This window comes from Staurois parvus, unplaced genomic scaffold (assembly GCF_062004578.1).
Source record: "Staurois parvus isolate SC_StPar_1 unplaced genomic scaffold, SC_StPar_1.0 ptg000727l, whole genome shotgun sequence".
Lineage (NCBI taxonomy): Eukaryota > Metazoa > Chordata > Amphibia > Anura > Ranidae > Staurois > Staurois parvus.
Genome location: NW_028318523.1, coordinates 4,080,889 through 4,152,977, shown reverse-complemented (window position 1 = coordinate 4,152,977; position 72,089 = coordinate 4,080,889). Strand labels below are relative to the sequence as shown.

General features: G+C 39.4%; 1 protein-coding gene and 1 long non-coding RNA gene across 2 annotated transcripts; one reads left to right on the top strand and one right to left on the bottom strand.

Annotated features, from left to right (window-relative positions):
* Window positions 1–12,370: 12,370 nt before the first annotated feature.
* Window positions 12,371–45,077, bottom strand: LOC149445339 (uncharacterized). The gene is made up of 4 exons (XR_016306419.1): window positions 44,692–45,077; window positions 41,734–41,812; window positions 38,954–38,999; window positions 12,371–12,575 (listed from the first exon to the last, which is right to left on the bottom strand). It is a non-coding gene; the product is annotated as an uncharacterized LOC149445339 (long non-coding RNA).
* A 7,277-nt stretch (window positions 45,078–52,354) lies between these two features.
* SIX3 (SIX homeobox 3) lies at window positions 52,355–61,118 on the top strand. The gene is made up of 2 exons (XM_089653927.1): window positions 52,355–53,198; window positions 57,144–61,118. The coding sequence occupies exons 1-2, from the start codon at window positions 52,465–52,467 to the stop codon at window positions 57,337–57,339; spliced, it is 930 nt and encodes a 309-aa protein (XP_089510053.1). The 5' UTR covers window positions 52,355–52,464; the 3' UTR covers window positions 57,340–61,118.
* The last annotated feature ends 10,971 nt before the right edge of the window (window positions 61,119–72,089 follow it).

The following is a 72,089-nucleotide window of genomic DNA, read 5'->3' as shown; positions in this document are numbered from 1 at the left end:
CTGTTTTAAGGATTCGTAAGCTATAATACATTACATTCAGGGGTGGACTGACAACTCATGGGGCCCCCGGGCAATAGGGGATCATGGGGCCTCTTTGTCCTTGCCCACACTCAAAGCACACCCAAAAAAGCCTATAAAAAGGTACCAGGGGCATTTCATGGGGCCCCCTACTGACCCCACTGCCCGAGTGCTCAAATGGTCAGTCTGCCCCTGATTACATTGTAATAATATGGGGTTTGAAGGCTTGCAAAAGTAGACTACTGCATTTGCCCGCAGAGAAACCATATAATAAAGTTTAATCACAGATAAAGAAAGGCTATTCATTTTTTTTGTAATAATACATTTTATTGATTTATCAAAGTACACATGTACATGTCATTGAAGTTTGAAGGATACAAGGTTAATGAGCATGAGCATGAAACTGTTGCTGTTTTGTAAAAAAAAAACCAGAATATGTCATTTTCAGCCATAAACAATAGAACAATGAAGACAAAACATGAGCAATAAACAACAACGTTCTGTGCACTATCAAGGTTTTTTATATATATATATATATATATACATGTCTTTAGTAAAAAAAAAAAGTTTGAATTAATTGGTTTGTGCTATAGTTATTGCGTCTATAAACTATGGCATATATACTGGAATTTTTATTTATTTATTTATTTATTTTTTATACTAGTAGTGGTGGTGATCAGTGACTTACAGTAGGACTGTGATAGTGCGGTAGGAAATCTGGCACTAACTGAGTGGGAACTAACTAATGACAAAGACTTCTCCAATGACACTAATACAGTGATTACCCACATGGAAGAGAAATATATTTGAAATATATTTAAAAAATATTCTTCCCAAATATATTGGCATATATTTGAAATGCTACAATTTTGGCCATATTCAATATATTTCAAAATATATTTCAATATATATAAACTGTGTTTTGAAATGCATTTTTATTGCAAAATATATGAAAAATATTTTTAAAAATACATTTCAAATATACTGTATGTCTTTAAAAATACAAATTTACTTTTTTGGAATGCATTTACAAATATATGTAAAAATATATGTTATAATGCCTTGTTAAAAAAAACTGAAGATTATATTTAAAATACTTTTTTTAAATATATTCTTCAGATTTTTTTAACATATAAAAAAGTCATTTTAACATATATTTTTACATATATCTGTAAATGCATTCCAAAAATGTAGATTTGTATTTTCAAAGAGCTTTGAGGTGATTGTAGCCGTATTAGTGCATTTTACAATTGAGTACTGTCCGTGATACTTTTTTTTATTTGCACTAACATACAATTTAGAGGACAAGCTTTCGGGGAATGTCCCCTTCTTCAGGTCTAAGCATTACTGAAACAAAGATTTAGCAGAATGTTGGAAGAGATGTAGGGGATGGGAAAAAAAAAAAGAAAATGTATCTATTTTCAAAGACATACAGTATATTTCAAATGTATTTTTAAAAATATTTTTCAGATATTTTGTAATAAAAATGCATTTCAACATACAGTATATATATATATATATATAGAATATGGCCAAAATTGTAGCATTTCAAATATATGTTAATATATTTGGGAAGAATATTTTAAAAATATATTTCAAAAATATATTTTTCTTCCATGTGGGAAGGCTGAGTGATTAAGCAAGGGGTGAGGACAGGACAGGGAACCTCCATCACCTTCACCAATCTCATGTACTTAACAGTTAGCTGATGCCCTTACCTCCAATACCTTCAGGACCTCCACTCACACACTGTATCGCACATTCATAGCTCCCCTGAATGGATCTCCCTAAAAAATTAAACTCAACTCTACTATCCTTTATAGCCAGGGAAGCTGCCATCTAATATATATATATTCTTTATTTTAAATTTTTTTTTATTGAAATATATTTTGAAATATATTGAATATGGCCAACATTTTAGCATTTCAAATATATGTCAATATATTAGGGAATAATATTTTTTAACCTCCTTGGCGGTATTCCCGAGTGTAGCTCGGGGTAAAGTTTCAGTACCAAAAGCGGTAACCCCGAGCTACACTTGGGAATACACTGCAGCGTTGCACAGGGATTCCCTACAGCGCTTACCTTGTCCTTCGCTCCCGCGATACGTCCCCTGCAGCGTCCCCGGCCATCTCCTCCGGCCGATGCCGGCATCTGGCTTCCGTGTTCCGGTCCCTGTGACGTCGGGACGTACGGGCGCCGGAACTGGCGGCAAATTTGAAAATTTAAAAAAAATGAAATTTTTTTAAAAACAATTATTTCATAGCAAAACATTCCTGTATCAAAGCATTTCACATAAATTTTGTCCCTACTGCTTTGTCCTGTGCCCTGCCTGCATTTTGACTGTTCTTTCTGCCTGGAAACTTAGAAAAGTCCACGGCGTCCAAAAAGCGTCCCTTTAGGTCAAATCGGTTTTAGACCAGCTAGAGAACAGCGATAGTAAATCAGAACTACTTGCAGAATTGAGTGATAATGATTCGTGGGGGAAATTCGTCATCAGACACTGAAAACGATTTTGCGACTTTGCTCAGTGATGTGCAAACTTGGCGCTCTATTTCAAATTTCAGTGTTTTTGGTTTGATTATATTATTGAATTAAATTTATTATTATATTATTATTTTTTATGAGTATTTATTAAGTAAGTAATTACTAAGAATTGCAGGCCTACAATACATAACACCAAATTTCCATGCAAAAAACTGGTACCGCTTTTGGTACAAAATTCCTGACATAATCATACTGCCAGGGAGGTTAAATATATTTAAAATATATTTTTCTTCCATATGAGAGTACAAAGAAAGCAGCACCAGCGTAGTCAATTTCACCATTTATATACACTAGCCCAACTTTTTGAATTTCTTTGGCCTCTGCATTTGTTACATAAATCTCAATCACGTTTTTCGGGCCCCTGTATGATTTAAACAGGTTATCATTTGCTCCAAAGCAATAGCAGAGCCAAGTCATCCCATTAGTGTTTCTCGATTAGGTGCTTACAGAGCATTTGTTCGATTTAACTACATCTAGCAGAGGAAAAATGGACTGCAGAGGTGCTTATTTCATGTGCCAAATGTTTGGAAGGTTTGCTAGAAAGTACTAATGATTTTCTTGTGAAGTGAAAATTGAGGTTAGACCAGCCACTGACAGCCTTCTGCTTCTCCAGAGCCATACACCTTTATAAAGGAGGTAATTATGTGATTAGTAACACTGTACAACAATACTGATAAGAGATTGCTATGATCTTTCACATTATCATCCTTAGTGACTCTCCTTAAAATTTCTTATCTTCTAATGTACTCTTGTTAAAAGTAGGCGGGTGTTACGGGGCCATTAAAGCTGAAATCCTAAAATACGGGTTCATATAGTGGAAGAGCCTTGTGCTGGCATTGTCTAATGACTTTGTGTAACAATCAGATCACTCCGTGATATTTCAGTGAGGTTTGAAGGTAGGTTTTTGTAAATTAATCAATGGCATTTACAGTATATCTAAAATAACAAACTTTTTTCTCTGTTTCAATATTTTTATTAACCTCCCTAGCGGTATGATTATTTCAGATTTTTGGTGCTGAATGCGGTACCATTATTTTGCATGGAAATATGTAGTTTTTTTATTGTAGGCTGTAATTTTTAGGAATAACTCACTGAAATCTGTCCGAACAAGAGTCTAGTAAACATCCCGGGTATGATAAAATTTGAAACATGAAATCATAAATTATAATTTAATAAATAATTATAAAAAATAATAATATAATAATAATACATTTAATTCAATAATATAATCAAATCGAAAACAGTGAAATTTGAAATAGAGCGCCAAGTTCGTACATTGCTGAGCAAAGTCGCAAAATCGTTTTCAGTGTCTGATGACGAATTTCCCCACGAATCATTATCACTCAATTCTGCAAGTGGTTCTGATTTACTATCGCTGTTCTCTAGCCGGTCTAAAACCGCTTTTGACCTAAAGGAACACTTTTTGGACGCCATGGACATTTCTCAGTTTCCAGGCAGAAAGAACAGTAAAAATGCAGACAGGGCACAGGACAAAGCACTCGGGACAAAATGTATGTGAAATGGTTTGAAACAGCAATGTTTTACTATGAAAAATGTGTTTTGAAAAAAATGACTTTTTTTAAATTTTCAAATTTCCCGCCGGCGGCGGCGCCCGTACGTCCCGACGTCACAGGGACCGGAACACAGAAGCCGGATGGCCAGGGATGCTGCAGGGGACACATTGAGGGAGCGAAGGACAAGGTAAGCTCTGCAGGGACTCCCTATGCAGCGCCGCATGGTAAGCCCGAGTGTAGCTCGGAGTTACCGCTTTTGGCACTGACATTTTACCCCGAGCTACACTCGGGAATACCGCTAGGGAGGTTAAGAAAGTTTTGTTTTAAGAATACAACAAGCTCAAGATACGCCCACACAGGGGCAGAGCAGAACAATAACACATAAACAGATACATCCAGTTGACTTGCATTAGTCAAATAAGGAAGGAGGGACGGCAAAAATCCGAACCAAATATTAGCAGCAGTAATCCAACATATTACCAGAAAAAGAAGAGGAAAGAAAAAAAGTTAGAAGAAAGGAAAATAAAAATAAAACAAAAAAAAAGGGAATCAGAAAGAAAACATGGAGGGAAGGGAAACTAGAAGAATCACGGATCCAGGGCTAGCACAGGCAGTGACTATAAGAGGCTATAACTAGTAGGAATAATGTATCCAAGGTTCCCAAACCTTAAGGAATCTCGGATGAGAATCATGAAGAACGCGATCTCTTCATTGATCAACATAGCATTCATCCGGGTCTTCACCCCCTGGAAGACAACAAACTTTTTTTAACCTTTTGGGTACATTATAGCTGAACTAAACTAAACTGTATTTCAGCACCACAAACTGAAAACACTATTTGACTCATTTTTAATATTCAAGGCAAACTCCCGTATCTGCCCATGTCTCTATGATTTGTTTTGTTGAGAAATCACTTGGAAAAACATCCTGCTAGCATTTCTAACCATGGACATCTTGAGTAAGATGATTCATGTAGCCTTTACTTACTGGAATCCATCTGCCCTTAGCTCAGACATGTAGGCAGAAGGGTGCGCTTAGCTCTGAAAGCTCCTCCTCCCCCCTCTAGGTAAAAGAAAAAAAATCCTATGAAGACTCCTGGGATGTATGACATCGTCTTGGCCTGAAGAAATGTAAAAAGTTTTAAACAAGAAAATATATCATACCTTCCTATTAATTAAAGCGGAGTTCCACTCACCCTGTCACAAAAAAAAAGTCAGCAGCTACAAAAACTGTAGCTGCTGACTTTTAAAAAACAGCCACTTACCTGTCCTCGGTCCCGCGGTGCACCGCAGTCCGTTTCACCAGCCGTCCTGGATTCCAGGAGGCCGGCATCTTCAGTGTGAGCACCCGGCTGTGACAGCTTGCGGCTTCACAGCCGGGTACCCACTGCGCATGCGCGAGTAGCACTGCACTTCATGAATGGTCCTGTAGTCTTCTGGGACCTGTCACGTGTCCCAAAAGACTACAGAGAGGGAGGGGGGAGGACACCTTCTGCTTCTGATCGCCTAGGCGATTGGACTGGAAGTGGGAGCAGGTACCTGTCAAATACGGGTACCCGCTCCCCCCCGCCCCCCAAAGGTGCCAATCCTTAATGGGGAGCAGGGGAGCAGTCCTTAAAGTGGCACTTCCCCTTTTGGGTGGAGCTCCGCTTTAATTGTCTGTTGTCTGAAAACATCACCCAGACAATACTCTCCGGTTCTCCCAAGACCTCCTGCTCTCTAGCAACCCTGTCTTCTCCTCCCATGATCATCTTCAGGACTTCTCCAAAGCCTCTCCCATCCTCTGGAACTCTCTACCTCAATTGGTCTGGCTATGTGCTACCTTTAGGCGGTCCCTCCTAACAACTGAACTTTTAATTCTTCCATCAGCCTATCCTTCATAGTTTCTACAAGGATACTACTTGCCCCACCCTATTAAATTGTAAGCTTTAAAGAGCAAGGCCCTCCTATCCCTGTTGTATTACATTGTATTGTAATTGCCTCTCTCTTGATTGTAAAGAGAAAACCCAACACACAGACGTTACCCAGGACATGGGCTACATAGGCTGGGCTGTCGCATTCCTTGTGTCAAATCGCTCCTGAACCAGAGACAACATCAGAAACGTCTTCCCTGGGCTAAGGAGAAAAAGGACTGGACTGCTCAGTGGTCCAAAGTCCTCTTTTCGAAGGATGAAAGTAAATTTTGCAGTTTCTTTAGAAATCAACGTCCCAGAGTCTGGAGGAAGAGTGGTGAAGCACAGAATCCAAGCTGCATGAGTTCCAGTGTGAAGTTTCCACAGTCAGTGATGATTTGGGGAGCCATGTCTTCTGCTGGTGTTGGTCCACTGTGTTTTATCAAGACCAAAGTCAGCGCAGCCGTCTACCAGGAAATTCTAGAGCACTTTATGCTTCCCTCTGCTGACCAGCTTTATATAGATGCTGATTTCATTTTTCAACAGGACTTGGCACCTGCCCACACTGCCAAAAGTACCAATACCTGGTTTAATGATCATGGTATCACTGTGCTTGATTGGCCAGCGAGCTTGCCTGACCTAAACCCCAAGGAGAATCTGTGGGGCATTGTCAATAGCAGGGGCAGACTGACAACTCATGGGGCCCCCGGGCAATAGGGGATCATGGGGCCCCTGCGTACTTGCCCAAACTCAGAAAAGCCTATGAAAAAGGTACCAGGGGCATCTCATGGGGCCCCCTACTGACCCCGGGCCCTCAGGCAGTGCCCAAGTTTCCAAATGTTCGGTCTGCCCCTGGTCAAGAGGAAGATGACAGACACCAGACCCAACAATGCAGACAAGCTAAAGGCCACTATCAAAGCAACCTGGACTCCCATAGCACCTCAGCAGTGCCACAGGGTGATTGCCTCCATTCCACGCCGCATTGGTGCACTAATTCATGCAAAAGGTGTCCCAACCAAGTATTGATTGCATACTATACTGTAAGTGGACATACTTTTCAGTAAGCCAACATTTCTGCATTAAAAATCTTTTTTTTTTATTGGTCTTATGCAATACTGAATTTTGGGTTGCCACTAGCTGTAAGCCATAATCAACAAAATTAAAAGATAGAAATGCTTGAAATATATCACTCTGTGTGTAATGAATTTATATAACATATGAGTTTCACTTTTTAAATTGAATTACTAAAATAAATTAACTTTTTGATGATATTCTAATTTATTGAGATGCACCTGTATATATGCAGTATATAGATATATAGATAGTGCTGCATAAATTGATGGGGCTTTATAAGTACCTGTAATACATAAATAAATACATATATACACGATATTGTATAATAATAGTATGTTTCCATATATATAAAAAGAAATTCAGAGATTTGGAGGAGGCTAAGGGCAATAGAAGGTACTTTGAGTAAAGAATGCATACTTGACATTTTTTTTTAACCAGAGTTTAGTGTCATTATAACTAAGTAAGAATTCACTTTGTAAAGTGAACATTCTCTACTCCTTTAGTAAACCAACCCCACAGGCTGGCATTGAGGTAAGGGAAGCAATACAGCAAAATTATGATTCAACGGCACCGAGCAGAAATCACACCGCATTTATATGTAACAAAAAACTACCGCGGGTATAATGCACATATCATTACCATCTCTACATGGTAATAAGGATTTCCAAACATTAACAATCACAGATGAGATCATTTACCTTAAGCTTCTCACATTTTTTTTTATATAGCAAAAATACTTTTAGGAAAGCAGTGAACAGTCATTTACGAGAAATGTGCTTTGCCATCGGGGTGTTTCTTTATTTACAATACGCACCTCTGGCTGTCGGAGGCACTGGGTGTTGGAAAACCTCCATGTGAGCAGGACCAATTTTTTACTTTTCTATGAAGAACTTCTAAAATGTTTTATGCACCAGCTAGGCACTGGTGCTAGATGATGGAGCAACTTGTTGAAGGCTGAACACATTTCCTCATCCATTGTTCTCAAAGCTGATCTTCCACCCTTGCAGCAAGGTCCACTTATTCAAATTGTCTTGCCTCCTCATCCCTTTAATGCTGCATAAAAGTACCTGTGTGGGGACAAATAGTTGGATCACATATTCACCTTTTCCTGATGTCTTCCTTTAACGCCTAGATGAGGTTGACGTCTCAAAGTAGACCTTCCATCACTCTCAAAACAGACTTTCCACCCCAATGGCAAGGTCCACTTATTCAAATTTCCCTCCCTCCCTGTCCTTTCAACACTGCAAAAAAATTACCTGTGGCAGGAAAAATACTTGTATATTGTACTCACCTTTTCCTGGACTTCCTCCTACAGTGCCTAGAGGAGAGAGAGGTTATCCTGCTTCCAACCAGATTTCAAAGAAAAATAGTTGCATATTGTACTCATCTTTTCCTGGAATTACTCCCACAGTGCCTAGAGGAGAGAGAGGTTATCCTGCTTCCAACCAGATTTCAAAGAAAAATAGTTGCATATTGTACTCACCTTTTCCTGGACTTCCTCCTACAGTGCCTAGAGGAGTGAGAGGTTATCCTGCTTCCAACCAGATCTCAGAGAAAAATAGTTGCATATTGTACTCACCTTTTCCTGGACTTCCTCCTACAGTGCCTAGAGGAGGGAGAGGTTATCCTGCTTCCAACCAGATCTCAGAGAAAGTTGAGTAGCCCAAATCTTGTAAAAAGACAATCTTGTCCTGTTCTGTAGCATCTTCTCATGGAATTTGGGCTACTGAGCATTCTTAGCGATGATGTCACTGCCTACCTTACAGAATTTGGTGAAAGGTGAGTTTATTATCTCTTTCTTTTTTTCCCCCACAGGTACATTTATACAGCATTTTAGGAAGGGGGACAGCTTGAATAGAGGACAATGCCACTTTAGCAAAAGGTCCTCTTAAAGGAGATCTGACGGTTTAAAAGAAGTCTAAAGCTGGCCATTTTAGGGACATTTGTTTTATTTTCTAATTGTTACTGGGGTCAAATTGGTATTTTTTTTCACTGTCCGTGATGAGAAAATTAAAAGGAGCAGGATGGAAATTGTTTTTTGAAACAACAAATTTTTCTTCTCATACTGGTCTGTGCTTTTGTGGCTGCTTAAACGGGGCGATGTTTTACTTACCTGGTGGAAATGTCCCATGCTCACGTGGTTTTGGACCAAGGTCTTGAAGCTCATACATTCCTTGTTCGACCATCTAATTACACCTTAACCCCCCTGGTTTTACTAAACCCTAATTCAAATTGGCGACCTACATTTTGATAGTGGCAAAACAGAGCCTGGAAGAAACCATTTGTTTTTTTAAAGAAGTTTGTCAGCAGATCGACAGCTTTTTTATCAATGAGAAGCTGACCAGCATTCTCCTGAACACACAAAATAAGTTCTCCCAGATATGGACCCTGTGGATACAATACGTCCATCTGTCACTGTCCATGGGGAGCTATACCTCATTATAGCAAACCAGCTTTGGGGTGCTGGTTTTGGGCATTCTCAGTGTTGACTCCCTTCCCCTTCACCCCACATCTCCTTCCCAATTTCCTACTGTGGACATCCTTCCTTCATCTTTCTTTATTTCTTTCTTGTTTCTTTGTTGCAGATCATGTGGTTTATTCAGTCTTGATGTTCTGATCTGCTTATTGTTTCACTGACTGCCACAAAATGAACTGGCTCATTGAAACTTACTCTAACCTATAGGCTACAAGTCTTGTTTATTATCATGCTGGATGTTTTCACACTCTAGGCAGTTATGTTCCTGATGTCTAATATCTTCTTGGCTATTTCAAAAGGTTTTCTTACACTATGTTTTATACATCAAACCTTTTCAATAGAAACTTATTGAAAGTGAAAGAACACATTTTTAACAGTGTATGTGGTTTTCATCCGGGAAAGTCCATTCCCTCCAAAATTGAATGTTAAAAGCAAACAATATTTTGAAGCATTTTTCAATTGACATTTGTAAATGTACTGGGAATTTTCATACGAACGTTAATTTGAAAATCGAAATGCTAGTTTGCCTCCAAGTTTTCCTTATCATTTATAATCAAAGTGCATGGCACATACTGTACATCTTCTAGGATCTGTCATTAGTGTTCTCTGGGTGTTTGCAGCCTTTGTTGTCTTCAATACCATATTCCATCCACAAGTATTAGAACATTTTTATACTGATCAAATATATAGTATGTAATCTATTCATTTCAACCTTTTTACATTGCTATTGCTAACTAGGTTGTGATTTAAAATTACATGGCCACAAACAGAACAGTGCACTGCTGGATGACATATACCATAACATTTACCATATTCCTTTAAAACTGGACCTAATATCTATCTATCTATCTATCTATCTATCTATCTCTCTCTCTCTCTCTCTATATATATATATCTATATATATATTTATATATATATACATACAGTGCTCTGAAAGTATTTGCCCCTTCCCTGATTTTTTTTTGCATATTTTCCAAACTTAAATGATTCAGATTATCAAACACATTGTAATACTGCACAAAGATAACCCGAGTAAATACAAACTGCAGTTTTGAAATGATGATTTAATTTATTAAGGGAAAAAAGCTGTCCAAACCTGCCTGGCCCTATGTGTTCCAAGTTTGTTGATAATGGCTCTCACCATGGTTTGCTGGAGTCTAAAACCCTTAGAAATGGCTTTGTAACTCTTTCCAGACTGATACATGTCAATTACTTTGCTTGTCATCTGTTCTGGAATTTCTTTAGATCACGGGCATGATGTGTTACTTTTTGAGATCTTTTAGCATGCTTCACTTTGTCAGACAGCTTCTATTTAAGTGATTTCTTGATTCAACAGGTCTGGCAGTAAGCAGGCCTGTGTGTGGCAAATTAAATTTAACTAAGCTTTCTAAAAAAATGTGGTTAATCACAGTTCATTCTTGATTTAGCAAGGGGGGGCAATATATTTCTATATATACATATATATATATATATATATATATATATATATATATATATATATGTATGTATATATTTTTGAATATATTATATATATATATATATATATATATATATATATATATATATAGTAAGTGCACGATTCAAGGTATGCACTACCTCTCACAGGTATCACAATACTCTTGATAAGGCCTTCATCTGATTTTGAAGGAGCCATCTATGCTCGGACATCATCCAGGGTCAACATTTACTTCCTAGACTGAAATGTTGGCTCAGTGATGATACAGTCAGGTTAAGAAAAGTTACTAAAGTGTGGGGTCTTGTGAGCTACTATGGTGTATGCTAAAATATGTAAATATTACCGATGCTGCGTGGTAAAATCAATACAATAATAAAAATGAAATTATCATATAATTGTGCAAAGAAATATGTGAAAATTAGTGGTTTGCTTACACTCATACTCATACCATTGTGTCATATAAAAATAAAAACAGAAGTAGTGTCGCGCTCCACTACCAATGGCAAAAAAGTGTGAATAAATAAATATTAAATAAATAACAGTCCAGCTTCGAAATTGTGCATAACGATATCTCTGCAATTATATTACTGCTGCAAACATGTCATTATTAAATCCGTGACCTTGACACTTCTTCCAGTACTGTGATACAAAATTAATAACTGTGCAGTTCACCAATCATAAAAAATTTTATACACCTTGACCGGTTGTGCTCTCACCTGGTGTATATGACCAAACCGTTAAGTGAGGTCATAAAAGGCTTGTGTCCCTTTAATGAGGCTAAGTGGTGAATGGATGGGATGATCCCTCTTCCCTAAGAAAAGTTACTTGCATGGAGTTCAAGTGCTTCATTTCAGTATTGGAAGATACAGCTTTTTCAAAATTAACACTGTGCCATTTTGAGAATTTATTTATGGAGACTTGGAAAGTTACTGAAAGATCCATTTTATTGAAGATTCTAAAATATTGTTGATTCAAGGACAACCAATAAATGTGTCTATGGCAATATGAGATTGGGATTCTGAGTGTACATCCTAAGGTATAACACCAAAAAGACAGCAGTGTAGGCAGCACAGTGGCTAAATGGTTAGCACTTCTGCCTGGCAGTACTAGGGTCATTGGTTTGAACCCCAACCATGACATCACCTGCCTGGAGTTTGCATGTTCTCCCTGTGCCTGCGTGGGTTTCCTCTGGGTACTCCAGTTTCCTGCCAAAGACATGCTGGTAGGTGAATTGATTCCTGTCTAAATTGTCCCTAGTATGTGTATGTAAGTTAGGGACCTTAGCTTGTATGCCCCTTGAGGGTTAGGGACTGATGTGAATGTACAATATATATGTAAAGCGCTTTGTAAAATTGACAGCGCAATATAAGTACCTGAAATAAATAAGACAAAATCAGTATGTAAGAGCCATGTTTTATTGATGCCATATACATATATCACAAACAATCATCATAAAAGACAACAAATCTTAAAAATAAGTGAATATTGTGTCTTTTTTGTATAACCATATGTCTGTTCCTAAGGTCCCATTCTTATGTGGCCGACGCGTTTTGTGGAAAACCTGCTTCCTCAGGGCCTTGGATCTTGTTATACAAAGACTAGAACAGAGTATACACAGTTAATAAAATCATACAACAATAACAGCACTGTAAACAATTCTGTAAACAATCATACCACCAATTTTATAACATAGAGCCTGTTGATATAATTCACCCCAATTTATAAATACCCACCCTGGGTTGCTGAACAAAATCAGAAAAACCAAAGAGTTGAAGAGTTGAAGAGTTGATAGTAACAAAAGAATTGTTACTATCGTATTAATCACGGACCCCTTCCTTTCTCCAGTGTACCTCTCAAAGTTGTTCCGCAATTTCAAAGAGAATTTACAATGAGTAACACTCATCCAGGGGCGGACTGACCATTTGGAAACTCGGGCAGTGCCCGAGGGCCTGGGGTCAGTAGGGGGCCCCATGAGATGCCCCTGGTACCTTTTTCATAGGCTTTTTTGAGTTTGGGCAAGGACACAGGGGCCCCATGATCCCCTATTGCCTGGGAGCCCCATGAGTTGTCAGTCTGTCCCTGCACTCATCCAAATAACAAACATGTCCACATACACAACAACATATTATATGATAACCACCTTGAAAAATTGATGTTCCCCCGTGTTGGGATTCAAACTATTAGTGCGTATTGTGTATATTATTGATCACCCCCTACGAATAACCGGACAATCAATAAAAGGACAATCAATAAAAAGCCAATGGAGTTGATTTACTAAAGGCAAATAAACTGTGCAATCTGCAAGTGCAATTGCTCCAGATGATATCTATTATCCAATCATGTGGAAGGAAAAATTCTATTTTTGTTTTCTTGCATGTGATTGGCTATTCTTTGCAAAGTGAAGCTTCATCTCATTTACTAAGTTCTGGAGCAACTGCAGAGAGCACAGCCTGTTTGCCTTTAGTAAATCAACCCCATTGTGTTCGATAAATTTTCTGTGTAAGTTGAAGAGCAATTCAGCTTTATTCAGAACCTGGAATCCTGCGTGGGAGGGAACTTGCACTTTACCAAGTATTGGTAGATAATCAAGTAAGTAAAAAACATCCACTGGAGCTAATATCCATCCATCCATCTTCACGCGCATGAGGTAAAACAATATTTATATCCCACCTTCATATCCATGATCTGAAGTTGCAAAATGTGGTTTTTAAAAATACAACAACATTAAGTATAAATATTTTACTATTTATTGGTAAAGTTTTTAAAAAATTGCACTGGACTGCATCTGGTGTGAACTAGCCCTTAGTTTTACAGAAAATTACAGCGGCTGCAGATTGAAAAGGAAAGGTAATTTTTTAAAACATTAAAGTTCTTTTAAACCCTTCCATATACCCAGTGACTGGCCTCAGGTGATACACATATATGAAACAAACCCTCCTACATATGTTGTACCTGTTTATCTACTACCCTCTCTTATCCAGTACATAAATTATAAAGCTTGTCTGAGCTTTCAGAAAGCAGGAGGCAGGGAGCTGAAGTCACATTCTGCAGAGCTAAGTAAGAGCTGATTGGAGGGAAAGCACACATCCCCCTTCACACATCACACAGTAACAGAGCTGAGGCTGTCAATCAGAGGCTGTGTGCTGGAGATCCCTCCCCTGTCACCATTTTTCTCTTGGTGTCAGACAAAAGTGACTCATGCGGATAGCAGAGGAATGAAGCAGCAGACAGAAATGATACTTAGTGCTCTGGACTAGGACAAGTACACACTATAAAGGGTCATGTTTTGCTAATATTTCTGATGGTTCATCATATATCTGAGGTATACAACTACTTTAAATGACAACATTGCACTTTTTTTTATTTGCTATATTTCTTTTTAACAAAAGTGGAGTTTTCATTTACGTGAAAGAGAGGAAGAGAGAAAAGAACAAGGTGGGAGAAACAGCCAGGAAAAGTCAATGGGGGAGAGAGCAGGGGGAAAGAAAGATGAGGTTTGGAGAGAAAGAAAGAGGGACAAAGAAGAGTAAAGTTGGCTATACATGGATCAATATTCAGCCGGTTCAGCAGGAACCATCAATCAGCTTCAGTACAACCAGCCTGTCATATATGGCCTGCATGCGATCACTGTCAGCACCTATAGCCAATAGCAGTAATCATTGTATTCTGCCAACCAGAAAGGCTCCCCACACCTCTCCACTTGCAGAATACAATAGAGGGAGGGATTCCCCCATCAACACAGTCAGTGTGATTTCAAGTGATTCCTTCCTCTCGTGGTGCAAAGAAAGAAAATTGAATAATTTATGGGCTGCTTAAGGCTAACTTCAAAGCTATATTGGGTCTCCCCAGACCCTGCATTCACTATATCTGGTCTCCCCGGACCCTGCATTCACTATATCTGGTCACCCCGGACCCTGCATTCACTATATCTGGTCTCCCCAGACCCTGCATTCACTATATCTGGTCTCCCCGGACCCTGCATTCACTATATCTGGTCTCCCCGGACCCTGCATTCACTATATCTGGTCTCCCCGGGCCCTGCATTCACTATATCTGGTCTCCCCAGCACTGCATTCACTATATCTGGTCTCCCCGGGCCCTGCATTCACTATATCTGGTCTCCCCGGGCCCTGCATTCACTATATCTGGTCTCCCAGGGCCCTGCATTCACTATATCTGGTCTCCCCGGACCCTGCATTCACTATATCTGGTCTCCCCGGACCCTGCATTCACTATATCTGGTCTCCCCGGACCCTGCATCCACTATATCTGGTCTCCCCGGACCCTGCATTCACTATATCTGGTCTCCCCGGGCCCTGCATTCACTATATCTGGTCTTCCTGGGCCCTGCATTCACTATAGCTGGTCTCCCCGGACCCTGCATTCACTATATCCGCTCTCCCCGGACCCTGCATTCACTATATCTAGGCTCCCCGGACCCTGCATTCACTATATCCGGTCTCCCCGGACCCTGCATTCACTATATCTGGTCTCCCCGGACTCTGCATTCACTATATCCGGTCTCCCAGGGCCCTGCATTCACTATATCTGGTCTCCCTGGGCCCTGCATTCACTATATCTGGTCTCCCGGGACCCTGCATTCACTATATCTGGTCTCCCTGGGCCCTGCATTCACTATATCTGGTCTTCCTGGGCCCTGCATTCACTATAGCTGGTCTCCCACAGTACACACAACATGGAAATGCTATTATTTTAGTAAATATAAACTGCTAAATACCTTTTCTCATCAGCAGTTATAGCAGTCTTGCGACTTCTATCAGTGTCCAGCAGAGCATGGGTTACAGCTTGTAGGAGGAGTTTACATTCTCCTGTAGGAGGATGCAGAAACCCTGACCTCTGTCTGGACAGTGCTGATTGGCCCTGTGCTGATCACATGCACTCTCCCAAGAAAAAAAAAAACTCTCTAGCAATACACACCAAACTGTGCATGTGCAGCTTGCCCCGAAGCCTCTGTTCTATCAAGAAATATTTAGGAGACACTTGTAGAAGGAGAGGATCAGAGAAGTCAGGATCAACCATCCTTTTTTACACAATGCGGAGGATTATCCCCTTAGGTTCCACAGTGAGTATAACAAGCATGCTTTACTGCATCTACAGACTGATTGTACTGTTGTGGGTTTAACTTTGTTAGGTTTTGTGGGTTTTCCTCAGTCGTTGCGTTTTTTGACGCATTTAGGGAGCCAATAATAATGAACGGCATCACAATCATGACATGTGTTTCCTACGTGTTTTGTGAACACACACACAAAAATGCCCAATTTTGCGCGCATTCACAAAATGCTCAGGTGTACATGTAGCCTAATGCAGGCCACAGACGGTTCGTTTATCGGCCGATTTTTCGTCCGAAAGAATAATCGGCCGATTTTCGCACTGTTAGTGGGGCAATGGAATCGGCCGATTTTCGCAGTTAGTGGGGCAATGGCATCGGCCGATTTTCGCAGTTAGTGGGGCAATGGCATCGGCCGATTTTCGCAGTTAGTGGGGCAATGGCATCGGCCGATTTTAGCACTGTTAGTGGGGCAATGGAATCGGCCGATTTTCGCACTGTTAATGGGGGCAATGGCATCGGCCGATTTTCGCACTGTTAGTGGGGCAATGGCATCGGCCGATTTTCGTACTGTTAGTGGGGCAATAGAATCGGGCAATTTTCGCAGTTAGTGGGGCAATGGCATCGGCCGATTTTCGCAGTTAGTGGGGCAATGGCATCGGCCGATTTTTGCACTGTTAGTGGGGTAATGGCATCGGCCGATTTTCGCACTGTTAGTGGGGCAATGGCATCGGCCGATTTTTGCAATGTTAGTGGGGCAATGGCATCGGCCGATTTTCGCACTGTTAGTGGGGCAATGGCATCGGCCGATTTTCGCACTGTTAGTGGGGCAATGGCATCGGCCGATTTTCGTACTGTTAGTGGGGCAATAGAATCGGGCAATTTTCGCAGTTAGTGGGGCAATGGCATCGGCCGATTTTCGCAGTTAGTGGGGCAATGGAATCGGCCGATTTTCGCACTGTTAATGGGGGCAATGGCATCGGCCGATTTTTGCACTGTTAGTGGGGCAATGGCATCGGCCGATTTTCGCACTGTTAGTGGGGCAATGGCATCGGCCGATTTTCGCAATGTTAGTGGGGCAATGGCATCGGCCGATTTTCGCACTGTTAGTGGGGCAATGGCATCGGCCGATTTTCGTACTGTTAGTGGGGCAATAGAATCGGGCAATTTTCGCAGTTAGTGGGGCAATGGCATCGGCCGATTTTCGCAGTTAGTGGGGCAATGGAATCGGCCGATTTTCGCACTGTTAATGGGGGCAATGGCATCGGCCGATTTTTGCACTGTTAGTGGGGCAATGGCATCGGCCGATTTTCGCACTGTTAGTGGGGCAATGGCATCGGCCGATTTTCGCAATGTTAGTGGGGCAATGGCATCGGCCGATTTTCGCACTGTTAGTGGGGCAATGGCATCGGCCGATTTTCGTACTGTTAGTGGGGCAATAGAATCGGGCAATTTTCGCAGTTAGTGGGGCAATGGCATCGGCCGATTTTCGCAGTTAGTGGGGCAATGGAATCGGCCGATTTTCGCACTGTTAATGGGGGCAATGGCATCGGCCGATTTTTGCACTGTTAGTGGGGCAATGGCATCGGCCGATTTTCGCAATGTTAGTGGGGCAATGGCATCGGCCGATTTTCGCACTGTTAGTGGGGCAATAGAATCGGCCAATTTTAGCAGTTAGTGGGGCAATGGCATCGGCCGATTTTCGCAGTTAGTGGGGCAATGGCATCGGCCGATTTTCGCACTGTTAGTGGGGCAATGGCATCGGACGATTTTCACACTGTTAATGGGGGCAATGGCATCGGCCCGATTTTCGCACTGTTAGTGGGGCAATGGCATTGGCCGATTTTCGCACTGTTAGTGGGGCAATGGCATCGGCCGATTTTCGCAGTTCCTATTCCTTTCTTTTATCGGTCATGCTGGAAAATTTGTGAAAAAAAGGCCGATTTTCGCAATCATTAGTGGCAACTTCGGATTACAGAACGACCGTTGTTTCGTTTTTCGGATGAAAAATCGGCCAATAAACGAAGTGTCTATGGCCTGCATAACGCTACTCACTCTAGTTTAGATTTCCTTCACCCAAAACTGTTCAGGTGAAATTCCCCCCCCCAATCTGATTAATGGAGTGCAGTCAGCACAGGCAGTGGTAGGATTGTCCTGAATGCCTGTCACAGAGAGATAATGGGGCTGATTTACTAAAGGCAAACAGACTGTGCAGTTGCTCCAGAGATTAGATTAGGTTGTTAAAGGGGGCTTCCAGATTCCGATGAGCCCCCCACCTGCAGACCTCCACAACCACCACCCAGGGTTGTGGGGAATAGACGCAACATGGGGACAAGGTGTGTTGGGGGGGAGGCCCCCACCCCAGAGCACCCTCCTCTGTGTTGATGGCATATGGTCTGGCATGGTTCAGGAGGGAGGGCATTCCCCCTTTCCTGCTCTGTGGGGCTGCATGATCAGATAAGGGTCCCGGTATGGACTTTGTGGGGGACAACATTTTTTTTTATTTGGCCGCGGAGTTCCCCTTAAAATCTGTGCAGACCCGAAGGGCCTGATATGGATTAGGAGGGGACCCCCCCGCTTCCTCGCCACCCTATAGCAGATATACTGCTACAGGGCGGCGTGGGTGCGCAAAATCACATATATAAATGTGTGATTGCAGTTCTGGGTAGGAGGTGTGCACGAGCTGAGTGCACGCCCTACGCGCACCGCCATTCACGGCCTCGCCTGTCAATCACCGGGTCCCGGCCAGTGATTCCCCCAAGGTTCCCTTCCACCAAGCTGCATATGCTCAGTTTGGTGTGTATTGCTAGAGAGTTTTTTTTTTCTTGGTACAGTGCATGTGATCAGCACAGGGCCAATCAGCACTGTCCAGACTAAACCCGCAACAGTAAAATCAGTCTGTATATGCAGTAAAGCAGGCTTGTTATACTCACTGTGAAACCTTAATCCTCCTCATTGTGTAAAAAAGGATGTTTGATCCTGACTTCTCTGATCCTCCCCTTCTACAAGTGTCTCCTAAATATTTCTTGATAGAACAGAGGCTTCGAGGCAAGCTGCACATGTACAGTTTGGTGTGTATTGCTAGAGAGTTCTTTTTTCTTGGGAGAGTGCATGTGATCAGCACAGGGCCAATCAGTACTTTCCAGACAGAGGTCAGGGTTTCTGCATCCTCCTACAGGAGAATGTAAACTCCTCCTACAAGCTTTAACCAGTGCTCTGCTGGACACTGATAGAAGTCACAAGACTGCTCTAACTGCTGATGAGAAAAGGTATTTATCAGTTTTCCCCTCCGAGTATTTCCAACAGGAGAGAGACCTGTATGTAAACAATACAGATCTCCCCCCATCAGCTCCTGCACACTGCTTTGTATGGCTAGAGCCATACAAAGCAGTGTGCTTACAGTGTAAAGCACACACACAGCCCCCATAGTAAAACAGCACACAGTTAACCCTTTGATTGCCCCAGATGTTAACCCCTTCCTGCCGAGTGCCATTACTACAGTGTCAGTGCTTTTTATTAGCACTGATCACTGTATTGGTGTCACTGGGGATGTCAGCGACACCAAATCAGTTCTCCCCCAGTGTCAGGTGGTGTGCATGAGCTGAGTGCACGCCCTGCCCGCCGCAGTCCCACTATAAGTCGCTGATCACCGCCATTACCAGTAAAAAAAAAAAAAATTCCAGTATATATATCGCATTTATAAACACCATAACTTTCACATAAACCAATTCATTGTGATTTAGGGTATTGGGATTTTTTTAGTAAAGACATGGAGCAGAATACATTTTATGACGAAATTTTATTTTTTTAACTGGACATGTGTTTGTTTTTTTTTTAAATTGTCGGTCTTTTTTGTTTATAGCGCACAAAATGAAACATGCACAGGCGATCAAATAACACTGAAAGAAAGCTCTATTGTGGAAAAAAAGGACGTAAATTTCATTTGGGTGCAGCGTTGCATGACCGCGCAATTGTCAGTTAAAGAAACGCAGCGCAGTATCGCAAAAAATGGCCTGGTCAGGAAAGGGGTGAAATCCTCTGGAGGGCAAGGGGTTAATGCTGGCATTCTTTTGTTTACATTCAGCTGTCAGAGGGGAATCCCACTGACAACTGACAAGTCATCGGTTGTTAAGGACTCTGCGGGCGCCCGCTCCTGTCCAACTCGCTATTCACTGCTAAACGCTGGCACAAAAAAATGAAAAAACACCAGCAAAAAAATGCTAATATTGAGAGTTTTTTCAATCTTTTTTTATTTTTTGTGTTTCTTTGTTTTTTTTAGCTCCTCGTGTGCATGGAGCCTAAGTGAGGTGAGGCTTCACTTTGCAAACCATACCCAATAACATGCATACAATCATGTGCAATCATGCTTGATTGGATGATGAAAGTCAGCAGAGCTCCCCCTCATTGCTTAACCTCCCTGGAGGTATTCCTGAGTGTAGCTCGGGGTAAAGTTTCAGCACCACAAGCGGTAACCCCCCCGAGCTACACTCGGGAATACACTGCAGTGCTACTCTGGGATCCCTCGATCACTTACCTTGTCCTGCGCTCCTGCGATGTCCCCCCTGCAGTGTCCCTGGAAATGTCCTCCGGCCGATGCCAGCATCTGTCATCTGGGTTCCAGTCCCTGAGATGTCGGGACGTACGGGGGGAAATTTTAAAATGTCAAAAAGTGACATTCACTAAATACACTAAAATCACATAGTATAACATTCCTGTTTCAAACCATTTCACATACATTTTGTCCCGAGTGCTTTGTCCTGCGCCCTGCCTGCATTTTTACTGTTTATTCTGCCTGGAAACTGAGAAATGTCCATGGGGTCCAAAAAGTGTCCCTTTAGGTCAAAAGCGGTTTTAGACCGGCTAGAGAACAGCGATAGTAAATCACAACCACTTGCAGAATTGAGTGATAATGATTCATGGGGGAAATTCATCATCAGATACTGAAAACGATTTTGCGACTTTGCTCAGCGATGTGCGAACTTGGCGCTATATTTCAAATTTCAGTGTTTTTGGTTTGATTATATTATTGAATTAAATTTATTATTATTATATTATTATTTTTTATGATTATTTATTATATTATAATTTATGATTTCGTGTTTCAAATTTTATCATACCCGGGATGTTTACTAGACTCTTGTTCGGACAAATTTCAGTGAGTTCTTCCTAAAAATTACAGGACTACAATAAAAAAAACTACAAATTTCCATGCAAAAAAATTTACCGCTTTGAGCACAGAAATATGGACATAATGGGGTTTATTTACTAAAGCTGGAGAGTCCAAAATCAGACTCCCTTCTGCATAGAAACCAATCAGCTTCTAACCTCAGCTTGTTCAATGAAGCTTTGGCAATGAAACCTGGAAGCTGATTGGTTTCTATGCAGAAGGGAGTCTGATTTTGGACTCTCCAGCTTTAGTAAATAAACCCCAATCAGTCTGTTAGGGAGGTTAAGCTCTTCATGTGCATGGAGCCTAAACCAACTGAGGCTTCACTTTGCAAACCATACCCAATCACATGCATCCAATCATGTGCAGTCATGCTTGCACATGATAGGATGATAAAAGTCAACAGAGCTCCCCTTATTGCTTAAGCTCTGGGGTAGCTGCACTTGCAAAGTACCCAATCTATTTGCCTTCAGTAACTCCATCCCAGTAAGAATGGCAGTTAACAGACTGATAGTTTGGCTGTGAACTCCGGACAGGACTTGACATTGGCCGTGCTGTGTCCCATGTCTGATCTGTGGCTGTTTTTCCAGATTTAGAGCCTGAGTCCTCCTCATTCCCCTGGACCCCTCCTGCTCCAGCACCCCCCTCCTAGCTCAGTCCCAGTGACGCAGAGATGCTGCCTGTTTCTCCAGGCTGGACCATTTCATCAATGAAGAAAAACAAACATTCTCCAGCTCCGAGACACCCGTGAAGAAAACGGCCGAGGAAGAGAAACGGGCACATCCTTTTAAGGAAGGAAAAGGGCTGTTTGAAGAAAGAAAACAAAGGAGTCAATAGTCTTTGTAACCCCAACATGAACCAAGAATCTTGTGTAGACACGGCCAGACTTCACCTCCCAGTAACTTCCCATTACCTCTGCCTGACACTCCAGCTGATGGCTACACAATGGCCAACGGCTCTGTCCAAGCAGACCTGGGAGCGAGTGCTTTGCCCAAGAGACCGCCATTCAAAGGCCTCCCTTATGTCATCAAGCCAGTGACACGCTATGGGGGCTATTTATGGACTCATTCCGGCCTCAGCGCTGGGGGTCTTGGCGTTGGAAAAATACAATTTCACTTGGCGTACTTTAAAAGGACATTCCAATGAACGTAGAATGACCTCATTTCAAGACGCTACCATAGACATTGCTTACCTGGAAAATGTTTTCTTCCTCCAGGTATCCAGGCTGCTTTAGTCCCATCCGTAAAACATATAACCAATTGCACTCCCATTTTCTGCGACTGCAGTTATTTATTTAAGACATCAATTAGAAAAGTCATTTATTAAGGAAAAGGAAATTAAACCTCTAAAACCCACATTTGTATTATTTTTTTTTTTTTAAGCTGGACTCCAGGAAGATGTAAAAGACACAAATCAATATATTAAATAATGTAATAATTAAAAAGTATTAAAATCAAAATGTGTGAATATATCAAAATAAAATGTTTAAAAATAAAATGTAAATATATAAATTGTATTGCTGAATTAAAATATATTAAATAATGTAACAATTAAAATGTATTAATGTATTAAAATCAAAATGCTTGAATATATCAAAATAAAATGTAGAAAAATGCAGAAATATAAAATGTATTACTGAATTAAAATTAAATTGTATTACTGAATAAAAATATAAAATGTATAAATATATGTATTAATGTATTAAAATCAAAAGGTGTTTATCTATAAAAATAAAAGGTAGAAAAATAAAAAAAAAAGTATAAAAAAGTATAAATACAATATGTATTAATGTAATAAAATCAAAATGTGTTCGTGTATAAAAATAAAAGGTAGAAAAATAAAAAAAATGTATAAATATAATATGTATTAATGTATTAAAATCAAAATGTGTTTATGTGTAAAAGATATAAAACTATGAAATAAATAAAAATGTTTAAATATAAAAAGTATTAATGTATTAAAATTAAAATATAATTTTAATTAAAAATATAATTTGTATGTTTCATTAAAAATATGAATAGGTTAAAGTAAAATGTATAAAAATAATGTATTAATGTAATTTTTAATGTATTAAAATAGATTCATATGTTAAAATTAATGTAGATCAGATCTCCCCCCTGCAGACCCCTACATCCACCAGGCCAGTAATATGGGGCAGGGGCTTGTCCCCAAGTTGGTATAGTACGGTTCAGGTCACGCACTCGCTGCTTCTCCTTTTCCTGGCCAACCAGGCTGAATTCTCAGACAAGGGTCTGGTATGATTTTCGGAATCATCCCCCATGTTGTTTTTCTGTATGGGGTTCCCCCTCAAAATTTATAGCAGACCTTTAGGAAGGACAAGGATCTGGCATGGGTTTTGTGGGGACCCAATTACACTTCTTTTTTTAGTAGTGCCCCCCTTAACCCCAAACAAGACCCTTCTTCTGGATAGGTTTGAGGGGAATCCTCTGTTCGCTTTATTTCTGAACAGAACCAAGGCAGCCAGAAAATGTCATTTAGCGGCAATATTTGTTTTTCAAAATGTTTGTTTACAAACAGAACCAAGGCAGCCAGAAAATGTAATTTAATGCAATTTTTTAAATGTTTGTTTACAAACAGAACCAAGGCAGCCAGAAAATGTAATTTAGCAGCAATGTTTTTTTAAAATGTTTGTTTACAAACAGAACCAAGGAAGCCAGAAAACGTCATTTAGCGGCAATGTTTTTTTTCTTAATGTTTGTTTACAAACAGAACCAAGGCAGCTAGAAAATGTAATTTATCGGCAATGTTTTTTTTTTCTAAATGTTTGTTTACAAACAGAACCAAGGCAGCCAGAAAATGTTATTTAATGCAATTTATTTAAGTGTTTGTTTACAAACAGAACCAAGGCAGCCAGAAAATGTCATTTAGCGGCAATGTTTTTTTTCTAAATGTTTGTTTACAAACAGAACCAAGGCAGCCAGAAAATGTCATTTAACGCAATTTTTTAAAATGTTTGTTTACAAACAGAACCAAGGCAGCCAGAAAATGTCATTTAGCGGCAATGTTTTTTTTTTTAATGTTTGTTTACAAACAGAACCAAGACAGCCAGAATATGTCATTTAACGCAATTTTTTAAAATGTTTGTTTACAAACAGAACCAAAGCAGACAGAAAATGTCATTTAGCGGCAAACCTAAATGTCACTTTCACTGTTGTACTTCTTACAGTTCATGTGCAGGACTTCAGTGGGGTTCAGGTATGAGGTTGGGGATTTCAGATTTTTTTCATTTGTTTGTTGAATGTCCAGAGAACTTTGCTTCTTTCTTTCATCACTGGGGATGTGATGACCCACAGTATGTACACCATATACAGGATATCTACCTAGAGTCCGGCTTTTATTGCCATGCTTGTGATTGAAGGGAACACAGGTTCACACCGCTGTCATAAATCCCACCCTTGGGGCTCATTACTGCTGACCTGTCTTTCCATGCCACTTATTGCTTAAGAAATGACACTTACACGCCACTCATATTTGGACTGTAGTGCATATAGCAGTGCTCTCCCAAGCTCCTACATTCAACAGTATGAGTGTGCTTTACATAGCGCTTGTTCACGTGTAAGGATGGGGGAGCGGTAAAACCCTGCAGTTCACTTCCCCCTGTTAGCTGCAGAAGCAGCAGCCGGAGCTGTACATGAGGGTGTAAGCTCGCGGAAGGTGACCCAATCACATGCAATGCATGCAGTTGTGGCGCACTAATGCAAAGATCAAGGGGTTAAGGGCTCGCTCACACTTACTGCCTTCAAATCGCTCTTCGGAGAGCATTTGACAGGTGGTGAGGAGGCTTTGTGCCGCTTCCTCACTGCTTCATTTACCACCTTGCAGTTGCGGGGTGCTTGCAGATTGGCCCTATTCACTTGAATAGGTTGTGTTCAGCGGGCGTACACCCCCAGTCCCCCAGTCGCAGCTAAAAGGGGTAGCGGTTAGGAGGTGGTAAAAGCATGGCTCAACTGCAAGGTGCCCCCCCCCCAACCTCACATGTGAATGGGTGATAATGGGTGCCACGGTGGTCACATGACCCTAAACCCGCCTCCCGGCTTCTGAAACCCTTAAAGGGCGGGGAGGCGCGAAGGGGTTACATAGTCGCGCACGCATGCACGGACAGACGCCATATTAGCGTACCGCGCCCCTAGGTGGCAGTACGCCCTAGGCGGCTGCCTAGTTTGCCTAGTGGAAGCACCAGCCCTGTGCACATGATCCCTGTCTGCATGGAGTCTGCATGTCCTTTTGATCATCTAAAATCATCCTGGTTGGTTTCTTCCTAAGCTTGTCCGCGGTGTGTCTGCAGTGGAGGTTTGCGGTTTACACTCCTTCGGGGCAGAGACCGGCTTTCCTGTGTTCTCTGTAGAATAGATACACATTGGCCTAATAAATAGAAATCTCACATCAGCACCCTGAAGTCTTTCCTGGGACCTGAACATGTAATACGACACAAACAGAGCTGCAGATACTAGAAACTCTAAATCTAATTTGCCTCTGACAGAGCCTGATTTCAGATTTCAGCTGCTGTACAGAGGATGGCGAGATTTTAATATACAGGAAATGGAAGAAAGCATAAGTTAAAAAGTGTTTTTTTTTTCATAAACATTCATACACAAAAATGTATATATGTCCTTGAGGTTCCTGAAAGAGAAGATGTCACAGAGGAAGGCATATGGACAGAAGGGAACTCACTTCATTTTGCTGACCCTGTCAGTGTTCGGATTAAAGTTACCATATAATATTACATTCAGCGTGGGTGCAGTCACTTGGAAACATTATCTGCAGAATACAGGCACCAAGCAGAATTTGGAGCTCCTCACTCCATGGATTGGGAGACTTGAATAGAAGGTGATTTTCCACTGGTGATTACTCAGCAACCACAGCATATGTTTAAAAAAAATAGAAAGCAGTGGTGATCTCATGTCTTATGTGACAGATTGCAATGAATCTGCATTTTACTTTTAAAATGTATACAGTTTATTTTTATCTTTTTTTGGTTATAGGAAGCTCCAGCAGCTTTAGGACCGGTTCACACTATAGAAACACAGTCCAGATGCGTTCCAGATGCGTTTTTGGCGTATTCCAGGGCGTTTTTGATGAGTTCCAGTGCGGTTTTTTGATGCATTCCAGTTAATTTTTTGCCCTCTCTTCTTCTTCAATTTAATTTGGGACTTGTGTGTTCCGGTGCGTTTTTATGTGTTTTACTGCATTCCAGTACACTTATGTCCTGAAAAAAATGCATCCTGTTCTACTTGTTTTTCTGCATCTGGAACGCACTGGAACTGCAGCTTTAAACCCACTTACCTACTGAAATTATATCGGGTGATCCTGCCATGAAAGTCCTTCCCAGGGGCGGACTGACCATTCGAGCACTCAGGCACTGCCTGAGGGCCCGGGGTCAGTAGGGGGCCCCATGAGATGCCCCTGGTACCTTTTATTGGCTTTTTCATAGGCTTTTTTGGGCAAGGACACAGGGGCCTCATGATCCCTTATTGCCCGGGGCCCCATGAGTTGCCTGGTCCTTCCTTTTATAGGGTGACAAAGTTCTGTCCCCATCTGCTATTGTTTTCCTGTGTTTGTCACCCTCTGCCGATGAAGACTTCAAGGGACCACACATTGCAAAAGGCATGATCACTGTTGTCACCATCAGGAAACCTGCTCTGAGGAATGCCATCCAGGCATTGCTGAAGTAAATGTGGACAGGTAGTGTCTGCAAATAGGCTGCAGGAGATCAGCAGCAATGAGATGCAGGAAAGGATGATAAAAATGTGGCCATACACGGTGGGATAAACTGGGTGATCGATGTCTGATTTAACAAAATGTTCAAATCAGAATTCATTCAAGGGAGATAAAATGGCATGGCTGAGTCACAGGCAATAACAGATTCAATCAACCCAAGTCGATCATTGTGGTGAAAAAAAAAAATGATCATACAAGGCCAATCAAGGGTGTTGCCCCATATGTAGATCGATCGTAAATGATTCACAAGGGCTTGAAAATATCTTGTATAATCAATCTTTTTCCACCACAGTGGATTGAGTTAGGTTGATTCGAATCGCCAGCCATGCCATTTTTGTCCCACTTGATCGATGTCTGATTTCATCATTTAGTCGATCATTCAGTTTTATCACACCGTGTATGGCCACCAGTAATAAAAAAAAGGGATGATATACAGAGCTTAAAGTGGAGCTCCACCCAAAATGGGAAGTTCCGCTTTAAGGCTTTGTCCCCCGCTCCCAGTTAAGGACTGGCACCTTCGGGGAGTGGGGGGGGTGATACCCGAATTTGGCAGGTATCCCCTACCGCTTCCGCTGCGATTGCCTAGGTAATCGGAAGAGGAAGTTGTCCTCACCCCCCCATTCACAAAGCGCAGCACTACTTGTGCATGCGTAGTGGGCACCCGGCTGTGAAGCCGCAATCTGTAACAGCCGGGTGCCCACACTGAAGATGCCGGTGCTGAGGAGACAGGATGGTCGGTCAACCCGGTCAGTGTGTGGACACCGCGGGATCGCGGGACAGGTGAGTGTCCGTGTTTTTTAAAGTCAACAACTACAGTTTTTGTAGCTGTTGACTTTTTTTTTTTTAATTCTGATAGGACCTCCGCTTTAAGGCAGTAAATCCCAAAACCAAAAATGTAAAACATTACAGCTTGCCAATCATCACATGTGGTGGCTGCATTTGTTTTCCTTTTCAGACTTTTTCCCCTCTGATTTCACCTGATCTGGCCAGTAACACACCTCCTGTATTAGAGCGCCCCCACTCTGGGTGAAGCAGCACAGGGGGCACATCAGACAGCAGCCTTGTCAGTCTGCAGGGAGGGCAGTGTTAGATGTACTAGCATATTTAAATACACTAACACATTAAAGCCGAACTCCAGTAAATAATTGGTTGCAGCAACAGGTTTTTTTTTCTCTTTTTAGGATAAAGGTTTTACATAAATAAATAAAGCTGATCATTGTAAGCTCCACTGTCAGTAGTAAATGGTGTGTCTCATCCGGGGGGTGTATTTATCACAAGGCATTTGCCTAGGGTGGCATTTTTTAGGGGGGTAGCATTGCCCCCCAGAAAAAGGGACATAAGCGACATGGGGATCAGTTGAGATCCGAGAGAGGCTGTGGGCTGCTTGAGGGTGTATGCCCTGTTGTTCCTGGGGATGGGGCCAGAGTTGCCGGGGGGGGGGCTTGTTAGTGGAAGGCTCTCTCGGGTGGTGGGGAGCATCCCAAAACCTAAATACACCACTGGTCTCATCCCTGTAACTTAAACATATCTTGTTCTTTTGAAAAACAACAGACTTACTGGCCAGATCACCAGATGAAAATGGAAGAAATGGATAGAAAGCCTGAAAAAGAAAACTAATACAGCCATCACATCTAAGAATGAGTAAGCTGCCATATAAATAAATTTTTGCTTTGAGATTTAATACCGCATTACATCTACATTAACTAAACTTGCGTCTTGATGCAACTTTTTCTTTTTTTGCGTAAACAGCTGCGTTTTTTTTTTTTTGTTCCCTCCTGACATGAAGCTTTCAGAATCCAATAGAACAAGCAATGGGATTACAGAAAGCTTCATCCATAATAATGATCAGCCATCCCTCCTCCTCCTCTGTTATGGAGGCCCCAGTGAAGTTTATTAAAAATTCATGAGCAATATTAGAGCCAGAGAATCGCCAACTTCATTACAGCACTTGTTTAAATCAAGGCCACTTCTAATGAAAACAGGGGAGATGTCTATTTGAGACATCTGTTCTTCATATATTTTTCATTATACAATCAGATAATGCGTCCTACCACCTTCTCAATTATTCACACATAAACATTTTCAAGACGTTTTGACATCTGTCTTAGTAGCTGCTATTAATTTAGTAATCACACTAGTTAAATATGGATGACATGCTTTGCTTTGCAATCCCCAATATCTTACCAATAATTAACATCCAGGAAATCCTGACTTTGGTAATGTGGGGCAGAAACACAGAAATATCTGCTGATTATTGATCAGGCTCCATGTCAAGGTACAAATGGCTATAGCTGCCCTACCTGGCATCCCTATACCATGATTTATAATGAGCATAGTACCAATTGTATTCATTTCAATTATCACAATATTTTCAGAGGTGAATTTATTTGCGCGAATGATCCTATATCTTATACTGTGGTTAAAGATTAAGAAATATATTCTGATTATTGCCCTGCTTCCTATGTTTTTGACCTGTGTCAGGTTAAATACTTCTCTAACTGGCATCTCTATACATGGAATCCAGCATTACTTTACTTTTAATAATTACATTATTTTGGTAGGTACATTTTTTTTGCATGATTAATCCTAAATATTCTATTGTGGACTAAGCTAAGGAAAAATCTGATTATTGCTCAAGTTCCAATGTCCGTCAGCTCTGTCAGTTAGTTTAAATACTGCTCTAACTGACATCCTTGTACATTGATTTATAAAGATTCCTGCATTCATTTAATTTATTATCACATTATTTTTGTAGGTACATTTATTTGCATGATTATTCCTCAATATACTATTGTGGGCTAACATAAGGAAAAATCTACTGGTTATTGTTCAGGTTCCAATGTCCATCACCTGTGTCAGTTAGGTTAAATACTGCCCTAACTGCCAGCCTCATACAATAAAAAATAAAGAATCCAGCATTCGTTTCATTAACTGTAATTATCTCATTATTTCCATAGGTGAATTTATTTGGCTGGCTAATCCTAAAATAGAGAAATATTATTGCCTAGGTTCCAATGTCCATGACCTGTGTCAGTTTAGTAAAATACTGACCTAACTGATATCCCTATACAGGGATTAATGAATGCAGCATTGGTTTCATTAATTGCAACTTTCATTTCTATAGGCAAATTTAATTTGCATGATTAATCTCAATTATCTTCTGTTGTGGGTAGAGATAAGGAAGTATCTGATGATTATTGCTTAGGTTACAACGTACATGATCTGTGTCCGTTAAGTTAAATACTGCCCTAACTGGCATCCCTATACAATGATAAATAAGGAAACCTGTACATTGATTAAGAAGGATCCCTATACAATGATTAATAAGGATCCCTGTACAATGATTAAAAAGGATTCCTGTACAATGATTAAAAAGGATTCCTGTACAATGATTAAAAAGGATCCCTATACAATGATTAATAAGGATTCCTGTGCAATGATTAATAAGGATTCCTGTACAATGATTAATGAGGATCCCTATACAATGATTAATAAGGATTCCTGTACGATGATTAATTAGGATCCCTATACAATGATTAATTAGGATCCCTATACAATGATTAATAAGGATCCCTGTACGATGATTAATTAGGATCCCTATACAATGATTAATAAGGATCCCTATACAATGATTAATAAGGATTCTTGTACAATGATTCATTAGGATCCCTGTACAATGATTAATTAGGATCCCTATACAATGATTATAAGGATCCCTGTACAATGATTAAAAAGGATCCCTATACAATTATTAATAAGGATTCTTGTACAATGATTCATTAGGATCCCTGTACAATGACTAATAAGGATCCCTATACAATGATTAATTAGGATTCCTATACAATGATTAATAAGGATCCCTGTACAATGATTAATTAGGATCCCTGTACAATGATTAATAAGGATCCCTATACAATTATTAATTAGGATCCCTATACAATAATTAATAAAGATCCATATACAATGATTAATTGGGATCCCTGTACAATGATTAATAAGGATCCCTGTACAATTATTAATTAGGATCACTATACAATGATTAATAAGGATCCCTGTACAATAATTAATTAGGATCCCGATACAATGATTAATAAGGATCCCTGTACAATGATTAATAAGGATCCCTGTACAATTATTAATTAGGATCACTATACAATGATTAATAAGGATCCCTGTACAATGATTAATTAGGATCCCTATACGATGACTGATAAGGAATCCAGCATTAGTTTGATCAGTTGTAACCATGGCAATATTTCCATAGGTAATTTTATTTGTATGATTAGTACTAAATATTCTTTTGTGAGTAAAGATAAAGACATATCTGTTAATTATTTTTCAGGATCCAGTGCGCATGATGTGTGTCATTTAAGTTAAATACTGCCCTAACTGGCATCCCTATCCAATGATTAGGAATAAAGAGTCAGTTTCATTATTTTGTAACTATCACATTATTTTTACAGGCGAATTTATTTGCATGATTAATTCTACATCTTCTGTTGTGGGTGAAGATAAAGAAATATCTGCTAATTATTGCTCAGGTTTCAACGTTCATGAGCTGTGTCAGTTAAATTAAATACTACTCTAACTGGCATCCTATAAAATAATAAGGAATCAAGCATTAGTTTTAAATGATCACATTGCTTCCATGAGTGAATTTTATTTGCATGATTAATTCTAAAGATAATGAAAAATATCTCCAGATTATTTCTCAGGTGTCCATTACCTGCATCGGTTATATTAAATGCTGCCCTCAATGGCATCCCTACAATAATTAATAGTGACTCCAGCATTAGTTTCATAAACTGTATCACAGGTGAATTTATTTACATGACTAGATGTATACTATGTTAATGTTCCTTAATTATAGCTTATATTATACTATGAATAGGATTCATAACAATTCATAATTATTTAATTATTTTAATTGTTTAGATAAAAAAAAAAAACTTTGAATAATTTTCTCAGCTTTATCATTTCTGTTTTTTTTTCTTTTTATTTATTAAATATAAATGTTTATTTTTATTAAATGTGATTTATTAAATGTATTACATTTTTGTTTCATTTAATTATTTATTTATTACATTTACATAAAATTTGTATTTATTTATTGTATAGCTCCTCTATTGTTACAAAGTATTTGCGACATTTTCCAAAACCACCAACAGGCTAGTGAAATTTGTTTTGGAAACTAGAAGCAAAGGAATTGCTGGATTTTTTTTTTACATTTGTTGATAAGGTAGCCAGTGTTTAAATGTGCGACTACTAAATCGCAAACTATAAAAAAATAATTAAGCAAGGCAGCGATGTGTGCGTTAACAGAGCACAAGCCTTTAATAAATGATGGAGCTATTGAAATGGTGGGATTGATAGCAGACACATTTGCCTTTTTCTCTTCCCAGGGACTGATTTTGGGGAGGGGGCTATGTACTAAGCTTACTAACCCAATGTTCTGATAAAACAGGAGAATGAATCAGAGGAGGCAACGAATTGACAACCAATGGACAGGTCTTCAGGCAATGGCAGACATTTTAATTAAAAAGATCGTTTTTCAAGTGACAGGTCGCAAACAATCCCAAGGAAAGGAAGACTCAGCCAGCTTGATGCTTCCATCCAGAATGGGGCGCAGAGATTAAAGGTGGAGGATGTTATGAAATGACGCACAGGGGTGCCTGCCAAGACAAATGTTTACTCTGATCTCACCTGGGTGACTCGGAATTGACTTCATCGGTTTTCATTAGACTTGATTTCAATGATTCGTCTGGTCTCAGACATTTAGATGGAGAGCAAAGCATGCCTGGTTGGCACAAGTCATCTGAGCAAACATGTCCACAGACATCCATGTAATCACTAGCAGCAACTGAGTGTCATTGTGACATGTAAGGGAGTCAGAACACCCAGCCTGCCCTACAGCTAGATCTGTGTAATTGAGCAAATGTATCAAATAAATATTAATATATATATGTCATTTATGTCTGTTTCGGGGACTTTTCAGATATGTTATATATGCATTAAACATGTATGTATGCACTTATTAGATGTGTCCTATATGTGGTGTGCAAAGCCAGATGGAGCAGGCGTGCTAAATATGTATAAAAGTCACCATTTATCTTTTAACACAATGCTCCAGCACTAAACAAAACGTTTATATATATATATATATATATATATATATATATATATAAATGTGGATGGGCCCTATCTATTTATATCCCCATCTACCCTTTCTTTTCTTCTTTCTTTCTTTCTTTCTTTCTTTCCTTCCACACTGGTTGAAAAATCACTGCTTCTGCAGGAGTTTTGTGTTTTGCCTATAGAAGTAGCTCAGTGTTATCCTATGTGTCTGTACATTCGGACGATTAGAGGCATATTTTAAGCTCAACCTTTAGGCAGGAAAAAAACCCTTTTGGTTTGCGTTTTTTAATGGAGCTTTCCAGCAGAAAAAATTTTAAACTCTCCTAAACTCACCTAAACGGTGCACAAAATCGCTCTAATCTGCGTTTTTTTTCTGCCAAGGGAACTGGAGTTTTTTTAAGCCTCAGTGTGCATGGAGCTATCATCTATCAGTCACATATTTCTACTCTCCAGCTTTTATATAATCTATCTATCTATCTATCTATCTATCTATCTATCTTTCTTTCTTTCTTTCTTTCTCTCTCTCTCTCTCTCTATTTTTATTTTTTTTAGTCTTTCTCTTCACTCTATTCTCTATCTTCTAATCTCTCTCTCTCTCTCTCTCTCTCTCTCTCTCTCTCTCTCTCTCATATATATATATATATATATATATATATATATATATATATTATTTTTTTTTTTTAGTCTTTCTCTTCTCTCTATTCTCTATCTTCTAATCTATCTATCTATCTATCTATCTATCTATCTATCTGCCTCTTGATCTGTATACACACCTGTGTACCTTTAGGCCTTTTTTTAAACTTGGAATCTATTAATACCTTTTCATACCATATTATGCAATGGTACTCCAAATTCATGAACAGATTTTTTTAGGTTTATCATTTAGGTAAGACCATTGCCCGCTCTGTTGCTCTCAGTGGAATGAGGTCTTTTTGAACTGCTACGTATCACCACCACCCATTTGGACATGGTAACAGTTCTATTTTGAAGGAGTTTGCCAATGGTGGCGGGGGAAGGGGGGGGGGCAAATTTTAGGACCATAGCAAACACTTGTGGCATTACAGACATTTTAAAGGCACACATTTGTATTCATGAGCATATATATTAGTATAGTGGAACATCATACATATTAATGAGTGATCTGTTTAATGTGTGTTTTTATTGTTGATCATTTACACTGTAATTAAAAAGGCTTCATATTACATAGTTAATCAAATGTACTTTTCCCCGATTGTAAGGGTTTATTAAGTGCTTTAATAGAGTTGACAGCTTTTACAATATGCACAATTACATCTCAAATATATAACAATGGGAGTACTGGAAACATTATTCATTTGAGTTATTTATAAGTAGAAAGGTAATATGAGACTATAAGAATAAAATAGGATATAGGACATTCAATCTTTTAAACATTATAAAGCTGATTTATGGGCTTAAAATGGTTTGAAATAATGTGAGAAAAAAAGGTTTTTTATTTTACATAAATTCTAAACAAATTATTGAAAAGATTCTAACAGTCATAGAGCTGCACTGGTCAATGCCTCTACTCATGCATTCATATTGTCACTCTTTGGAGTCCATTGTTTTCCATGGAGGGAGGATGGTTTGGAATGAGATGTCTTTTTTTTTAACTTTGTTGCTTTGACTTTGTTTCCAATTTTTGGGATTCTTTTAGTCTTTCTACGTGTTACTTTTTTCACTACATTTCAACACCTCAACTTTCCATATAAATAAATAAAACATTCAGCAACCCAATAAAGCAATTATTTGTCCTATAAAGAAGCAATTCGATTATGGGCAAGTTTTGACATTTTTGTTCAACTGCTTCTGTAAAGTGAGAGATAAAAATTTAGAGAATAGGTATTGTAAATGTGGGATACATGTTATCTTTAAAAATATATGTGTTCTAAGCATGCTTTACCTTTTTCATGCATTCTGGCATGTAGTGCTATTGATTTCAATAAGCCATGTGTGTATACTTCAGCACTTAACAACTGCCTACTCCTGCAATATTCTTTTTGGAAAGCAGGTCATATGTAACAGTAACTGGGGCAGGGAACATGCTTCATTTTTTCACCCATGTCTTTTTTAGGTGGAGTTATACAGTGCTAGAGTCCCAGTGTGAATGAGATTGGTGGGTTAATTAAAACTGATGCAGAGGAAATCTGGTACAGTTGAGCATAGTAAACCAATCAGCTTCCAGGTTTTATTGTCAAAACTTAACAAGCTGAAGTTAGAAGCGGATTGGCTACCATGCACCACTGCACCAGATTCTGTGTGCATCACTTTTAGTAAATCTCCCCCATGACTCTGAGTCAAGACATAGCTCTATTTCTCTCTATCAAACAGCAATGTATGGACACATATCTGCCTCTCTATCCACCTTCCTATCTATCTGGTTATTTTACTAAAGATGTAAAGAATTTTATGAATAAAATAAAGCTCTAAAAACCTAATCCCACTATTCATCTATAATGCACTCCCTTCCATGCTGATGATACTAGGTACTAGGTGGAAAGAGCACTTATGTTTTATTATCTTGATTATCTTGATTTTGTCATAACTGTGCTTTTTGTTACTCTATCTCTTTATCTATCTATGTTGCATTTACCTGTGTATGGGTTCTATTTTAGTATTTGTTCATGAATAAAACTAAATTTGCATCTTCAAAATCTGTATTTATGTACACTTAAATGAAATCTCTACTCATTTAGTACAACAATATCTATCTATCTATCTATCTATCTATCTATCTATCTATCTATCATCTTGCATATACTGTATGTGTACAGGTACAATTTTTTATATCTGTTTATAAGTAAAACTAGGTTTGCATCTAAATATATGCACTATATGTAATTACATATCTCTCCTTAACACACTATTTATTTATATAGAGGCTCTATCTATCTGTCTGTCTATCTATCTATCTATCTATCTATCTATCTATCTACAATATCTATCTATCTACAATATCTATCTATCTATCTATCTATCTATCTATCTATCTATCTAATGTGAATATACAGTATAAAAACTGGAGAGTGCAAAATCTGGTGAAGCTCTGCATAGAAACCAATCAGCTTCCAGGTTTTATTGTCAAAGCTTAATTGAACAAGCTGAACATGCACAGCTGCACCAGATTATGCACTCTCCAGCTTTAGTGAATCGCCCAATATATATGTACAGCACTGTGTAACGTGTTGGCAGTATATACAGTAAGCACCTGTAAAAGATAAATAAATAAATATCTTTCTATATATGTATCTAATTGTCTATTTAGATATCTGATTATGTCAAATTATACATATAATTATGTATGTATGCATGTGTTATGAGTTTGTATATAAAATGATATGTGTCAAGATGATCTATCTTACATGCATTTATGTGTTAAAATGCATTATTGACAATGTTTATATGGTTGCAATCTTTAAAATATATATAATAATTTTATATATGTGTGTGTGTGATCACATGGTGACTTTCTGTGTATCTTTTTTTTCTAGATGCATCTAATTGTCTATCCATCTATCTATCTATTTATTTATCTTTGAGTCTGCCTTTTTTCTCTACTATCTATCTATCTATCTATCTATCTATCTATCTATCTATCTATCTATTCCAATCTATCTATCTATCATCTATCTATCTATCTATCTATCTATCTATCTATCTATCTATCTATCATCTATCTATCTATCTATTTATCTTTGAGTATGTCAATCTATCTATCATCTATCTATCTACCTATCTATCTATCATCTATCTATCTATCTATCTATCTATCTATCTATCTATCTATCTATCTATCTATCTATTTATCTTTGAGTATGTCTATCTATCTATCTATCTATCTATCTATCTATCTATCTAACTATCTATCGCTGTCAGACAGTCTGTCTGTCCTTACCTGTCTGTCAGTCCCTGGCAGTGTTCCTATAGGCAGTGTATAGATATTGATGGGAGCTGTGTGCTCCCTGCAGTGCAGTGTCTGGACTCTCATACCTGCCCCTTTTGCTCTGTCTGTTTATCTCAGCCTGAAGACATCCTTCTCACTATTGATTGCTCAATCTAAACAGAGCAAAAGAGGAAAATAGTATCGGACAGATGCTGCTCATTCGTGAGTAACAGGTTCAGGGCAGGCTGTAGCGCACCATTATCCTGTAACTTAATATTGAGCTGCTATAGCAAATATCAAGTCTTTCCAGCTGTAGATTGCAGCCTTGTTCTCCTATGTGACCTTCAGGGCTCTCCTCTGACTAGTAGGACCAATCACTCTAACTGAACCTGGAATATTGGCCAATTCATACAATATTAGCTCTATCTCTAGGAAAGATGAATAAGTAGACAGGTGGATAAAGAGAGAGAATCATTTATTAGATATATAAATATAGATAGAGGTATTAAGTATCTCAAGCTCTTCCATCATACTGTTGTGCAGTATTATTGATTTCTGATTAAAGGCAGAACACTACAGTCCTCTATATAGAAATGAGGGTGCAGTGGTAGCTTGGGGGAAGCCACTCTTTCTGCTATTAGAATAATAATAATGAAATACGTAAATCTTGCTCACTTGATGTTCTTTAGACCTGCTGCCTTGTCTGAGTATCCTCCCTATGATGTTATGTCTACCTTGTCATATACACCCCCCCCCCACTTCTGTACCTTCATATTGGATCTCACAGCTACTGATGCCCATTCTCTTCCATTCTCTGATGCCCATTCTCTTCTGCCACTTAACATCCTCCATGCAGATGTATTAGTCTACTAAGGTGAAGGTCAGCCAGCCAGGCTACCTGCATAAAGCAATGTTTCTCACTGTACTGGGGGGGGGGGGCTCTATTAGCACCAGAGTCCACAGAAATCACAACAAATGTAGCCATAGTGGAGGTTATTTACTAAAACTGCATGGTGCAAAGTCTGGGGCAGCTCTGCATAGAAAGTAATCGACTGCCATGCACAGCTACATCAAATTCTGAGTGTATCCGTTTTAGCAAATTTCCCTCTGTGTGTATATATATATATATATATATATATTTATATATATATATATATATATATATATATATATATATATATATATATATATATATATATATATATATATATATATATATATATATGTGTGTGAACACTATATGATCCCATGTAGCATTTAAAAACCACACTATCACTATCCAGAATGGATTGGTGTATTATTAGTTGATGATTTGCATATATTGCAGAATTACCACACATCTTAACTACTACTACTAATAATAATAACAATAATAATAATATATTATTATTGTTAGTAGTAGTAGTATTATTATTAATAATAATAATAATAATATTTGTTGTTGCTATTGTTGTTATCTCCCTAGATACTTTTCAGCTTCTGCATCCTATGTAAGCTAACACAAAATAGAATTATTAATATTTGCCTTTTGTAATTGAAGGAATTGGATATATGCTCGTGTTGGAATGTTGTATTACTGGTCACATAGATTTTTTATTTATTTTTTTTTATTGAAAAAAAAAATTCCAGATTTTGCAATCTAAACTCATGTACATTTCTTTTTTTTTTTTTTACAATTTAATGCTAGTAATGCCCTATATCTATTTTTAGCTGTTAGAGTAAATTCTCTATTTTATTTGTTTTATCAAAGCAAACGTGTTGCATTGAAATGGGGAGCCGCTTTAATACATAATAGTAATTAAAAAAAAAGACATCTAAAAATATCCATCAGGAAACAACAAATCGATTGGGAAAAGGATGCTAAGATTTGAATGTACATACAGATGATGGTAGAGAGGACGTAAAATGACTGATGGCGCACACATAGTCTGTGGCAGTTCTGCGTGGCTGTTTAATCATCACTTACCCCACCTGGCATACACAGGGCGACACTTGTACAGATTGCTGTGCAGCTAATTTCAGGTAACAGCAGTATTGGAAGAGTAAATAAAAAGAGAAAGACATGGATCAGGTTAGGATGCGAGGGGGGCCCTTTGGCTCATAAGCTGATGATGGAAGCGGGGTGCCCAGCTCCTGGTCCAGCTCCCAGCTCCTGGTCCTCCTCCCTCTGTGTGTGTATGTGCACCGAGCCGACACACATCCCCTCTACTACACTCAGCGCCTGCATGGGGGACTGCTAACAAGTCCAAGACACCCTCGCCTGATCTTCTCTGCGGCATTTCCTGTCCTCACTCTGCACTGATCTGACACTTTTCCTGCAGCTGCACTTACTCATTTATATAGAAGCATAGAATGGCAATAGAAGCAAGGCAGAGACTGGGGATCCCCAAAATCACAAACACCCCAACACTGTGCAACAGGGAAATCAGGACATGTACTGAGATCAAGAAAACTATAGGGGCAAAAAAAATGTTCACTGGGGGTCTGCTGCTAGGTGTGGAAAAAGAGAGACAGCTATAGAATGAAGTCTGATTTGTTGGCGGTAAGGACTCTTCACGTTATTTTACTGCCTTAAGTTCAAATATAAATCTAGGGAATTGTGTATGAATCCATAGAATAGAAAAAGATAGATAGATAGATAGATAGATAGATAGATAGATAGATAGATAGAGTAGAAGAAAGAAAGAAAGAAAGAAAGAAAGAAAGAAAGAAAGAAAGAAAGAAAGAAAGAAAGAAAGAAAGAAAGAAAGAAAGAAAGAAAGAAAAAGTCAAATATATATGAGATAAGTAAACAGATTTCAAATCGATAGATAGATAGATAGATAGATAGATAGATAGATAGATAGATGAATATAGATAGATTGAATAATGATGGATAGATAGATAGATAGATAGATAGATAGATAGATAGATAGATAGATAGATAGATGAATATAGATAGATTGAATAATGATGGATAGATAGATAGATAGATAGATAGATAGATAGATAGATAGTAGATAGATTGATAGATGAATATAGATAGATTTAATAATGATGGATAGATAGATAGATAGATAGATAGATAGATAGATAGATAGATAGATAGATAGATAGACAGACAGACAGACAGACAGACAGACAGACAGACAGACAGACAGATAGATAGATAGATAGATAGATAGATAGATAGATAGATAGATAGATAGATAGATAGATAGATAGATAGATAGATAGATAGATAGATAGATAGAGTGATAGATATGCAAAATAATTGATGTTAATTAGTGTTGTCTTTTTATTTAAAAAAAAAAGGTGGATGTGGTTACTATTCACTTTTTTCTTTTTTTTAACGTCTACCATTTTGCATTTTTAGGTTTGTCATAAAAATCCCTGCTGTCTTTTACATATAATAAAAAGTAAACTTGTTCTCGGAGGCTCCAGTCTAGAGGCTCGTACCCCCCAACCCCCTCGCCCCCTTCAGATTGCCCCCCCCCGTCTATATTGATATTATTGGTAGATGAATGAGGTTATGTTTTTTATGTTCTGTTTACCTGTCTGGGTGTTAAGTATAGAGCCCATCCTAATGATAGCATTTCCCACCGCTGACACGTTATAGTAAAGGGCAATGCTTTCCCCAAGAAGCTAATGAATACAGGCATTTAATTAGACATGAACTGATTTCTAGATATCTCTCTCGGGTCTGCTTTTTTTTTAGGGGAGGGGGCATAAAATACAGCTAATCAAACCCCTTGTCATGGCCAAATTCTCCCTTGGGGTCTTTCAAACATTTGTTTTGAATAATTCACTTGAAGACTTGAAAATACTAATTGATTTTAAAGTACAACCTAAGGGGAGGAGGCAGCACACAAGCTGCAAATTACAGTCCCAGGAATATACAGTTGCACCTGATCTTAAAAAAATATATAAAGCTGGTACTTGTGACACAGTATCCTTCCTATAGAGGGGAGAGCAGCTACAAGAGATCACAATGTGGCATTAGAAAAGTTGTTACAAAAAATATGCTAAGTGCAATTTACAAAGATACAAAAAAGTATCAATATATGCTTTTGACTGTTTGAGTTTGCACTTGTTTTGGCAAAATGTAATGATAGTAATAGCAACTGTTTCTACTATTTTTTTAATTAGCTTACATGGAATGCATAGTAAAAGCATCTCGAAGGTTTACAGTGTAGCAATAAATAAATTCATAAATATATTAAAAAAAAATTATGAAATAATAATAATTTTTATAATAATATAACTATACTAATATAACTACATTTTATTCAGCTTTCATGCAATGCATAGGCTGAAAAAGTATATATGTATACAGTGTAGCAAAAAAAGTTATATATATATATATGTATATTTTTTTTTAAATATATATATATATTTAAATAATAATCATAAGAAGAAAAAAACTGAATAATAAATAATAATAATAATGACATTATTATTATTGTTATTATTAATAATAATAATAATAATAATAATAATGTAACTACCTCAATAAGTTGGTGTATCTTTTACCTAAAGAGAAAAATGTGCAGTCTTCAGGTTTATATAACTACTATAAAATCTTATTCAAGTAATTAACTGTCTGATGTTTGATTAAGCTGCACTGTGCTGCTTGGTTGTAAATGTAACCTTTCCACAATTCTCCATCAAAATAATAATCGTTAGGAAAAAAATACATATTAATTTTAAGTCATTTAGAAATTAGCAGTAGGTGACCTATAAAAATTACTGGCAATGTCCACTTACACAGGATGTGGTCTTTATTTTTATATTAGTTGATATTTTTTTCCTTTCCAATCCCTACAGATGTTCTACTGGAGGTGGTCTAGGGAAAAAAAAAAATACAAAAAGACACAACAAATACTTATGACCAGATAACCAAAAACATATATTTCCAAACTTGTATCATATTTAACTATGGATACTTAAGTACCTAATGCAACATGTCATGTTGTAATCTTTCAGCATCTTTTTATTTAAAGAGATCTGTGCAATGTAAGTAACTTTTCTTTTTCTTTTTTTTAGCTAGTTCTTCCTCTAGAGTTGGCCCCATTCATGGAAGGATTGTGATGCAATTCATTAGAAGTAAAGAGTTGACATAAGGTAAATCTACATGGAGAGGGCCTTTCATTCTGTGTGAGGGGAAAGCCTCATTAACAATCTCTAACAAGGCGTGCAGATGTTGGGATTGGACAGCCCCTCCATAATACCGGGGCCCTAGCAGGATGTCCACTTAATGAGGGTCAGCAGCGCTGGCCATGGGTGGAATATTCATGTCATCCCTCACTAGCCAGTTCTTTTTTGTTGTTATTTTTACGATTTATTTATTTATTTATTTTTACTAGAATAAACATTTAAACAATTTTTACAGAAAAGTCTCCAACACAGTAGAAAAACAAAAAATCGAAACTTTCCCCAACCATGTCTAAAGTTTGTAAAAATTAACCCCTTGCCAGCCACGGGAGGGCTTAGAGACAGAGAGCTTGGCAGGAGCGGAAAGGGTTAAAGGTTTCTTTTACTTCCAACATAATTATGTTTTCACGGGATTAATGGACGAAAATGTGCAATATGATGGGGCATTTTTGTTGTTTGTGACAGAATTATTTAAATCAGCATGATGTCTTAATGACATGTCATTCATCAGAATGATGCTGTTGTTGGGTTTTTTTTTTTGTTTTTTTTTGTTTGTTTTTTTGCTTTCCCTTCCTCCATCCACATCCCTGCTTTTGTCTGCATAAAATTACTTTCCCTGAAAGATCTACTTTAATGACTCCGCAAAGTCCTGCCCGACCAGCCACCTTCCAGACACCGGTGTGTGTACTGCTAGATAGATGGGACTGTTCTGTGTCACTGGGGGACCTGGGCACACTGGGGGCTTGATGGCACTTTGCTGTGTAATGTAAGCATTGGGGTAATTCCTTAGAGCTTGGTACATTAATATATATAATTATACACATACATACATACATACATATAACATATTTACATCTACTATCTGCTCTCTCTCTCTCTCTCTCTCTCTCTCTCTCTCTCTCTCTCTCTCTCTCTCTCTCTCTCTCTCTCTCTCTATCTCTATCTCTCTCTCTCCATACATATATATACACATACACACACACACGTTACATTTACATATCTATACACACATACACAAGCATACATACATACATATAAAATTATTTATGAATAGTATTAGTATATTAAACTAAACCCATACATACATACATACATACATAAATATTATATATTTACAATCATAGAATAGTATACATAAATATATACTCACTACATACTCACTAATACATGAACAGTGTTATTATATTAAACTATACTGATATATACATACACATAAAGATTATTATACATGCATACATATATAGATTATTATACATACATATAGAGTATTATGCATTCATACATAGATTATTATACATACATATATACATGTAATAATATACATGCATACATACACATATAGAATATTATACATACATGCATACATACATACATATATTATTAAACATACATACACATATAGATTATTATACATACATAGATTATTATACATGCATGGAATAATATACATGCATACATACACATATAGACTATTATACATACATGCATGCATACATACATAGATTATTAAACATACATACACATATAGATTATTATACATGCATACATACATACATACATACATACATAGATCATTCTACATACATACATACATACATACATAGACTAATAGACATGCATACATACACATATATAATATTACACATACATACATACATGCATACATACAAGCACATATTATTATACATACATGCCTGCCTGCATACATACATAGATTATTAACATACATACTACACATATAGATTATTATACATACATAGATTATTTTACATACATACATAGATTATTATACATACATACACACTAATGTGTGAACAATGTTATTATATTAAACTATACCCATACATGCATACAAACATACATAGATTATTTTACATACATACATATATACACACTAATATGTGAACAGTGTTATTATATTAACCTGTATCCATCCATACATACATACATACATACATACATACATACATACAAACGTACATACATAGATTATTTTACATACATCCATACATGCATAGATTATTATACATACATACATACATACATACACACTAATATGTGAAGAGTGTTATTATATTAACCTATACACATATATGTATACATACATACATAGATTATTATACATACATACATACATACATACACACTAATATGTGAAGAGTGTTATTATATTAACCTATACACATATATGTATACATACATACATAGATTATTATAATTAAAAATGTGTATACTACATTGATCAAACAATCACACAGTTGCAGTTGTGTTAAGGAACATGTGTCTGTAAATAAGAGCTGTACACACAAAGCTATTTCAGATATTTAAACATGTAAATAAATGAGGGGTGCACTTCCCTGTGGATGAATGACATCTAGATCTACACACCCATGCAGACTTGTAATAACACTGTATATATTATTATCACAGAAGTGTAAAGAGGAATTTTGCAACTTATCTGACACTAGGAGGTAAGGGATGTAGCTGTGAATGAACAGAAGTGATGTCAAACTCCCCTTCTAGCAGCAGACCCAGAAGCATCAATGGAAATATGGAGAGCTGCATTCTAACCTCTGTGATTGCTCCTCAGCAGCAGAGTGCACAAGAGATGCTCCATCCTCCCCACAGCACACTGTCAGGGCCCCTGGGAAGTGCTGGCCGGTGAGCACAAGCAAGAGAGTAAATGACAGAGGCCAGTCCAGAGGCTGCAACACCTAGGATCCCCCAGCCCTGCACAGAGACACACAGAGGCACACAGACAGCCTGCACCCAGCAGCAGCAGCAGCACAAAGGCAGACTTGATCTTGGGAAACACAGTGCACAGCACCTGCAGCCTGACTGCACACTAATCCCCCCTCTCCCTCTGTCTCTGCTCTCTACAAGAAGGGTCCATTTCATTTAACTATTAAACTGCCTAATCCCTCCACCCCTATTTAAATATTTTTTTTTCTTTCTCTCTGACCCCCCCATCTACAATAGCAAAACCCCCAAAAGGTCAGCAGCAGTGCTGGAACAAGGCTTGTAATCACAGGGAAGCGATTGAGCTTAGTGAAAGGGGCTGTAGAGGGAACTTACAGGATCCGGAAAGGATTTGCAGGCTGGACTAGAGTGCAATGTTCTTTGCTGTGTGCTCTTGTCTCCCTGCTGATGGCTGCCCAGCTCTCAGACCTTTTATGCCTCTATCTCAATCCATCACCAATCTTCCAACTCTAGATTTGAAGGCAATGAGAAGGGTTTTTTTTTCTAGGGGGGCTTCGCAATAAGCCAATTCCATTGATAGATTTCAGCCAGCAGCTGCAGTCATTAAAAGGCATTTGGCCCCCTCACACAAAGATGGAGCGCCAACAATTATCTGCCTGTGCATTTAAGGACATAAGAATGTGTCCCTAACATAGCCAGGGCGAGCCCAATCACTGCCTGCTGGAGGCTTGGAGGCTGCTGCACACTGCACAGTATTACAGATGATGGCAAGCTTTCCTATATATATATATATATATATATATATATATATATAGACAGGGAATGACAATAGAAAGCCTGAATCCAACATTATTTTATTCTTATGCTGTGCATTGTCTATTCATTCAGATTAATTCATTTAATTTCCAAGAATTCAAGGTATACATGTGGCAGTGACGAAGCAGCATCAAGAGCATTAACACCCTCCCCCAGTTATTGTAATCACCAGTGTGTTTATACACACAAACACACTAGTTCATGATGAGAGAGCGAGAGGAGAGAGAGAGAGGCAGAGAGAGAGAGAATATATATAATATAAATATATAATGGGGGGATATATATATACATACATGAACAATAAATAAATATATAAGAGAGAGGGAGAGAGAGACAGTAGAACTAGTAAAAAAAAAAAAGGAGATAGAATATATATATATAATAGACAGAGGGGGGAGAATATATATATATAATTTATATATATATATATATATATATATATATGTATGTGTGTGTGTGTGAACAATAAATAACCAATGAATAAATATATAATACAGAGAGAGAGAGGGAGAATAGATATATGGGGGGGGGGGGGAGAATATATATAAATAAATAAATTAATATAAAATGAAGAGAGAGAGTGAGGGGGAGAGAAAAAGAAAATATAGAGAGGGAATATATAAATAGAATGTAGATACATAGATAGATAGATAGACAGACAGTAAATATACATATACAATGAGGGAGATTTACTAAAACTGGAGCACAAATAGACAGGTAGATGCCTATATAGAAAAATATTTATTTATTTATTTATTTTTTACAGGTGCTTACTGTAAATACTACCAACAAGTTATGCAGTGCTGTACATATATAGGGGGTGATTCACTAAAACTGGAGAGTGCAAAATCTGGTGCAGCTGTGCATGGTAGCCAATCAGCTTCTAACTTCAGCTTGGTCAATTAAAGTGGTAGTAAACCGCCCATAAAAAAATTTAAATAAAAAAATGGGCCCCCTACAGGTTTAGGTCATAATGTATTACTATGCACCACATACTAGTACATTATGACAGACTAACCTGTACAGGGAGCCCTACAGCATGGCTTGTCACAGCTTCCCAATGCCGCCATCTTCACGCAGTCTTCCTTCCGGGTTCGCGGGCCTTGGCAGTATGAATGGCCCGAACTGCAATGACGTCATTTCCACTCATGCGTTCAGAAGCCCAACGGCTGTGGCACAGGAGTTCTGAAGGTCCAGCATGCTGTGCCATCCCTTCAGAGCTCATGTGTTGGTGGCATCACTGACTTCATGCGGTGTATCTCCTAAATGGTGCAAGTTTAGGAGATATTCACTGTACCTAAAGGTAAGCCTTATTATAGGCTCATCTGTAGGTACAACTTACAAAGTAGTCTTTACTTACACTTTAAGTTTTGATAATAAAACTTGGAAGCTGATTGGTTTCTTTGCAGAGCTGCGCCAGATTTTGCACCATGCAATTTTAGAAAATAGGCCTCAGTATATGTAGAGAGAGAAGGGCAGCCCTTGGCAGTCCTTGGCAATGATCTGAAAACGAACATAACCTAACATAACACCTGCTCATGACATCAAAGCTCCCCCTAAAAGTTTTTTTTTTTTTTACTGAAATGACCTCACCTCTATATACATGTATGTCACATATATATAACAGTTTCTATTTTTTTCAGGACTTTTTATAACAAAGACATTTTTTAGAAACACAGCTTCCTAGGTTATATTCCTGTTTGTTTTGTCAGGTGACCCATTGATAGTTAAAGTCATTTTAATAAATATGATATCATCACTCTTGTTATGCATTTCCAGTAGTGACAGTCCCTACTTCCAAAGTCTATAGTTTGGCAGACGTGACGTCACTACCCTTCTAAGGCAAAGGATGACCTCACCAGCAGCTCCAATGGAGTTTTCTGCAGAATGTATAGTTTTACCTTTACTGGTGAAGTGTGTGTGTCTATGTGTGTGTGTGTGTCTATGTGTGTGTTTGTATGTGTGTGTCTATGTGTGTGTGTGTGTGTGTGTGTGTGTGTGTGTGTGTGTGTCTATGTGTGTCTGTGTGTGTGTGTGTGTGTGTGTGTATCTATGTGTGTGTTTGTATGTGTGTCTATGTGTGTGTTTGTGTCTATGTGTGTGTGTGTGTGTGTGTGTGTGTGTGTGTGTGTGTGTGTGTCTGTGTGTGTCTATGTATGTGTGTGTATATGTGTTTGTATGTGTGTGTGTGTGTGTGTCTATGTATGTGTGTGTATATGTGTCTGTATGTGTGTGTGTGTGGGTGTGTGTGTGTGTGTGTGTGTGTGTGTGTGTGTGTGTTTGTGTGTGTGTGTGTGTCTATGTATGTATGTATGTGTGTGTGTGTGTGTGTGTGTGTGTGTGTGTGTGTGTGTGTGTGTGTATGTCTATGACTATGTGTGTGTCTATGTGTGTGTATGTCTATGACTATGTGTGTGTCTATGTATGTGTGTGTATATGTGTGTGTATGTCTATGACTATGTGTGTGTCTATGTATGTGTGTGTATATGTGTGTGTATGTCTATGTGTGTGTGTGTTTCTATTTGTGTGTGTATGTCTATGTGTATGCATGTGTGTGTGTATGTCTATGTGTCTGTGTGTGTGTGTGTATGTCTATGACTATGTGTGTGTCTATGTATGTGTGTATGTCTATGTGTGTGTGTGTTTCTATTTGTGTGTGTGTGTAACTCGATCTTACAGTTAACTTCGTGATATGTTAAGCACTTAATTACTCATGGCTCATTAGCTGCACTACTAATAGGTCTACACGTTTGAGGCAATCCTATTGGCCCTCCCTGTGCTGTAACCTATGTGTGGCCCCTGTGCATGTGATACCCTGAGCTGCTCCAGCCATGAAGGGGAACCTCCTCAGCCTCCATTGCTGTCTCTTTTCTTCTGCTGAAGTTGCATGGCACGCTATGTCTCCTGTTTTAATTGTTATATCTGTTTTTCATTGAGGCTGGAAGTAGTTGGGGCTCTATGCTTTGCCCCTAGATCTCCATCGGAATGCAGAAAAGATCTTTCAAAAAAAAAAAAAAAAAAAAGTTTGAATTCCTCAATGATTTTTTTTTCTTGTAGAAAGGCGGCTTAGGATAATTATTTCAGCTTTACTGAGGGCAGATTAGCAGAAGTCTGGGTGCTGCGTTTCAATACGCGTTGTACATGCCTTTACAATGTGGCTATTGTTTGCTACTGTGTGTGAACCCATTGAAAATATACACTTTTTAACACCAAGCAAAGTCCTGTCTAAATATACACAGTAAGGCTGGAAAGACTTCCCTGACCCGTACAAATCTCTGTAAATCACACTGCCATAGCTACACAGATTCAACAAAGCACTGAGATGCTGATTAAATCTTCTCACCTAATAAGAGAGAGTTGTAGGGTGGGTAGCAGGAGCTGGGTGGTGGTGGGTTGGGGGGGGGGGGTCTGTAGGTACAGAAGATCCAGCACGCCTGTCTTCTGCACCCCACTGATATACACATGTAGGGGCAAGATCAGAACATACAAAGCCACAAGGAGAACAATGGGGGGGGGGGCAACATTTATATATATATATATATATATATATATATATATATATATATACATACATGTGTGTGGTGTGTGTGTCAGGGGGGTACTTATGTATTTGCTAAAAATAGAGAGATAGATAGATAGATAGATAGATAGATAGATAGATAGATAGATAGATATCATAACATATCATACCTTGTGATGTTTCATAATAGAAGCTGCCATCTCCAGTCAGTTATTATACAGTGTATTCTGAGAAAAAGGCACACTTTCATATATTTATATTTACAAAAATTATACTTTCATCATTTATAACAGTTATAACAGAAAATTCATAGTGTATAAAAGGAATAGATAGAAAGAAAGAAATAGATAGATAGATAGATAGATAGATAGATAGATAGATAGATAGATAGATATCATACCATCCCTACCTGTAATGTTAACTAAATTAAGCTGCCACTTCCAGTCTGTACTAATTTCAGAATTTATTTATGTAGGTCTATGTTTACAGATAAAAATGTATACCTTCAATAGCCAAACACATCACAACTTTCCTGACAGCATTTCTCTTCAACGTAATGCCAAAAATACCAATGCAATAAAAAGCATCCACTTGGGGTATAAGATACTACTATTACTACTAATACTACTACTAATAATAATAATAAAAATAATAATTTAAAAAAATTACGATAATAATTATCATCATTATTATTATTTGTTGTTGTTATTATTATTATTACTATTATTATTATCATTTTTTTTTTAACTATTATTATTTTTATTACTACAACTGAATGACTATATAGGCTTATATTGATATTGATGTGTGTTTGTGTAATACTGATCCCCTCATTTAAAATTCATTACTACCATCCAGACATCACTTTTCTTCAAATGTGATGACATAAATAGCAATGCAGTACAACAGAATCTCATTAAAAACCAGCATCAAAATAACTTCTTTCTATTATGATATGCATTAGTATGCAGGATTGGACTATATTATAAATACATTGATTTATAAATAAACTATATCTTCTGTCTTGGAAGTCATCACTGCTCTCCAGATATGACATCATTCTTCCACAATCAGAGTAGTGATGTTATGTCTTACTATTCTATATTCATAGTGGATGAAGACACAAGCATCCAGTTCACATTAGTGGCTGCTAAGTAGCCTCACACAGCTGTCATTATTCCTAAAACAGCATATACTGATAAGGTGGCAGAATTCAGCTGTCATGACACATGTGTCTGTGTAGGTGTGTGTGTGTGTGTGTGTGTACTTCTGTATTTGCTACAATAAGCTATAGCCTCTAAGCTGTATACCTGGATGACATTCTCATACAACAGCATATAGTGATAAGGTGTCAGAATTCAGCTGTCATGACACGTGTGTATGTGTGTGTGTATGTATGTATGTATGTGTGTAGGTGTGTGTACTTCTGTATTTGCTACAATAAGCTATAGCCTCTAAGCTGTATACCTGGATGACATTCTCATACAACAGCATATGGTGAGATGGTGTCAGAATTCAGCTGTCATGACACGTGTGTGTGTGTGTGTGTGTGTGTGTGTGTGTGTGTGTATGTGTGTATGTATGTATGTGTGTGTGTGCATGTGTGTACTTCTGTATTTGCTACAATAAGCTATAGCCTCTAAATTGTATACCTGGATGACATTCTCATACAAGAGCATATGGTGATATGGTGTCAGAATTCAGCTGTCATGACACGTGTGTGTGTGTGTGTGTGTGTGTGTGTGTGTGTGTGTGTGTGTGTGTGTGTGTGTGTATGTATATATGTGTGTGTGTATGTATGTGTGTGTGTGTGTGTGTGTAGGTGTGTGTACTTCTGTATTTGCTACAATAAGCTATAGCCTCGAAGCTGTATACCTGGATGACATTCTCATACAACAGCATATAGTGATATGGTGTCAGAATTCAGCTGTCATGACACGTGTGTGTGTATGTATGTATGTGTGTGTGTGTATGTGTGTGTGTATGTATGTATGTGTGTGTGTAGGTGTGTATACTTCTGTATTTGCTACAATAAGCTATAGCCTCGAAGCTGTATACCTGGATGACATTCTCATACAACAGCATATAGTGATATGGTGTCAGAATTCAGCTGTCATGACACGTGTGTGTGTATGTATGTATGTATATATGTGTGTGTGTATGTATGTGTGTGTGTGTGTGTGTGTGTAGGTGTGTGTACTTCTGTATTTGCTACAATAAGCTATAGCCTCTAAGCTGTATATCTGGATGACATTCTCATACAACAGCATATAGTGATAAGGTGTCAGAATACAGCTGTCATTATCTGAAATATGTCAAGTATAGTAAGTATGGGGCCAAAAAAGTTTTTGAAAAGTAAAAAAAGAACTTGTAAAAAGTTGGAGTTGCTTGTAGAAAAGTTTCTTAAGAGTGAGAAGAAGTTCAGGACCCCCCCCCCCCCCCCAAGAAGTGCAGGGACCCCCCCCTGAAGAAGTTCAGGACACCCCCCCCCCCCCCCCCTCATCCTGGCAGGGTTGGACATCCTGGAGAAGGTTGCAGTGCCAGGCTGCCCACAATCTGCTCCCTGAGCCTCTGGTAGGGTCACCAGGACGAGGATGCCTCTAATGATCTCATCTCTCTTTTCTTTCCCCGGCACTATTAGTGTTCAGATGGGCAGAATGAAGTGAAACTACGTGCAAATCATGTGTAAATTGTCTCAGTCAGGAGCCCTTTAGTGTCTCCCAGCCTGGCCCATTTAACTCCCCCTCTTTTTTTCCCTTCTTGCTCTCTCTCTCTCTGCTGCTCCCCTTCCCCCCCATATCTCCTTTAGCCTCGTTAAGATCACAATAATATTCCACCCACTAATTGCTCATCCCATTCAGCAATCACATTATTTGATCCCTTATTTAGGGGAAGGGGAGTAGCAGATTAGATAAACCTCCAGCAAGCAGCAGCAGCAGCAAACATGGAACCCCCCCCCCCTCCTCTCCGCCCCCCCCCCCCGGACCCCCCTTCCTTTCCTACTCCCTACTCCACTCCCACCTCCCCTTTTCCTACAGGGGGGAAGTTGTCCTGTGACGTGGCAGGCCGTGATTGGCAGGGTTGACAGTGATTGGCAGCGTCGCCATGGCGACCTCACAACGACACCTGGTAGACCAATAGAAAAGCGAAACAATGTTTCAATGCTGCACTCAGTGTGGATGTAGGGGAGATATTATGAGGCCGGTGTCATTAGGCGATTGCTGTTTGAATGATTGAATGATTTTTTTCTTTTTTTTTTTTTTTTTTTTCCTTTCTCTTGTGATTCTCTGCTGTACTGCGGCCATTCCATGGTGTTCCGATCTCCTCTAGAGCTCTATCCCACCCACTTCTTCCTGCCAAACTTCAGCGAGCGCTCCCTGCTCCTGGCCGGCGGCAGCGGCGGAGGTGGCGGCGGCGGCGGCGGAGGAGGAGGCGGCGGCGGCGGTGTGCGGGCCCCCGAAGAGCTGTCAATGTTCCAGCTGCCCACTCTCAACTTCTCCCCGGAGCAAGTGGCCAGCGTGTGCGAGACGCTGGAGGAGACCGGGGACATCGAGCGGCTGGGGCGCTTCCTCTGGTCCTTGCCCGTGGCCCCCGGGGCGTGCGAGGCCATCAACAAGCATGAGTCCATCCTGAGAGCCCGGGCCGTGGTGGCCTTCCACACCGGCAACTTCAGGGACCTCTACCACATCCTGGAGAACCACAAGTTCACCAAGGAGTCCCACGGGAAGCTGCAGGCCATGTGGCTGGAAGCCCACTACCAGGAGGCCGAGAAGCTCCGGGGCCGCCCCCTAGGACCGGTTGATAAGTACAGGGTGAGGAAGAAGTTCCCCCTGCCCAGGACCATCTGGGACGGGGAGCAGAAAACCCACTGCTTCAAGGAGAGGACTCGCAGCCTGCTGAGGGAGTGGTACCTGCAGGACCCCTACCCCAACCCCAGCAAGAAGAGGGAACTGGCCCAGGCCACCGGGCTCACCCCCACGCAGGTGGGCAACTGGTTCAAGAACCGCAGGCAGAGGGACAGAGCGGCGGCTGCCAAGAACAGGTCAGTGCCCACCTCCCAGGGGCCCTTCTCTCACCATGGGGGCCACTCTTCACCCAGGGCACCATCTCACCCAATACTTCCATCCGCAAATGTATACCCAACCAGAACAAGGAGAGGGCAACCACGTCCGAACAGCAGCCGCAATAACAACACAAATCATCATCATCATAATCATAATCATCATCATAATGACAGAAATATAAATGCGATAGACAAATAGATATGTCATTTAAAAAAGCCCAGTAAAGTATAGGATATACATTTTCCAAAAAAAAGTATAGATTCCTACATCTATCTATCTATCTATCTATCCATCTCTCTATCCATGTGACAGAGAGATAATGTAATAAAATATATCATGGTATGTATGTGCTACCAGATATATCTATAGTCAGATACAAATATATGTATAGAGAGAGAATGTGAAATTACATATGTATTTGACTCCCTCTATCTATATAATAATAAAATGTTAAGTGAAAGATATATAAAGATATATATATATAGATAATGTTAAGAAAGTTAAGTTCAATAAATATTTGACTTTCTCATATATATATATATATATATATATATATATATATATATATAAATGTATATATATATATATTTTAGGTGAAAGTAAATATGTGGGTTTTTTTTTATTTGACTACACATAAAATATTAGATAAGTGGATTTGACTCTCTCTCTCAAATAAAATATTAAGTAAGTGAAATTAAATAGTTTTTGACTGGTTTGACTATATATACATAAAGTGTTAAGTCAGTGGAAGTTAAACGTGTGTTTGACTGTCTCTCACTGCCTCTCTCTTTATATATATATATATATATATGTAATAAATCCTTAAGTAAGTGAAAGTAAATAGTTTTTTTTACTAGTTTGACTCTCTCTCTCTATACATATAAATTGTTAGGTAAGTGGAAGTGAAACATGTGTTTGACTCTCTCTCTATTTATTTATATATACAATTATAAAAAAAATGTTAAGTAAGTGAAATAGTTTTTTTTTTACTAATTTGACTCTCTCTCTCTTTCTATATATATATATATATATATATATACACGCATACACACACGCTTAATATATTTTAATATTGCAGGGAGGATATATAATAAATAATTTGCATTTAAAGGTAAACACAGGCACATGAAAAGAGGTAAACACAGGCACATGAAAAGAGCTGTACCCCCCCCCCCATATACGAGATCTTTTCAGCAACTCACACACACATACACTATATACTACATCATCTGCTGTGCTATATAGATATAATTCATCAGTAGCATTATAGCTGAAATTCTAATGGACTTCCAGAAGACCCAGCAGTTAGTGTGCAATGTGCAGATAGGTGAGGACAAGTCAGGAAGGAGAGGAGGAAATGTTCCTGAACCCCATCCAAGTCATGTGCAATGGCCCCTGATTAGGTCTAGGTGATGCACCTCCATTCTGGAAGGCTAAAACCCCTCTTAAGTAGCTTCTCCGGGCTCGTCCTGATTTCCATTTAATTAACACAGCGAGTGTGTAAACAAACGTGCAGTGTACCTATTGTCTGCTGAAATTCATTACATTATGTCACTGGCAGGCTGGGCTTCATTTGTACTGAGCAAGAAAGACACTGACACAAATTGTTTACCTCTTTCAATGTTGGTTAGGGCAAATTAGGGAATTACAGCAGCTAGGCTTAAATGGTAAACAAGGTTAGCTACGGGGGGCTTTTGTCAACAGAAAAGGTATTGACAGCGCTAGTGCTGCACAATATATAGCGCCTAAATAATACCTGGGACCCCCAACAAGAGGCAGGGCAACACAGAACAGTGTACAACTTCCATCCACTATAGAATAAACTATACCTGGCTTGTATATAGCTAAATACATCTATGTGTCTAAATACACCTATAAATGTAACTACATCAATGCAACTAAACATACATATAAATCTACACACACACCTATAAATCTGACCACATCTATATATCTAAATACAATTATAAATGTGACTACATCTATGTATCTAAACATACCTATAAACCTACACACACACCTATAAATCTGACCACATCTATATATCTAAATACACCTAATAAAGTAACTACATCTATGTATCTAAACATACCTGTAAATCTACACAACACACACACCTATAAATCTGACCACATCTATATATCTAAATACAAATATAAATGTGACTACATCTATGTATCTAAACATACCTATAAACCTACACACACACACCTATAAATCTGACCACATCTATATATCTAAATACACCTAATAATGTAACTACATCTATGTATCTAAACATACCTGTAAATCTACACAACAAACACACACACACTTATAAATCTGATCACATCTATGTATCTAAATACAATTATAAATGTGACTACATCTATGTATCTAAACATACCTATAAATCTACACAACACACACACACACTTATAAATCTGATCACATCTATGTATCTAAATACAATTGTAAATGTAACTATATCTCTGTATCTAAATACACCTATAAAAGTAACTACACATATGTATATAAATATATTGATACATTTAACTACATCTATGTATCTAAACATACCTATAAACCTACACAACACACACACACAACTATAAAGCTGATCACATCTATATATTTAAATGCAATGATAAATGTAACTACATCTATGTATCTAAATACACCTATAAAAATAACTACACCTATGTATATAAATATATGGATAACTGTAACTACATCTATGCATCTATATACATCTATAATCTAACTACAAGTATATATTTAAATACATCTAAAAATGTAATAACATCTATATATCTAAATACATCTATGTATCCAAATACACCTATAAATTTAACTGCATCTACATATCTATTAACATGTCTATACATAGTTATATGTCATATTCAAAATCTCAGTAGACCCAATTATACCAAATTCATGGATTCTCACTAACTTTAAGGGATTGATCATAATATTCTAATATAGGACGTCCAGGCTTTTGCCATAGACAACCATTGTATAGGGAGTTCTGGTCTTTTTTAGAATCTTATATGGAAGTTAAATAATTTTAAAGCTTTATTTTCATATTAGGTCCCTATAGAGGCAAGATCATATTATTTTATTTTGTATTATTAAAAAAACACTGTTTAGCTGAACGGGATGTATAATGAAGGGGTTGAATGAATATTGATACATTTTGGGGTGTTTTACTTATTTTTTTTAATTGTGCTTTTTAGAGAACTTTAAAATGAGAAGATATTTAAGTAATATGAAGATGTGATAATATTATATAGTGACTGCATAGCATACCATCGACAGCTGAGGCATAAACCACACAAGTTTTCTTTATGTATTAAAATTGGATAATGATAAATGTAGCAGAATCGTCCGAATAAAAATACAATGTCGCACATCCTGTGTAGCAGTGAAAAGATCACAGCTTTATGTTATACCCCTAATAGAGGATCTAACTGGGTCAGCACTGGAGCAGTGATATTATAGTATTAGAGGAACACGTGAAATTCTCAAATTGTCCAACCAGAGATGTGAAAATGTTGATTCAGCTGAGAATTTGTGCCATTAATAAGGGTAACAGCATCAATATCAAAACACAACTTGCGACCCAATAAATTGTAGCTTATGAAGGTCCCAAATTGTAACTGCTCAAAAAAAGTTCCCAGAAATCTGATTTCAGCTTATTTATTTTGGGCTTGTATTATACAGAGCATTTTTTTTTATTTTGTTCTAGTCTGTGATACAGTTGACACCTGTGTTTCAAGGCATATGAAATATATAGGGGTGCTAGAGTTCTAAGAGGTGCTAGGGTGCTTGCATTGTAGTGGCGCAGTACAAATACTTGCACCCCCATTTTTTTTCATGATTGTGGCAGGGATGAAACATTTTTGAATATTCACGTTGCATTCTGTGGTGTCCCCCTTTACCAGGCTTCAGCACCAGTCTATCGGACAAAGTGGCATGCGGTCGTTGGCAGATCCAGGTTGCCCCACACACAGCTCGGCAGAGTCACCCTCCACAGCGGCTGCCAGTCCGACCACCAGTGTGTCCAGCCTGGCAGAGCGAGCTGAGACTGGCACCTCCATCCTGTCAGTCACCTCCAGCGACTCAGAATGTGATGTATGATAGCTAGGCAGACCCACTCATGCCAGACCTAGAAGGGACTGATAATGGACCTGAACTTCCAGGGACTGTCACACAACAACTAGAGGACGTAAAAAAAAGGTGACACCTAGACTCCTAAAGGACAAGCACGACGTCTATTTGCGCTTATTATGGACGCATGACCACTTGCATGAATCATTTGTATGTGGGGACTTATTCTAAACCTCTCCGTTCCAAAAAAAACCTACCCAGGATCTCCAGGAAGAGGAAACACTCATATCTCCACCTCTTCTCAGTTTTTTTGTTATTTATTTTTTGTCGATTTATCTCCTCTGTCTGTCAAAAATCCGAGTAAATGGTCACTCCAGATGCAAACCTTTTCTGTATTTTTTCATTGTTATTCTTTTTTTTTCTTTTTTGTTGTTGTCCAGCTGACAATCATTTTTATTCGTAAGCACCTTTTTTTCTACACCTCTGTCACTGCCTGTGTGGGTTTACTGGTTAATGTGGAAAAAAGAATAGTTTATGACTGTAACAGATTTTTATTTTTATTTCAAGATTTTATATGAATTATGTATATCTCAATGATGAGGCCGTGTTCCCAGTTGTAATATATGTGTAGAAATGCTTGTATATAATATTTCTAATTTGTTTCCTTAATATTTGCCCCACAACCCTTTTATTGTTTGAGTTGTTTCTCCATTGTGGAAGGTGCCTGCCTTCTCTCTCTCCTCTCTCTCTCTCTCCCTCCCTCTCTCTCTCTCTCTCTCTCTCTCTCTCTCTCTCTCTCTCTCTCTCTCTCTCTCTCCTTCTCTCTCTCTCTTTTCCTTTGCTTGTTTGTTTTCAACTCTCCTTTCCGCTCTCTCCTTTCTTATTTCTCTCCCCCCTTAACTGGTCTTTTTTAAACTTTATTTTCTTTTTTCTTTCTTTCTTTCTTTCTTTCTTTCTTTCTTTCTTTCTTTCTTTCTTTCGTTTTTCCTTTTTCTTCTCTGTTTTTAACTCTCATTTCCTCTTTGTCCCCCCTCCCTCTTCCCCCCCCCTTTTCTGACCCTTTTAAATTCTCATTTTCTATTTCTCCCTCTCTCCTTCTCTTTCTCTCCTGTTTTTTTTTCTTTTTCTGGTCTGTCTCAACTCTCCCTTCCTTTCTCACTCTCTCTTTTTTTCTCTGTTGCTTTTTTCTTTTTTTTTTTCTCCTCTGTGTTCGACTTTCTTTTATTTTACATTTTCTTTCTTTCTTTCTTTCTTTCTTTCTTTCTTTCTTTCTTTCTTTCTTTCTTTCTTTCTTTCTTTCTTTCTCTCTTTCTTTCTTTCTCTCTTTCTTTCTTGCTCTCTTTCTCTCTCTCTCTCTCTCTCTCTCTCCCTCTCTCTCTCTCTCCTTTTCCCGACTGTTTTGCAATTCTTTCTTTCTTTCTTTCTTTCTTTCTTTCTTTCTTTCTTTCTTTCTTTCTTTCTTTCTTTCTTTCTTTCTTTCTTTCTTTCTTTCTTTCCCTCTCCAACCTTTTTTCCCTCTTATGTTTCTTGGACCCCCCTCAACTCTAGAAATGCTTTTGATACAAACCGTAATCATGTTATGCAAGAATTGTTCCAGGTGTCCCCCCAACCATCCCCGGGCCATTCTGAGGGCCCACTTAGAGCGCTTATTATAATCTTGTCTGCTCTGCGTGTTTCTGTTTCCATATGTACAAAACTTTCTGAAAATACAAAAAACTCATTTGGTTTTCCTATTTCTTCTGCGATTCTGGTGTATTCGTCATCGTCCTCCTGAACCTCTCCTTCCCTCGATTGCACTTTCTGAGTTCTGTGAGCCAGGGTGGGGGATATGGATGCAATCCAAAGGGTTAATCAACATCCTAAATACTTCAATGTTTGGCAATATATATATATATGTATATATATATATATATACGCGTTTGTTTTGGATTTTTTTTTCTTTTTTCAATTTTTAAGTCTTGAAAAGCAGTTAGCAAAAAGCCTATCAGTGCAGATTCCATTAACCCTTTAGAGCACAGTCATGTGTATATACTTTTTTTTCCCATCATAAAAAAGGATTAATTGGCTGCAGGGGTATTTCTAGGTAATATGTACTTTTTCAAGTTTGCTGTGCAACCTGGGCAGTTAGGTTGCTTGCTGCATTGCACTTGTGTGTTTGCAAAATAAATAAATTATATATATATATATATATATATATGTATATATATATATATAATAAACACTGTCTCCACCGTACCTCTGTTTAGCCTTCAGCTCCTCCCCTGCAGACTTAGGTGCCCTGTCATGTGTTCTGCCTTTTACCTATTTTGCATAGTTTGCAGTATCCAAGCACTAAGTTAATGCATTCAACTTCTTTTTTTTTGCTTTGCCCCAGGCTGCTTATCCAGCCGTGAATAACACAAGCTGGATTGCAAACTTGTTTTTACTTGAAAATACACTTTTATAATCTTCTTATTACTCACAAAGAAACGTGCCTGGAATTTCATGTCCACTTCAAAACAAATTTTTCACTTCCGAATCACCACTTTTTTTTGATGGGGGGGGGGGGGGGGGCAGGCTCCTTTCTTGCCTACCACTGCGACAGACAAGGGTCATATATTCCCCAGATTCGGTGGAGGGTCACAGGGGAGGTGCTGAGAAGACTCCAGTGTGGTGTGAGTACAGGCAACAATCCCCAAGGGCACTTGTTCTAGGAAACCCCTATTGGACTCCATGCACACTGGCTTAAAAATCGCTGCTTCTCCAGGAGTTTTGTGTTTTTCCTGCAGAAGCAGCTCAGTGTTATCCTATGTGTCCGTGCACATTAGGACGATTGGAGGCATATTTTAAGCTCAACCTATAAAGGCACAAAAATGCTCTATATCAGCATTTTTTTCTGCCAAAGGTACTGGCGTTTTATTTAAGCCCAGTGCGAAAAGTATTTACTAAAGTTGGTGCTATTTGTCAGTTTTCTTGCGCCAGAAGTGCAGCTTTTGCGCCACATTTGTCTTTGCTTCACATTGGTCGCACCTTGGCGACTGATTGCCTTGTAAGATGTTATAAGAGGTCATTCAGCATGGGGTAGCCATTAAGTATTATATTTAAATAGTTTTAAATTATCTTTAAGTTTCCACTATTATTACTATGAAAGAAGGAAGGTATAACTGGCAGACAGGTTTTCTAACTGAAACGCCTATGGAACTTGTCCTTTAAGCAAATATTGGCACTGATGCAGTTTTTTTTTAATTTGCACTGAGCTCTAGCAATCACTTGGGTGAACATAAATGTTTTGATGCTTTAATGCCTAGAGACAATAGTATAATAGTCAATAACTTGACCCCCCACCAAAAAAAATGCCTTATCACCTATAGATGTAAACATTGACTCACCTGTAAATGTCTTGCAAAAATCACAGATATTGAAAGGGTTAATGCAATTCTTCAAAACATTTTTTAGGCTGAGAACAACCTCCCTTCCTGATAAAATATGTATACACCTGAACATTAGGGTCATGGGATCTGTTCTATATATTGCTGTGTACATTGACGTTCAATCCCTGCACAAATACCTCCCCAGCGTGAACCTAGTATTCAATAACTGTATATAATGTGTAATAAAATATAAAAAAAAAACAAAAGCAAAAAAAAAAAATAAAACTCTGACATCATTATATTCAGTCTGGTAAGTCACCCCACCCTTTTCTTTTTTTTTTTTATTATAAATTAATTTTTAAACAGGCTACTTTATTTAAAGTTGAAATTAAAAGAAGGATGTTTGCATTTTTTTTCTTTTGTAAGCTATAATTAAATTCTTCGAGAAATCTTTACAGATATGACTGCTCTTTTGTTGTTCTTTCTGGTGCAGTGTGTAAAGTGTTTAGAGGTCCTGCAGTGGTTTATTTTATACACACATATATATATATATATATATATATATATATATATATATATATATATATATATATATATAAAATACAATAGTATTTAAATATATCCCTATGAATATTTTATTACATATATATATTCTCAAGTAAGATTTTGCTAAATATGCACCCTTGGACGAATTTCAATGTAAATTTGGGGGAACATTGTTCACACTCCTAATTTCTCAGCGAATATCGTGTTTGCCCACCCGGACAATAACACACAAACAATGATGATTTGGGATTTGCGTTGAAAAACTTCAATGGCTGATTGAGGTGTAAATCTATGAAAATCTGTGTGTTAAGCTCCCACACCAAATCCATCTGCCTGGGGAAGATAGGGCCTATCAAACCCAGCAAAGCGGGCAGCTTTTCCTCTTTACTTGGTAGGACCTGATCGTTATCGGTAGGCCTTCTTCAGCTCCCAGCTCTTAGTTTTATTATCCGGGGCAAGCCAGGATGTGGATGAAGATGAAATTACAAGTACATGCGATCAATACCCCCAGCTTAGGTCTGTGGGCAGATGGCACCAATTCACAATCACAAACTTATTCCCCCCAAAAAAGGAATACAATGTCACATATGTATAGGGAAGTGAGGATGGAGTGAATACACTAGTGTTTGAATTTCTAGTGTGGTTAATGGCAGATATTTGTATATTTAATTAATGAATAATTATGTGTACAAAGTATCAATGCTGGCATATAAATATGTGTAGAGAAGATGGTCCATGAAAGGAGCAGAACCAACCAGGTAACCTGACAAGTGGTGCGATACCTCTGGTCCTCTAATCCATATCTATCTATCTATCTATCTATCTATCTATCTATCTATCTATCTATCTATCTATCTATCTATCTATCTATGTATCTATAGAATAGATATTTACATATATTGAGCTGATTTACTTAAAAAGTAGAGGATCTTCACAATATAAATTGAGTGAATATCCACTTCAATTATCCAATCACATGCAGATGAAATGAAAAAACAAAACGGAATTTACTTTTCACATGATTGGAAAACAGAAAGGAATATTCAAACAATTCTACTTAGTGAAGACTCTCATATCCTTTAGTAAATTAGCCTCTATAGCTTCTACTCTCTCTCCCTTTTTCGAATCTGTTTTGCACTTATCATTTCTCTTTCTTTCTTTCTTTCTTTCTTTCTTTCTTTCTTTCTTTCTTTCTTTCTTTCTTTCTTTCTTTCTTTCTTTCTTTCTTTCTTTCTTTCTTTCTTTCTTTCTTCTTTCCATATCTTAGCTCAAAGTGTCAGGAAGCCAGTACTAGTTTCATTCTGTAACGTCACTGCTCTTCAATCATACAATAAAATATTTCCTATGAGTTACATGTATAGATTTGATCCTCATTTCTAGAATACAGGATGTGGGAAACTATATGTTATATATATACTGTATCTTTCTCTTAATCCTCCAGTTTTTTTTGTGGGGGGTGGATGGGACATGATTTTCTTTTTCTTTCTTTCTTTCTTTCTTTCTTTCTTTCTTTCTTTCTTTCTTTCTTTCTTTCTTTCTTTCTTTCTTTCTTTCTTTCTTTCTTTCTTTCTTTCTCTCCCTCTCTCTCTCTCCCTCTTTTTCTTTCTTTCTTTCTTTCTTTCTTTCTCTTTCTTTCTCTTTCTTTCTTTTTTTCTTTCTTTCTTTTCCTTTAGTAAATTAGCGTATGTAGCTTCTACTCTCTCTCCCTTTTTCGATTCTATTTTGCACTTATCGTTTCTTTCTTTTTCTTTCTTTCTTTCTTTCTTTCTTTCTTTCTTTCTTTCTTTCTTTCTTTCTTTCTCTCTCTCTCTTTCTTTCTTTACTTGTTTTCGAAAATGTCACTCCTCTGTAAGTCTTCAAGCATACGATAGCTCCAAGCATACAATAAATCACTTCCTATGACTACATACATATGTAAACTTCATCCTCACTTCTGCTAAGCAGCTACAAAATGCTCCAACATAATAGTGGCCTGGGTTGTCATCTATCTATCTATCTATCTATCTATCTATCTATCTATCTATAATCTCAGACCTGTAGGGGTATATTTCTACACAAAGCTGCATTGCTGGCAGTGAGCAGTTGATGAGCAGTGTGCAGTCGCTGGAGCCTTTGTGCCTGGATTGTGCAGTGTTGCCTTGCTCCAAGGTTGGGATTCCAGGCCAGTGTGGATCAGGACTCTGGTTGGACGTTGGTGCCCCTCTAGTGCTCTGATTACTGCGGTTAGCTAAGCACAGCTCTCTATTCGTGTGTATTCATGCAACTCTCATTGAGCTGCACATCACACTGGCTTGGACTGAGACTGTTGGGAAAGCATACAAGGCTGACTATATACACAGGGTGCTCACACACACACACACACACACACACACACACACACACACACACACACACACACACACACACACACACACACACACACACACACACACACACACACACACACACACACACACACACACACACACACACACACACACACACACACACACACACACACACACACACACACACACACACACACACACACACACACACACACACACACACACACACACTACAATGCACACACAATACACACCTCGCCTACTGAGCATCATAACACAACCTAACTACCCATAAAAAAGGAGTATTTCTGTATGGCAGAGTAGTCTAACTTTTCCTTAAAATGGAGATTTTGGGATTAAAAAAAAATGAAAAGAGCACACTGGCTGCAACTTATAGTCCCACGCCATCTTCACCTACACAGCCTGCCTGAGTGCACATAGTGACTGCTGCCTGGGTAAAGCTGACAATGGGAACTCATAAATGTTACTCACAGATCATGGAAGTGTGTGACCCAGAAAAATGACACATCATACCTTGTGCTAAACACTTTATTCAGAATGGATTATTACTAGAAAAAACAGTAAAAGGATAATACACAGAATGGTTATACAATCATAAAGAGTATAGTAAGTGATATTATTAACTTATATAATCGTGCCAACACCTTCTGCATCTCTGTACACAGGACACAAGGGCTAGAACAATTACATGATAACGTACACAGATAATATTTGACACAACATGGTACAAACCCAACATAGATGCTAGTAAAAACTAACATAGAATATAGTAATGCAGTACACAGTAATGAAATGATATATAATTTAGATAGAGAGTTAAACATACATCAAAATAGGGATAAACTGATATACAGTATATCAATACACTATTATACAATACTGCAATGGAGTTACACCTATTACTGCGACTAGTAATACTAGTAATAAAACTATAAAACGAATGTATATTGTAATATATTTATATGTCAGAGTTTAGTCCACTTATAAGTTTATAGAATTGATAGTTATGTCTTTATTAAAGAATATATATATTTATTTATTATTATCCAAAAGTGGAGCTTAGTAATGCAAGAACACTATGCATCATATATACAGTGTATAGAAAAAAAATATGCCAAAACGTGGAGCATAGTAATGCAACAACAGTAGATAGAATATATAGTATAAATAAAAAATATATACCCCAAAGTGGAGTATAGTAATGCAACGACAGTATACAACATATACTGTATAATATAAAGAAAAAATAAATAAATATATATATATAAAAAAATTATATATATATATATATATATATATATATATATATATATAAAAATATATATATATATATATATATATACCCAAAAGTGGAGCCTAGTAATGCAACAACAGTATACAGCATGTATAGTATAAAGAAAAAATATATACCTAAAAGTGGAGCATAGTAATGCAACAACAGTATACAGAATATACTGTATAATATAAAGAAAACAAAATATATTAATAAAAAAAAATTATATATATATACCCAAAAGTGGAGCATATTAATGCAACAACAGTATAAAGAAAAAAACATATACATATATATGTATATATATATATATATATATATATATATATATATATATATATATATACCAACAAGTAGAGTATACTAATGCAACAACAGTATGCAGTATATATAGTATAGTGAACCTCTATTGTCGTACAACAATATACAGTTTTCAATACATTACAATACAGAATATAATATAAAGCAACAGGACAGAATAGAAAACAATGGCCTTTATTGTCATTGTATAATAATACAACAAAATGTAGATGTCACTCATACAAACCAATGCCATAGAAACCTAACCAACACCAATACCAATTATCCACCAAAACTCACACATATAGTAAAATATAAGCAATAAACCAGTACATAGTATAGTAAAACACTAATCACTAATAGTGTAGATTTATAGTGCAGCATATACACAGAGGAGATACACAGAGGAATACTAGAAGACTTTAAACACATTAACCTTCACCCCCATAATAATAATAATAATATATATATATATATCAATATTATTATAGGTGAGGTGCAGGTAAATCTATCTATATACACTTCAGACTGATACATATATATATATTATATATATATATATTTGAGAAAGACATAACAATCCGTTCCATAAACTGATAAGTGGCAATATAATTATTTGCTGTACTCTAATCAAAACTCTATCAGATTTTTTTTTAACTTCTTTAATGACCCCCAACATACTTTATTACTTTCAGGGATGTCACCACAATCTCCGCATTATAGAAAATGATGTCAAAGTAAAAAAAAAAAAATTCTCTGAGACTATATTAGGATTTAAAACTGTAATTCTATTAAATGGTAATTGAAGGGTCGGGAAAAGACTATGATAGCGGATCAGCAGCCCCATAAGCTGTCTGTGTGAACTTTAATTTAGCATCATACAGCTGATGAGATCATAAGGCTCTTTAAAATGTATGCAGCTCACAGAGAGATGGTTACCCTCCTGATTAAACATGAAAGCCTGGCACTAAAAGTGGGTCGTTAAAGGAAAAAAAAAATTAAACGCTGGTTTCAAGAATATCAATGTCTACCTACTTGTGTTTGGAGTGAAAGCAATCATATTTCTGTCTCTGTGTATGAGGGAAGACGTTCTCTGGCTCTGTTGGGCATTGTGGGGGCCCATAGGCAAATTTCTGTTCTCCGGGAGCCCATGGATTGGAGATTGGAACGTTCGAACGCATCGAACGCTTGCAACGGGTGGAACGCGGCGCTGTTGGTCTCTGCGTCAGCGCAGCTTGAGAGCCTGCAGCCGAAGCGTTTTTCCTTTTTTTTTTGTTCTCAGCACAGGTATTATAGCTGGGGAAATAATTAGCCTGTGAATCCTTGTGGGCTTTGTGCAGAGAGACAATTTGAAGCTGGTAGCTAAACACTGGCTCTTAATAGAACTCCATCTTTGCTCTGTGTAACATCCTAATTATTTGTTATGAATATGCCAAATGCAAACAAATTATGGGCTAATTTTTAATTAACACATCTCTGCGCTATTAAACAAAACAGCCCCGAATGCTCTATGAGATGGTAGTGTGTGATAGCACTTGTGTATTACATGAGATTAGGCAGGGACTGGAGCCCTTCCAGGCTGCAGATAGGTTTTTTTTTTTGGTTGCTGAAATTTTCACTTGAGTATTTACCATCATAACTAAATGAAGAGCATTACTAAACAAACATTCAAATGGAGGAGGTTAAACTAATTGCAGTTTGCCCTCTCTTTTGGCTGAGCAGGCTACAGGGAGAAGGCTGAGCACTGCAGACAGGATCAGAGGAACAACAGAGGGACTGGAACAGTCAGGAGGGGGATCCTGCACAAGGGGGAACTACAAGTCCCAGAACTTCTAACCCTAAGCTCACCACACACATTGCAATTGAATTGGACAATCCTTCTTTAGAACTAACAAAAACTGTGTAGTACAAGGGCACGCCTGTCTGAATACAAACTGAGGTGAGGTTGGGTAGGTGCTCCTATTAGATAGTTCTAGTAAATCTAAAGTTGAATGTACAGAAATCATATGGCCAGGCCAGTGGTGGATTTTGGTTTTGTGCTGCCCTAGGCAATACTAAAATCTGCTCCCCCCCCCCACCACCACGCATGCACGCACGCACACACGCACGCACACAATGAGAGAGAGAGAGAAGAAGGTAAAAAATGACAAACAACTTTTCTTCCAGTACTCACCTTCACAGCTCCTTGGAATGAAAGCAGCCGCCCATCTTCAAAGCCATGGTCAGGAAAGTCCGGTGTCGCCCTTGTGCGCTGAGCTCGGCCAGTTTTCTGGACATCGCCGGAATCATGGTCAGGAAAGCCCGGTGTCGTCCTTCTGCACTGAGCTCGGCCAGTTTTCTGGACATCCCCGGAGCCATGGTCATGAAAGCCTAGTGTCGTTCTTGTGCGCTGAGATCAGCCAGTAGTCTGGACATCCCCGGAGTCATGGTCAGGAAAACCCGGTGTCGTCCTTGTGCACTGTGCACAGCCAGTGTTCCAGTTTTTCCAGTTTTCTGGACATCCCTGGACCCATGGTCAGGAAAGCCAGCGATGTCCTTGTGCGCTGAGCTCATCCAGTAGTCTGGACATCCCTGTAGCCATGGTCAGGAAAGCCCAGTGTTGTCCTTGTGCACTGAGCTCGGCCAGATTTCTGGACATCCCTGGAGCCATGGTCAGGAAAGCCCAGCGTTTTCCTTTGCGCTGAGCTCATCCAGTAGTCTGGACATCCCCAGAGCCATGGTCAGGAAAGCCCGGTGTCGTCCTTGTGCGCTGAGCTCAGCCAGTAGTCTGGACATCCCCGCAGCAATGGTCAGGAAAGCCCGGTGTCGTCCTTGTGCGCTGAGCTCGTCAAGTTTTCTGGACATCCCTGGAGCCATGGTCAGGAAAGTCCAGCGTTGTCCTTGTGCGCTGAGCTCATCCAGTAGTCTGGACATCCCCAGAGCCATGGTCAGGAAAGCCCGGTGTCATCCTTGTGCGCTGAGCTCAGCCAGTAGTCTGGACATCCCCAGAGCCATGGTCAGGAAAGCCTGGTGTCGTCCTTGTGCGCTGAGCTCAGCCAGTAGTCTGGACATCGCCGCAGCAATGGTCAGGAAAGCCCGGTGTCGTCCTTGTGCGCTGAGCTCAGCCAGTTTTCTGGACATCCCTGGAGCCATGGTCAGGAAAGCCCAGTGTTGTCCTTGTGCGCTGAGCTCGTCAAGTTTTCTGGACATCCCTGGAGCCATGGTCAGGAAAGTCCAGCGTTGTCCTTGTGCGCTGAGCTCATCCAGTAGTCTGGACATCCCCAGAGCCATGGTCAGGAAAGCCCGGTGTCATCCTTGTGCGCTGAGCTCAGCCAGTAGTCTGGACAACCCCAGAGTCATGGTCAGGAAAGCCCAGTGTCGTCCTTGTGCGCTGAGCTCAGCCAGTGTTCCAGACATCCCAGGAGCCATGGTCAGGAAAGACCAGTGTCAGCCTTGTGCACTGAGCTCGGCCAGTTTTCTGGACATCCCCGGAACCATGGTCAGGAAAGCCCAGTGTTGTCCTTGTGCGCTGAGCTCATCCAGTAGTCTGGACATCCCCGGAGCAATGGTCAGGAAAGCCCCGTGTCGTCCTTGTGCACTGAGCTCAGCCAGTAGTCTGGACAACCCCGCAGCCATGGTTAGGAAAGACCCGTGTCGTCCTTGTGCACTGAGCTCAGCCAGTTTTCTGGACATCCCTGTAGCCATGGTCAGGAAAGCCCAGTGTTGTCCTTGTGCGCTGAGCTCGGCCAGATTTCTGGACATCCCTGGAGCCATGGTCAGGAAAGCCCAGCGTTTTCCTTTGCGCTGAGCTCATCCAGTAGTCTGGACATCCCCAGAGCCATGGTCAGGAAAGCCCGGTGTCGTCTTTGTGCGCTGAGCTCAGCCAGTAGTCTGGACATCCCCGCAGCAATGGTCAGGAAAGCCCGGTGTCGTCCTTGTGCACTGAGCTCAGCCAGTTTTCTGGACATTCCTGGAGCAAAGGTCAGGAAAGCCCGGTGTCGTTCTTATGCGCTGAGATCAGCCAGTAGTCTGGACATCCCCAGAGTCATGGTCAGGAAAGCGCGGTGTTGTCCTTCTGTGCTGAGCTCAGCCATTTTTGCAGACATCCCAGGAGCCATGGTCAGGAAAGCCCAGTTTCGTCCTTTTGCACTGAGCTCAGCCAGTTTTCTGGACATCCCCGGAGCCATGGTCAGGAAAGCCCAGAGCTGTCCTTGTGCGCTGAGCTCGGCCAGTTTTCTGGACATCCCTGGAGCCATGGTCAGGAAAGCACGGTGTCGTCCTTGTGCGCTGAGCTCAGCCAGTAGTCTGGACATCCCCAGGGCCATGGTCAGGAAAGCCCGGTGTCGTCCTTGTGCGCTGAGCTCAGCCAGTAGTCTGTACATCCCCGCAGCCATGGTCAGGAAAGCCCGGTGTCATCCTTGTGCACTGAGCTCAGCCAGTTTTCTGGACAACCCTGTAGCCATGGTCAGGAAAGCCCGGTGGCGTCCTTGTGCTCTGAGCTCAGCCAGTGTTCCAGACATCCCCGGAGCCATGGTCATGAAAGCCCGGTGTTGTCCTTCTGCGCTAAGATCAGCAAGTTATTCGAACATCCCCGCAGCCATGGTCAGGAAAGCCCAGTGTCATTCTTGTGCGCTGAGATCAGCCAATAGTCTGGACATCCCCAGAGTCATGGTCAGGAAAGCGCGGTGTCGTCCTTGTGTGCTGAGCTCAGCCAGTTTTCCAGACATCCCAGGAGCCATGGTCAAGAAAGCCCAGTGTCGTCCTTGTGCACTGAGCTCAGCCAGTTTTCTGGACATCCCCAGAGCAATGGTCAGGAAAGCCCGGTGTCGTCCTTGTGCACTGAGCTTGACTAGTTTTCTGGACATCCCCAGAGCCATGGTCAGGAAAGCCCAGTGTTGTCCTTGTGCGCTAAGATCAGCCAGTTATCCGAACATCCCTGCAGCCGTGGTCAGGAAAGCCCAGTGTCATTCTTGTGCGCTGAGATCAGCCAGTAGTCTGGACATCCCCAGAGTCATGGTCAGGAAAGCGCGGTGTCGTCCTTGTGTGCTGAGCTCAGCCAGTTTTCTGGACATCCCCGGAGCCATGGTCAGGAAAGCCCAGAGCTGTCCTTGTGCGCTGAGCTTGGCCAGTTTTCTGGACATCCCTGGAGCCATGGTCAGGAAAGCACGGTGTCGTCCTTGTGCGCTGAGCTCAGCCAGTAGTCTGGACATCCCCAGGGCCATGGTCAGGAAAGCCCGGTGTCGTCCTTGTGCGCTGAGCTCAGCCAGTAGTCTGTACATCCCCGCAGCCATGGTCAGGAAAGCCCGGTGTCATCCATGTGCGCTGAGCTCAACCAGTAATCTGGACATCCCCGCAGCCATGGTCAGGAAAGCCAGGTGTTGTCCTTGTGCACTGAGCTCAGCCAGTTTTCTGGACATCCCTGTAGCCATGGTCAGGAAAGCCCCGTGTTGTCCTTGTGCACTGAGCTCAGCCAGTTTTCTGGACATCCCTGTAGCCATGGTCAGGAAAGCCCGGTGTCGTCCTTGTGCACTGAGCTCAGCCAGTTTTCTGGACATCCCTGGACCTATGGTCAGGAAAGCCCGGTGTCATTCTTATGCGCTGAGATCAGCCAGTAGTCTGGACATCCCCAGAGTCATGGTCAGGAAAGCGCGGTGTCATCCTTGTGTGCTGAGCTCAGCCAGTTTTCCAGACATCCCAGGAGCCATGGTCAGGAAAGCCCAAAGTTGTCCTAGTGCGCTGAGCTTGGCCAGTTTTCTGTACATCCCTGGAGCCATAGTCAGGAAAGCCTGGTGTCGTCCTTGTGCGCTGAGCTCAGCCAGTATTCTGGACATCCCCAGAGCCATGGTCAGGATAACCCGGTGTCTTCCTTGTGCGCTGAGCTCAGCCAGTAGTCTGGACATCCCCGCAGCCATGGTCAGGAACGCCCGGTGTTGTCCTTGTGCACTGAGCTCAGCCAGTTTTCTGGACATCCCTGTAGCCATGGTAAGGAAAGCCCGGTGGCGTCCTTGTGCGCTGAGCTCAGCCAGTGTTCCAGACATCCCCGGAGCCATGGTCAGGAAAGCCCGGTGTCGTCCTTGTGCTCTGAGCTAAGCCAGTTATCCGGACATCCCCACAGCCATGGTCATGAAAGCCCGATGTCGTCCTTGTGCACTGAGCTTGACTAGTTTTCTGGACATCCCCAGAGCCATGGTCAGGAAAGCCCAGTGTTGTCCTTGTGCGCTAAGATCAGCAAGTTATCCGAACATCCCCGCAGCCATGGTCAGGAAAGCCCAGTGTCATTCTTGTGCGCTGAGATCAGCCAGTAGTCTGGACATCCCTGGAGTCATGGTCAGGAAAGCCCGGTGTCATCTTTGTGCGCTGAACTCAGGCAGTGTTCTAGACATCCCAGGAGCCATGGTCAGGAAAGCCCAGTGTCGTCCTTGTGCACTGAGCTCGGCCAGTTTTCTGGACATCCCCGGAGCCATGGACAGGAAAGCCCAGTGTTGTCCTTGTGCACTGAGCTCGGCCAGTTTTCTGGACATCCCTGGAGTCATGGTCAGGAAAGCCCAGCATTGTCCTTGTGCGCTGAGCTCATCTAGTTGTCTGGACATCCCCAGAGCCATGGTCAGGAAAGCCCAGTGTCATCCTTGGTACGCTGAGCTCAGCCAGTAGTCTGGACATCCCCAGAGGCATGGTCAGGAAAGCCTGGTGTCATCCTTGTGCGCAGAGCTTGGCGAGTAGTCTGGACATCCCTGGAGTCAAGGTCAGGAAAGCCCTGTGTCGTCCTTGTGCGCTGAGCTCAGCCAGTAGTCTGGACATCCCCGCAGCCATGGTCAGGAAAGCCCGGTGTCGTCCTTGTGCACTAAGCTCAGCCAGTTTTCTGGACATCCCTGGAGCCATGGTCAGGAAAGCCCGGTGTCGTCCTTGTGCGCTGAGCTCAGCCAGTGTTCCAGACATCCCCGGAGCCATGGTCAGGAAAGCCCAGTGTCGTCCTTGTGCACTGAG

What these genes read in the sequence shown, in the direction of transcription:
- SIX3 (XM_089653927.1), top strand. Translation starts at nt 52,465, where the DNA reads ATGGTGTTCCGATCTCCTCTAGAGCTCTATCCCACCCACTTCTTCCTG. An exon ending in GCGGCGGCTGCCAAGAACAG is followed by an intron (nt 53,199 to 57,143) that starts GTCAGTGCCCAC and finishes CCCCTTTACCAG; the next exon opens with GCTTCAGCACCAGTCTATCG.